Source organism: Epinephelus fuscoguttatus, linkage group LG19 (genome assembly GCF_011397635.1).
Source record: "Epinephelus fuscoguttatus linkage group LG19, E.fuscoguttatus.final_Chr_v1".
In the NCBI taxonomy this organism is placed as follows: Eukaryota; Metazoa; Chordata; class Actinopteri; order Perciformes; family Serranidae; genus Epinephelus; species Epinephelus fuscoguttatus.
Genome location: NC_064770.1, coordinates 39,628,604 through 39,700,692, shown reverse-complemented (window position 1 = coordinate 39,700,692; position 72,089 = coordinate 39,628,604). Strand labels below are relative to the sequence as shown.

The following is a 72,089-nucleotide window of genomic DNA, read 5'->3' as shown; positions in this document are numbered from 1 at the left end:
TCAATGGAAGTGTCGTCACTCTGGTATTGTAAGGTCCTAGGTTTCAGGAGGAAGTTAAACCATCACATCCTCACTGTGACCTCGTCACATGTCCACGTTTGGTCATGGACTTTCCACGTCCACATATGACGTCCAAGGTACCCTGGGTGTGTTGGTTGTTGACGTTCTGGGACGCCGTGTCAACTTCAGCCTGTTACATGTTTGCATACAGTCTCTTTCAAAAGCACTACATCAGTACAACACCACCAACTGATGTTTTTTTTTCCTTCAACACACACACACACACACACACGTGGTAACGTTTAGCCAACACACACACGTGGTTACGTTTAGCCGACACACACGTGGTTACGTTTAGCCAACACACACACATGGTTACGTTTAGCTGACACACACACGTGGTCACGCTTAGCCAACACACATAGTTATGTTTAACGTTTAGCTGACACACACGTGGTTATGTTTAGCCAACACACACACACATGGTTACGTTTAGCCAACACACACACGTGATTACGTTTAGCCAACACACACACGTGGTTACGCTTAGCCGACACAAACACGTGGTTATGTTTAGCCAACACACACACATAGTTACATTTAGCCGACACACACACGAGGTTACGTTTAGCCGACACACACACACGTGGTTACGTTTAGCCAACACACACACGTGATTACGTTTAGCCGACACAAACACGTGGTTATGTTTAGCCAACACACACACATAGTTACATTTAGCCGACACACACACGAGGTTACATTTAGCCGACACACACACACGAGGTTACGTTTAGCCGACACACACACACACACGTGGTTACGCTTAGCCAACACACACACGTGGTTACGTTTAGCCGACACACACACGTGGTTACGTTTAGCCGACACACACACGTGGTTACGCTTAGCCAACACACACATGTGGTTACGCTTAGCCGACACACACACGTGGTTACATTTAGCCGACACACGCACGTGGTTACGTTTAGCCGACACACACGTGGTTTTGCTTAGCCGACACACGCACGTGGTTACGTTTAGCCGACACACACACACGTGATTACGTTTAGCCGTCACACACACGTGATTACGTTTAGCCAACACACACACGTGGTTACGTTTAGCCGACACACACACGTGGTTACGTTTAGCCGAAACACACACACGTGGTTACGTTTAGCCAACACACACACGTGATTACGTTTAGCCAACACACACACGTGGTTACGTTTAGCCAACACACACACGTGGTTACGTTTAGCCGAAACACACACACGTGATTACGTTTAGCCAACACACACACGTGATTACGTTTAGCCAACACACACACGTGGTTACGTTTAGCCAACACACACACGTGGTTACGTTTAGCCGAAACACACACGAGGTTATGTTTAGCCGACACACACACGTGGTTACGCTTAGCCGACACACACACACGTGGTTACGTTTAGCCGACACACACACGTGGTTACGTTTAGCCGACACACACACACGAGGTTACGTTTAGCCGACACACACACGTGGTTACGCTTAGCCGACACACACACACATGGTTACGCTTAGCCAACACACACACGTGGTTACGTTTAGCCGACACACACACGTGGTTACGCTTAGCCGACACACACACACGGTTACATTTAGCCGACACACACACACGGTTACATTTAGCCGACACACACACGTGGTTACGCTTAGCCGACACACACACACGGTTACGCTTAGCCGACACACACACGTGGTTACGCTTAGCCGACACACATACATGGTTACGTTTAGCCGACACACACACGTGGTTACGCTTAGCCGACACACACACACGGTTACATTTAGCCGACACACACACGTGGTTACGCTTAGCCGACACACACACATGGTTACGCTTAGCCAACACACACACGTGGTTACACTTAGCCGACACGCACGTGGTTACGTTTAGCCGACACACACACACGTGGTTACGTTTAGCCGACACACACACGTGGTTACGCTTAGCCGACACACACACATGGTTACGCTTAGCCAACACACACACGTGGTTACGCTTAGCCGACACACACACGTGGTTACGCTTAGCCGACACACGCACGTGGTTACGTTTAGCCGACACACACACACGTGGTTACGTTTAGCCGACACACACACGTGGTTACGTTAAGCCGACACACACGTGGTTACGTTAAGCCGACACACACACACGTGGTTACGTTTAGCCGACACACACACGTGGTTACGTTTAGCCGACACACACACACGTGGTTACGTTAAGCCGACACACACACGTGGTTACGTTAAGCCGACACACACGTGGTTACGTTAAGCCGACACACACGTGGTTGGGTTTGGGACAAAAGAACAGGGTTCGGCTTTAGAATCTTACAGGAAGTGAACACTGGCCTGAATAACCGGAGTGAAGGTCAGTGTTGGTTCCGTCCATCACCCCTCCCATCGCCCTACTTTGACTTCCGCCGTCATAACTTTCATTGTTGTCCCGCCATGTTTCCCCATGGACACCATCAGGTGCCATTAAACAATAACGGCAACCAGCCACGAATCATGCCAACATAAAAGAACAGCTTTTTGCATTGGTGTCTGACGCTGAAGGTCACTGACCAAACACCACATTTTGACACTTTCAGAGTGAGACCGGGTCACAACAGAATACAAAGATTCATTCATTCAAAGAAAGTGAACATTGTGCTAAATATTGTCAGTCAGCAGCTTCAACTTTAGTTTTGTGTGTTGATGACAGCATGTAAATACATGTAAACATGCACATGCAGTGACAGCAGACTGACACAGTGTGGAAAAACTCTGACGTGTTGTTTATATCACACTTATTTTTCTGAAGCCATCTCAGGCTGTTTATGATCTGGCTGTAAATAGATATTTTCAGAAGTAAGTTCTGAAAATATCTATTTACAACAACAAAAGAGGGGAAACATTTTGTAGGTGGTTTTATTTATAAGTTATTATCCCGTGGTTTTACTGGTCTGACCCACTTTAGAATAAACTGGTCTTTATGTGACCCATGAACTGAAATGGGTTTGACACCCTGCTTTAAAAGCTCACACAGTAAAGTTAAACCATTCAGAACAAAAACAAAAGACGAGCTCCTCCAATGAAAAGTGATTACAATGGTGTTTCCTAAAAGTTTCAGCAGGGGCTCATGTCCACCATGTTGTCAGCTATGCAGTACTTTCATTGGGTTTCATGGACAAATAAATCTGTAAATCATCTGCATAAAGATGGAAAGACAGATTGTGTTTTGTTATTGTTGATCCCAGAGGTAGCAAATACAATGAAAAGAGGACAGGACCAAGAACAGATCCCTGTGGCACCCCACAAGGAAGAGTTGCATGTGATGAGCGGAGGACACCGTCAACTTAAGCTCGTCTCACTTCTTAACTTGAGTTAACTCAGTTAATGAGTGTAATTTACTGTGACGAGGTTACACACTGAGAAATATAAAACTTTTCTTTAATATTAAACATTCAGTTTTATTTTAAAGAAGGTGGATTAAAAACAAGTTCTAAAGACTGAGACTAAAAACTCAACAGCTGATCAAAGTAAGTCTTTAAATTTTGTCAAGTTTCATTTTGACAGTTTTTAAGACGAGTGACATTTACACAAATATTAACTAGACACTATTTAATATATATTTCATCCTCATCAATGCATCTGCTTCAATATGTGCACTTTTTACATACTGTATGAACACTTTCTATTCACGTCCCCGACCACTATAATCTTCGTCTTAAGGTCAGTCATTATTGACATTCATTTTATTGACATGATGTCAGTTTTGAATTTAATGAGAGAAATCACCTTTTAAATATGAATCTACTTCACTGACCAATTTAGTCATTTTCAACTGTAACATTTGTCAACACTTGTCATCAAAGAAAAATTCACTTTTCTAGCATCTTATAGATTTGATTTTGTAACAGCACATGACAGAAAATATTAACTGTATCTTATTATCATTAGTGAGCCTGCTGTATATTTGTATGTCAGTTTTTGTGGAGCGGATCCAGCGGTGGGACGTGAGTAAGTCAGTGGCGTAAGTAGTTAGTAGTAGGATGGGCCCTTGTGCACGCGATTGTGCACATATCATTTCATCACATGATCAAACAGACACTCAGCAGTGAACGACATCAGTCATCACTGCATCTACGTATATTTGACAAAAAATACCAAAGAAACTATTCATTTAATTTAATCATTTAGACTTTATTTATATATTATAGTTTATAATAAGCATGTTTGACCTGACGGCCTCAGGCAGGCGCTACAGGTCGTTAAAAGCGCGTCCAGACGAACCAACAGTTTCTTTCCCCTGAGCTGTAAGAACACAAACTATAATCAGGTTTAATATTTTTAACCACTGGCTTTTATTGTTTTTATTCATTTAATCACTTGCTATTACAGCTGTTTTATATCTGTCATGTCTCAGCTGGTTGATGGAGCGACACCTGTAATCTCATTATATTTAATACAAATTATAATGACGATAAAGCTTTCGACTCTATCATATTATATTCTTTATACTTTTGTCATAGATGCTACTAACTATTTTATTAAAAAAAAAACATGACACAGATGGGTTTCCCTTTTTTAAATGGATATATCGCACATGGCACCTTTGTTCTTCTTTCAACACAGGCAGATTTCTAAGGTACAGTCACTAATAAGGGCCCATTCTCTGCACAACACATTGTTGGAGGGCCCACTCTCTTTATGGGCCCCCCGCCTCACAGGCCTGGTGCAACCCCACCACCTGAACTGTCTGTATTTAGGCCCCTGAACCAAGTACATTTACTGCATCTCAAATTTGAAGCTCATACTTTAAGTATATTTTTGTCACAACACTTTTTATTTTTACTGCGCCACATCTCACAGGAATGTTTTACTCCAATTATTTGACAGCGTCGGTCACTAATTACTTTACAATTTAAGATTCTTGCACACAAAGCACATTAAAGTGAACAGCTGAAGTGAATCAACAGAAATATTTCAATAACTGTTGTAATTTTTCGTGCAAAATAAAAATAAAAATAAAAACATTTCACAGTTCCAGCTGCTTAAATATGAGTGAAATTTATCTTTAGTTTTGTTTTTAGTGGCATCCAGATGATTAATGTAAAAAGAGACGTTAGAAACACTTCACTACATGCCTGTGTTGGTGGTTATATGTCACAAAAAAGAACAAAAAAAGTGCTTCAAGGATAATTAACAAGCCAAGAAACAAATAAGCAGATAAACACAAGCGTACAGAGATAAATACATTTATTTTTCAAGTGAGCAGTTGGGTCCCAAATAAAGTGAAAATAAATAAATCAGCTGATTAAATGGAATAACAATGGGAGTGTGACACTTTATACTTTTACTTTAAACTCCTTATCGTGTTTACAAAACATTATAAAATTTCCAAATGAGAATTTATCAAGTTCCTTCCCCATTGATTTCACAGGCATTAAATGCTGGTACCAAAAAAATAAATAAAAATAAAATAAATATGTTTATTACACAACAAATGGGAGAAGTGGCAGTATTCAAAAGATGCACAGAAGTCTCACACACAGTCTGGTCTTTGGGGTTAAATAAAGTTAATCCACCTTGACCACATATTGGTGAATTTCTCTTGTTGTATTCTGAAGGAATATTTCAGTTTCTCTATTGTATTTATTTGATGAACTCTGTCTATCCAGTCTTTCCTACATGATTTCTTACTTGCAGCCAGCAGAGAGTTTAAGAGCATTCCACCTTTGGAGTTTCTCTCTTGTGGAATATTGCATAGATATAAAACATTAATTCTGAAAGAGATATTGTTTCTGAACACCTTCTCTAAGATCTGATGGATATTCTGTCACTAAGTGGCGGGACAGGGGACGACCAATGATAGTGATTCGCATTTGCAGCCTGGCGTTGCCTCTGACAAGCCGAGCTGCACGCTCTGTGTCGCTTCTGTTGGGGAGTGATGACAAACCAGACCAAATAAGACAACTTTTAGTTTTCAGCTGTATTTGGCAAACCCTGTGCCACTCCTCCTGAGAGAAGATCCCACTGTCTTACTTGTCCCATTTACCTTTAATATACAGTGACTGCTGTCCTTTTAATTATCTTAATTTAGTTTCATTAATTCTGATGTCTGGTGTATTGCTGGGACAAACCAAGCATTATGAAGGTTTCACTTTGAGCTCTGGGGCTGTTGTTGGATTATTACAAAACAAATAATTAATCATACTAACATACTTTTTGTCTTTGTAGTGATCTCATGTTGTGTTTTATATTGCTGGTTTTATATTTTATTTTGTATGTTTGTTCCATGCTGTCTGTTGCTGCTTGTCTCGGCCACGACACTCTTGAAAAGAAATTTTAATCTCAAGAGGGTTTTTCAGCTTAAATAAAGCCGAATCTTTTTTTTAAAATGAGCTCCGCCTCAACAAACTACAAATATGATGTAGCAGTAAAATCCTGCTCTTACATTAATGCATGAGTTATAATGATCTAATGACATGATACATAATATTTTCAAACTTGACCTGTGTTTCAAAAATGAAGTAGTTTCCACACACTTCCTGTCTCAGCGTACAGAATGCTGTCCGGGCATTAGAATAAAAACACCAAACAAAAGTTGACATTTTTCATAATCATTACCTCACATGTGAGTTTGTCCTCTGCAGCTGCATCATCCAGATAAATCCAGTAACTCTCCTGCAACCGTCAGATGATGCCACTGAGACCTACCACACACGGGTCCTCCTTTATGTTTAGTGTAGGAAATAATAAAAGTCATATTAAAAGCTGAATGGCCGTCCTGAGTGTTCGTCAGCAGGCAGGCTGTGTCTTGTCCCCTCCGTCTCCCCACCCTGCACTTTGAATTAAAAGGTGACTGCTCTCAGAAATGTTCTCACACACACACACACACACACACACATTAATGTGCAAGTGTGCATGTTTGCAAAAACATGCACATATTCAGATTCAGACAAATTTATTTATCCCACCAGGCACAGTTTGTTTCACCAGCTTGCATTGCACATATTATAACATACAAACATGTGGACATGGAAAGAGATGAGAAATAAGTAAATAAAAAAAGGAATCTAGGAATAATAAAAAGTTAATAGACTGATTATCAATAAAATAGATCAATAAAAAAAATCATAAAATATTTATAGAATTTAAAAGACAAATAGCAGAGGAAATAAAAGATTTTGAATACTGATTAGTTTTACAAGCAGGTAAAACGTGACGACACCCTGACGACAGCAGAGAAAATTCACCTGCAGGAACACGTCCAGAGGAAAATAAAATACTTTATGGAGCATTTGTTGAAACTGGTCACGTCCCTCTGTGTCACTGCTGTGAGCTCAGAGCAGATTTTAATAATGTAATGAAACTGTGAACACCACAGAAAATGAGTTGAACTTTTAATAATCAACATCTGATTGATCAAATGGCTTCACCTTTGCCCCCCCTCCCCCCCGACCTGGGGTACAGCAGGTTTTAAGGTATTCTGTGGAAAGAAAATTAAAGGTCGTCATAGCGTGTACAAAGACGCAGCCTCCTCTCTCCTCTATTTTCAAAATGGAGAATTTTTACACATACTTCCATTTCAAGTTTCAGTTGTAGTGATAAAAGCCTTCTTTGTCAATTTAGTGAATAGTTAAAAATAATACAAAGACAAAATAAAACAAACAGTATCCTCAGCAACAAAGAGGCAACTCAAATAATATCATTCATGTTCAAAATTTGAGGTCTTACTCACTCATATTTTTTATATATATTAATCATAGAAAATAAAAGTTCAATTTTATTTCTTTCAGGGCCATTGTAACTGATAATCGTAATAATTCTGTAATACCGTGATGCTGAGGTATTTTCTGGGACGGTTATCGTACCGTGAATATCTCATTCCTTTGCAACACTACACCAACGTAACTCTGCGTTACATATGTAACATGAAGACGCCAACCTATGTTTCTTTTCCCAAACCTAACCTACGTAACGTAATCTTAAGTGTGTAACTTTACGTGAAGTGGGTAACGTAAAGACACCCAACCATGTTTATTTTCCTAAACCTAACCTATGTAACTTTATGTTAGGTACGTAACAACATTACGTATATAACTTTAAGATGTCTAAACGTGTTTCTTTTCCTAGACCGAACCAATGTAACTTTACATTACATAACTTTACATTACGTGCAAAATGTAAAGATGCCCATCCATGTTTCGTTTCCTAAACCTAACCTACGTAACTTTACCTATATAACAGATGCCCAACCATATTTCTTTTCCTTAATGTAACCTATGTAACTTAAAGATAAGTTCATAACTTTACATTATGTACTTAACATAAAGATGCCCAACCATGTTTCTTATCCTAACCCTAACCTACGGAACTCTCCTTTCCTGAACCTAACCTACGTAACTTTACATTAAATACGTAACTACGTTACATAAATAACTTAACGATGTCTAACTGTGTTTCGTTTCCTAAACCTAACCTACATAACTTAATGTTAAGTATGTAACTTTACATGAAGTACGTAACGTAAAGACGCCCAAAGATATTTCTTTCCTTAAATGTAACCTACGTAACTTCACATTAAGTACATTACTTTACATTCTGCACGTAACGTAAAGACGGCCAACAATGTTTCTTCCCCTAAATGTAACTTATGTAATTTAATGTTAAGTACGTAACTTTCATGAAGTTCTTCATGTATAGACGCAGTTTGTGGGTCATGACAAACTGCTGAAAGGATGCGTCGGTATCGTAGTATTTAGACTCCAGAGCAGGGTTTGAGATTAGTGTGATAAGTTCAGGTTAACCCTGGGATTCAGTGCTACGATGCTGGTTCGGTTTTTATGGGGATAAATCACCATGGTAACAGATGCTGAACAGCTAACTTCCTCTGGAGCAGGTTAACTTCAGCAGATCGGATCAGAACCTAGAAACACCCCGAACACCGACCGATCAGATCTTTGGGAAAAAAGGATCCTGACATGAACAAAAGTCAACAGGTATAAAGAGTTTAGATTTCAGTAGGTCACTAGAATCATTTTAATTCCTCTCTGGTTTTAAAACAGAACCTCTGACAAAAGGAGAGATCGTTGACGACACTAAACAGCTGCATATTAACTGTGTAAAGGTTATTTCATCCCTAAAGTGATACCTGACAGTCTGATTCCATCACTGCAGTTTAGAACATGAGACACCTGAGTGATGAGAACAGGAAATAAAACCAAAGGTCGTCTCTTGTTAATCACACGCAGCAGTGCGATAATGAACTCCAGCTTCTTTCGTGCGGTTCGCCCTCCGTCCACCCCGACCTCCTCCCTTTGACTTATGTGTGGTATAAAGATGTAAAACCCCGTTAGCTTGAATGACGTCCCGCTGAACATACAGTACAGTAAAACGAGGAATGTCGTCACTGGCAAAACAAATGGGCAGCATGTAAACATGGTTTCTAGGAAACAGAGTTGCATCAGGTTTGTTTTTATTTTCAATCGCCATGACAACGGAAACGTGACTGGCCTATTAAAACTGAAACTATAATTACAATCAAGTCGTTTGATTATTTCCATGACATAGTCTTTATAAAACCAGAAAAGCAACAGTGAAATAAGGAGTGCCTCTGTATATGCACAGTATGTTTGGCAAGGGGAGACACACACACACACTCACACTCACACACACACACACCTCACATGCTACTCTCCTCTAACATGCAAATTTCAAGGTGTTCCCACACAGCCTCACCTGAATTTCCACATGCGTGTGTTCACGTGGACACACACCTTATCTCAGAACAGAAGTTTTCATTGTGATTCTGATACAACGCTGGTTTCATGCCAACAAAATAAATCTAATAATGTATACAGTTAAATACAACACATTACAGTCAGTTATTATAACAAATTGACTCTATCAAAATATTGATACGAAACCATATGTCAGTCTCTCTTAAAGAAGCAAAACGAGGTCTGAGCCTTCTTTGATATCAGGAAGAAACACACACACAACTATTGCTTCATATTTTCATCATTACACCAAGTTGTGTCTCAGACCTTTGACGTCTGTTCATATCAGCTTCTGCAGATGTTGAATCCATCTTTGTGATGTGCATGAGGCTCCTGAAGGACGGCCTGTAAGCTCTAAAAAAAACCCCACTTAATTAATTCTTTTTTATTTGTATTTGGTTTAATTACCCAAAATTCATACTCCACCCGCAAAATGACCATTTGTTTAACAATGCCTCGCCCTGTGTTAAATAAATTTGTAAAGATAACTCTCACAAAACTCGTGCAGTGTAATCTAAGTCTCATTCATCCAATCACATGATCAGTACTTTACAAACACATGCAGTTTCACTTTAACGTATATATAAATCACTTGTGCCTATAAATAGCGATTTGATTTTGGTGGTCAAAGGTCACCGTCACTGTGACCTTGCACTTGTCTAATTCTCATAAACACTCTGTCTCACTTGCGGGAATCCCTTCAAATTTGGCACAAACGTCAACGTGGACTCAAGAAGGAACTGATTCAATTTTGGTGGTCAAAGGTCACCATCACTGTGACCTTGCACTTGTCTAATTCTCATAAATACTGTTTCACTCGCAGGAATCCCTTCAAATTTGGCACAAACATCAGCGTGGACTCAAGAAGGAACTGATTCGATTTTGGTGGTCAAAGGTCACCGTCACTGTGACCTTGCACTTGTCTAATTCTCATAAACACTATCTCATTCAAGGGAATTTCTTCAAATTTGGCACAAACGTTAACATGGACACAAGAAGGAACTGATTCGATTTTGGTGGTCAAAGGTCATCGTCACTGTGACCTTGCAATCGTCTCATTCTCATAAACACTATCTCATTCAAGGGAATTTCTTCAAATTTGGCACAAACATCAACATGGACTCAAGAAGAAACTGATTCAATTTTGGTGGTCAAAGGTCAGAGGTCAGTGTGACCTCACAAAACATGTTTTTGACCATAACTCAAGAATTCATACACTAACGAGTGTGGATGCTTGTGCTGCTAGGCCTGCAACCACTTAAACTACTACTATTTCTACCTCCACTACTTATGCTACTATTACTACTGCTACTGCTAGCATTACTGCTACTATATCTAATACAACCACAACTACCACGACAACTTCTGCTACTACTGCCTCTCCTACATTTAGTACTGTTACTTCTACTGCCACTACTACCACGACCTTTACTACTACAGCTTCTGCTACTTCTACCACAACTACCACTACAACAACTGTTACTTCTTCTGCGATCTCAATGACCAATTTTACTGCTACTGTTAGGACTACAGTTACTGCCTTGCCTGGAAATCCAGACTCAAATCTAGAAAGATTTTGAGTCTGGCCCTCACCGATACACCCTTCCTACCCAAGGAACAGCACTAACTGAGGCATATTAAATGCCACCGCACGCAATTGGATAGCACGATAGCCAATCAGAGCAAAAAACAAGGTGACGTATTCATTGCACTAAGCCCCGTGTGTTTGCTGACCAGTGGGGCCAACTGATATATTCTGCTTTTGCCGTATCCCGTCTGCAAAATGGCAAAAACGTCCTTCCTGGAAGCGAAGGCTTCTTGGGCAGTCTTCTGTTCCTCTCTCAAGGAGAAAGATAAGTGTAGTTGGCTTAGTGTTTCTTCCCAAGCTAAACTGAATGGACGCGGTCCTTCAGCAGCTGCCATCTTGGCTGTTTACTTTTAGACTCTTACAGCGCAGCGCTGTCGTCATCATGTTACGCCCGCCCAGAGCCCGCCTCTGTCAGATAGACTGATCTGATTGATTCGATGGAGATTCAGCGGGCTCTGCTCGTCGGGGCCAGATCCCCGTGCAGAGCAAATTCGAATTTGCTAGGGGCGGGGCATCTGGATTTGCAGGTTAGTTAATGCTCCTTCTCCAACTATCCAACTATTGCTACTACTTCAGCATTCAGCATCCACCCACACTTTCTGCAGGAAATTCCTTTTTCCTAATTACAACAAAACTTGACACAAACGTCAAACAGGATAAAATAATGAAGGCCAGAAGGTCAAAGGTCAGCTTGACTGTGACATCATCATGTTTTAACGTCATATCTCAGGAACAGAAGGGGAGACATTTGCTCAGATACTGAATTGGTGACTCTAATCTTGAAACTGTGCTGATTGTATAGATCTTCTGTGTGTGAAGCATCCATGTTTTCACTGACATGGATGGAGACTGTCAGAGACACTGGACTGGTGGGCGGAGTCATACAACCACAGGGTGGTAAATCTAGTTTCCTTTTATGTTTTTCTCTCTTCTTCTGTATTATTATCATTATTACCTCGGCCAAGGAGGTCATGTTTCTGATTCTGTTTGTTTGTCAGCAGTATTACAGAAAAACTACGAGCTGATTTTCATGAAACTTGGTGGAAGGGTGCAGCAGGGCCGAAGAAGAACCCATTAAATTTTGGATCAGATCTGATCCACTAATTGTTTTTCTACTTTCGTCAACATAGCAAGATCGGGCATTTCAATTTGTCAAAGGTCTGCGGTCTCCGCGTGCCCTTCTAGTTGTTCCATAGTTGTTTTTTTTTTAAAAAAAAAATTTGGACAAATATGTGCGTGTGTATTGTGAAAAGAGAAAAATTTCTGTGAAAGAGAAAATTGTACAATATGGAAACTGTTGGCTCTCAGTCAGTCAGTCAGTCTGTTTCCTCACAGTCTGGGAGTCAGTCTGATTCGTATCTGATCTGTGAGCCTCGGAGTTCAACTCTGGACAGGCTGATAAATGAGGGCAATTAAAGCTTTCTCATTAATGTTGTTTTTAATTCAGCCCATCCACAGAGGGTATTCATCATCTCCCTCTGGTACCATGCATGCATGTGCAGGTGTTTGTGTATGTGTGTGAGCGAATGTGTGTTTTGATAGTGAAACGAGAGACAGGGTGACGGGAAGAAGGAGAGAAGGAGAGAAATCAAGGAACAAACGTCGACCATCCAGCTCCTCGCTCTGTTTCTTTTGGCGTCTTGTGGCCGTTACTGGAGTGCGGTGGGAGACAGGAAGTGAAGAGTGAGGGAATTGCTCAATCTGAACAGACATACACTAGATCCATGACAACTGTACACACACACACACACACACACACACACACACACACACACCTATGGTTGGAGGTTGTGGTAATGTTTTTTATTTTCTTCTTCATGTACAGTCATTTTTCAGATTTTGGGCGTCTTGACAAAGTTGAAGATAAAGTTCTTATTTTGAAGAATTTGTGATAATTATCATAAATAACATTGATCATGAAGATATGGTGATGAAGATGATTGTGATGGTGATGTAAAGGTATGAAATGTGGAGAAGATTTAGTAATGATCATTCATTAATCATGACCAGTGTCAGGCAGCAAAACACTTCAGTAAGGTTTAAAGAGAAATATAAATGATTACAACATCAAATTTACTGTGTTGGGAACTCAAAGTTAATGGTATTAAAATGGCTTTCAGAAATAATTATTGATTATTAAAAATAATGATTAACTAGTCCATAGCCATTGGTAGCTTTGTCACCTTCTACCTATGCCAGTCCTCAATGCCTATGTGCAGTTTCACATAGATTGACCACGTCAGTGAGTAGAAAAACGTGGGACAGACAGAATGACTGACTGACAGAATGACACACTGACAGTTTCCGTGATTATGTACAGCATACCATACCATGACTTAGTCATACCAAACATTAGAAACAACACCAACATTGGTCCACAGGGGGAGCCACAGCGATCGGTGGCATTTTAACCATTTGGAAGCATTTTTCTGTTGTTATAGCGCCACCCAGTTGCCAATTAGAGTTAAATTTCTCCAGTCACCTTGAGGCGTCCTGTTCTACATATCTACCAAGTTTAGTAAAAATCCATATGGCGGTTAGGCCTAGATAAGAAATGAGCTCTCTAGCGCCCCCATTTTGTTTGATGGGCTCAATAATGGAGGGGTCCCCTCAGATTATGTGTGGTCATATGCCTACAAAGTTGCGTGGTGATGGGTGAAACCCTTGAGATGTTATACACCTTTATGTGATGAGCCACGCCCTCCACAATATTCATTGCCTTATAGAAGCTCAGTTTTAGGAAGTTTTCCAACTTTTGCCAAGAGGGAACTTTAGATATTGCTCCTAGATTATGTTCACCCAGTTTCATGCAGATCGCTCAAACTTCCTAGGAAGAGATCCATTTGAAGTGTTTTTCAACAAATTCAAAATGGCGGAAAATCTATATAAGCGGAAGTTATGGGTTCTTGAGGCAAATGTGTTCCTCATGAGGAGAGGCATCTCTGTGCAAAGTTTCATGTCTCTACCACATACGGGGCATGAGATATGCCCATTCAAAGTTTGACATTTCAATGGGTTGCTATAGCGCCCCCCTTTGGCCAATTGATGTAATATTGCTTCATTGGCATCCTCCCATGACCCTCTACCACTGTGCCAAATTTCACATGGATTGACCAAGTCAGTGAGGAGAAAAACATGGAACACACACACACACAGACACACACACACACACACACAGAGTTTTCCTTATATGATTTAATCTGCATTAAACAAACAGACCACATCACACCTGTACTGGCGTCACTGCACTGGTTGCCAGTCAAGTATAGGTCTGACTTTAAGGTCCTGGCATCAGAGAACATCTCTGAGCTCCTCTGCCCCCTTTCCAACCCAAGATCTCTCAGACCAATTGCTCCTGGCAGTCCTGCGATCGAGACTAAAGGAGGGAGGGCAATCTTGCGTTCGCAGTAGTCACCCAAAGCTTTGGAACAGCTCACCTTTTCAAAAACAATTGTGAAGTGTACTGATGTTTTCAAGTCTTTATCATTATGTTCTGCCGTCATCTATTTTATTTGAACACCATCGTTAACGTTTTCCTTCTGAAACTCCTTCTTTCTTTAAAACACCACTTCTCAAGTAAATACCGTTTAGAGTTACAAAGCACACACTAATGAATAAAATTAGCTCTTATGTGCAAACATAATTCATTAATAACATATTTAATACATATATAAGCAAAAGTTACAATTTCAACCATTAAACACAAATGAAACAGGAAAGCCAGCACCACCATGATGTCACAGATATTTGATTAAGTCCACAGCTATTTCTAGAATGACGACAGCGACACATTTACATTTAGACACTCGCCTACTGTGGAGTCAATTAAAACACCTCACAAAAATCATGGAGCATTTAATAACGTAGTACCTTGTTCCCATTCCAGCCGGCGCTCGACTGTACAAGAAGCAAGAGCTTATTATTGCAGAGCAAAGTTGCTTGTCTTCACTCCTTTGTTCTCCAGTTTTCCTGCTCCAGTATTCTGTTTCTGGCAGGAGAAGGCGTCAAAATAAAAGTCCCATAGGATCAAAAGGAAAAGGGGACCACCAAAACAAAGGCTGACAGGAAGTCATTCAACCTTGGCTTCAACCTTATTTATAGACCTTAATCTACCTTTTGAACTTATTTACAATCACCATTTCCAAAACAAAAAGAAAAATGATAGCCAATAATGAATTCAGTGTTGTAAAATATACAAAACAATCAGTTTGGAACTCAGAATAACTTTAACCAAAATGACCACATCAGTAGTGAAGATGGAAGGATTTTGGAGAGGTTGTGAAATATTAAACAGAAAACATTTATGATCCCAGAAATATTTATTCACAATATAGCAAAGTAAAACATGCAACATAAAGTCTAACTGAATATACCCAACATGTGTAAGACGAAGGCTACCTGTGCTTCAAAACAAAATGGCTGACAAAAGAAAACTACGAGAAGATGGCCGAAATGTGGTCAGTAGGGGGACAATAGAACAATGGAAACTTGTGAAGCTTTGAGTTCCCTCTCTAAGTGCGGTGTGATGTTGGAAAGCCAAATTAAAGTATATGTGTGTGTGCGTGTGTGTGTGTGTGTGTGTGTGTGTGTGTGTGTGTGTGTGTGATCTATAGCGGTGCCAGGTTAGTAAAAAGGATGTTTAGCTGCACACAATACTTTGTGTCAGTGTGAAGCATTGGCTTGCTTACAGCAACTTTGGCAGAGCAGACTACCCACCAGCCTTACTAGAAAAAGATCACAATAATAACTAATTAAATAGTATTAAATTACATTGATGGTCTTGCCTAACCTGTATGATTGTACTAATGCTGCACCCAGTTGTTACGTTACCAGTCCATTAATGGGGGCAAGAGTTGCTTTGTTAGCTGGTGGTTGTCCATGGTGGATGAGCAATGCTGGTAAGGACTGTGGTTCCAGTCACTCTTCATCCCGACAGAGTTAGCTGTTTGGCGCCAACTCGGCTTTGTTCCCCTTTGAAAAGTTAGATTGTAAACTTTGCGTCTGTTGCAGGTTCTTACTTGTCTAATCTTTTCTGCCACTTAAGTCCCTTTTCAACAGTCATGACCTGGCATGGCTTGGTTTGCTTTGCATTGGACCAAAGCAAACTAGCAAGCTAGTTGGAAACACTTTTTTACCTCCGCAGCTGGAAATATTCTCATTGCTTTGGTTTTGTCAGAATCAAAGATGACAGGAACACTGCTGCTGCAGGTAGTTGTTCTAAAACACTTTCCACTGCGAAGAACACATCCCCAAACCTTCCTTCTAAAACACCTCGGCTACTACGACCGACAGCACAATACCTTGAAGCTCCAGGAAATACACCCTACCAAAGGTGAGCCCTCCTCGGCTGGAGATTGGCTGTAGCTCTGCACTGGCTAAACAACCCAAACTGGATTTTACTGGTGGACAGCTGCAGACACAGAGAAGTCATGAAGCTGGTGGTTGGATATGTGGTGGATTCTGCAATTTACATCGTAGAATCTGTCCGCAGCCCTGTGTGAAAGACGACTAGAGAGGGGGGGAGGGCGGGGCTTTGAGTTTAAACGATGTTGCGCTTTAGCCAATTACAATGGAGGGGGCGTGGCCAAGACATGCAGGTGTCCCCAGGAAATGTGTACCTACAGAAACAGCAAGCTCCGTGTCCATAGCGACCGCTCCATCCAAAACATCAATGTGAAAAAAAATATTTTTTCCAGCGGATGTCTTAGTTACAACATGATTGAGCTAACTGGAGTAGTTTCATGTCGTATCCGACAACAGAAGGCTTTTAACAGATGACGTCCTGATGTTAGCTTTGCTAACTGTTCCTGTCAGCTGTAGCCACTGATGCTTTCTAGACATCGTGATTTCCCATAACTGAATAAATACCGGGCGGCACGGTGGTGTGGTGGTTAGCACTCTCGCCTCACAGCAAGAGGGTTGCCGGTTCGATCCCGGGCGTGGGAGCCCTTCTGTGTGGCGTTTGCATGTTCTCCCTGTGTCAGCGTGGGTTCTCTCCGGGCACTCCGGCTTCCTCCCACAGTCCAAAGACATGCAGGTTAATTGATAATAGATAATAGTGAATGTGAGCGTGAATGGTTGTCTGTCTCTATGTGTCAGCCCTGTGATAGTCTGGCGACCTGTCCAGGGTGAACCCTGCCTCTCACCCGATGTCAGCTGGGATAGGCTCCACCCCCCCCGCGACCCTCAAGAGGATGAAGCGGTTAGAAGATGAATGAATGAATGAATAAATACCACACATAGCAACACAAAACTGCTTTGCTAGCTCAATCATGTTGTAACTAAGATATCCGCTGGATATTTTATTCATGGACCGTTTATTGAGTTATTACCTTATTTTTATACAGTCTATGGTTATTACAGACACCGCTAACGGCTAATGTTAACAGCTAACTGTTAGCCCAGCTAATCTATGATAACCATGTTATTAATTACAAAATGTGCACACAGAAATAGTAACGTTTGTTCAGTCATTGTGTTTATAGACTTTACAAACATCAGATTAGTCTACACGGTGATATAGTGACGTGAAAAATATGATATATAGCTAAACTCTGCTGGTTTTCTACCCAAAGTATTTGTAGACAACACGGCGATTCCCTGGGGGCACCGCCAGAAGTGAAGTTTTACCAATGGATTTACAGATTGCTCCATGAGTGACTCTCCATCTGTCAGACAGAGCCTTGGGGGAAATACCAGTCACAGGCAACTGAAGACCCGCGGGTAAATAGAAGCTAGCTAGCCTTAGCTACACGTACCGGCCATTCCCCGTACATTCACACAGAGACACATCTGATCCGATTTTATGGGGTGTAACGGAAAAGTAATATAATGAGTCGTGTAACAAATTACTGTTGGCAGAGAGTAATAACTAAAGTAATACTTTTGAAAAGAGTAATGAGTAATTTGTTACATTTTCAGAGTAACAAGCCCAACACTGATCTTGATCTTGTTTCACCTGCTAGCTCACTGTCACAGCTGCCTTATCGTTTCTGCAACAGTAAACTCATAGCACCAGATTTACTGTAGGTTCGGCAAAATGTGACCAGTCTGTGTGATGTCCACGGCCCATAATGTTGCGCACTTTTCTGTTCCATCTCAACGTCCATCATTGACATTAATGTGTGGTTACACTATGAAAAAATATACTGAGGTCATTTATTTTACTTTATTTTAGTTTTAGTTATTTTTTTGTTGTGTTTTTAGTGCAAGGAAACGCAGTCATCATGTTTTAAACTATAGACGTCATTGAAAAATCATATGATAGTTCCTTTCACATTATGTGACAGAGGATCTCAGAGTGTTGCTCTGCTCCCCATGTAAACATCTTTCAAACAGTCGTTGGAGTCATCACAGTACACATATAGATGTGCACTTGTAAACATAAACTGTTTAACTTCATAATTGCTTCTATTGTGTCAGGCCTTTCACCATTTAAACAAACTGGGCTGTGGAATGTCTTCTTCTCTTTATCTTCCACCTCAAACCAATTAGCTAAATCTGCTCCTCAAAGGGGGCACGCCCACCGCACCCCTCAGGCACCCAGCATAGTTCACTGAACACACACACACACACACACACACACACACACAGGAGACCCACACTGAAACAGGAACCATTTCCAGTGGAGCACACGCATCGACACACACCTACAAATATTAAAGCTAACACGCCTAAAACCAGCAGCGTGTGCACACACACCTTGAAATGAAAAAAAAAGAGCGTTAAAATGAAATATCAAAGACAGACGTGCGCACATGCACGCAGGAAAAGTACACATTCCTGTTAACCAAACTTGGCAGTCCCATCCGAGGAACTCTGGGATTTTGGCCTGGGGTCATATTTCAGACGACATCCAGCCTCCAGAGATCAGCGTGTTCGAGTACATGGCAGGTGATGAAGTACCGCATCTGGTGATGGATGAGAAATTGCGTCATGACCTACCTGCCGCAGGTCGAAAAGTGCTCACAAAAGATGCTTTATATCAGTCCAGACCTGAGTTTGTGCCTCGTCCTTCCCTCTCATCCTGCTGCTCTGCTTGTTTACTAGTTTTCCAATCCGCGGTGCATCTGCGTCACGCTTTCCTCATCAAAGTGCAGCTGTTTACTAGCGTTGCCAGGAAACAATGTAGCGCCCATTTTGACATAAGCAGGGAAAATGGAGAACAATGCAGAGGCAGGTGGAGACTGGAAGAAGCGTGACCTCAAAGAAGTAGAAACAGCCCTCTGCAACATTCCCTCCTGAAAACAAGATATCAAGTGGAATTAAATTAAGTTGATGAGAATGAAACCCACTGGTGGGTTTTGTTCAGTGAGAATTCTTATAGTGTTTATTCAACCAAGACGACTTCCTCCTCACCAACAGCCAAGTATCTATAAACATATCTTTATGAGCATTCTGATGCATCACACTAGAGAAGCTGTGTGAAATGACAAATTTCAATAAAGTTTCCTCACTTGTGAAAAAAAGTTTTCACCAGGGTTCCCACAGATTCTTCTGTCGTCTTGAAAGGCACTGAATTCATTCATCTAAAGATGAGGCCTTAATGGTATCATGGTGTCTTAAATCAAAATTTTTAAAAATGCTGATATTGGAAGCAGGACTTTTGTGAATCGTTGTCTTCTCTGACACTGCCTTTTAAAAGCTCAAAATAACCCAGCTGGCCACCACCCATCATTACCCGATCGACATTTGTATGTGGGCCCCATGTGGTTAGTAAATGAGCTTTAAAAAAGGGCCCTATGTGGGACTGTCCATGGTTTCCAAACTTTCCATAATGGCCCATTGCCAACTGCCCACATGAGTGGGTTTACTGAAGTGGGCTCCACGTGGGTTATGCTATGGCTACCTGGGCACCAAGTAGTTTTGGAGCATCTTATTTTGGGCCCCCATGAGTAAAACCGCCCAGTTGGCACGGGGCCATTATGGAACCCTTAGACGATTCCATATTGGGCCCATTTTCAGCTCATTTACTGCCTACATGAGCCCCACAGACAAATGTTGGATGGGCAGACATTGGTATCTGGTAGAATTTTGGTTGTGATGTTGGGTGACCAAAATTCAGTGTGAGGACAATGTCTGATGGCAATGTCAATTTGATGTGGAATACTGAGTCAAATTACGTTGATGTTTTGTTGGTTTTAGGTTGTGTAAGTTACCTGAATCCAGCATCTTTGCCAGCTGGGAATGGGTACCTCTACAAGTAATAATAATAGTTTGCCGAATGCCTCTCCTATTGAAGTCACCAAAAAGTCACGGACAATGTTACAGTGCATATTTGGACAAAATTCTCCATAACCCTAAGTAATTGATTTTTTTTTCTTCAGCTCTGATCACTGCAAAATTGGTCTCAAATTTCAGTCCGAGTGGCAATAAAAAGCTGTTAATCTAACTTGCCTTAAGCTGTAGGAATCCTGTTTTATAGGTGGTTGAGGTTTGAGGTGGTTTTTGCTTTTGCCAAAAGAGACTTGGTGTGCTAATTTGGATATGAAAACACCTTTCTATATAACAAGGCGAACATGAACTCGCATGACTAATCAGATGTTTCTGTTTTCCTGTCTTCCCGCATCATTGCTTTAATTTCTGTCTCCGGACAAAGAAGTTTCCATAAGATCAATTAAAAGTTGCCTAACTGGAAGAAATTCCTGAAGACCTCTTTCCATTCTTCTCTTGTAGATAAGTTAGATAGTCAAGGTGACTTTTCGGTTTGCAACCTCTTCATCTGCCCTGTAAAGTGGCGGATTACAACCCCGTGTAAAGCGATACCCATACAGCTAACTTCTGACCAAATCACTCTGTGTAACCCAGTTTACTCGCTCCAAACCAGTTCATGGAAATTCATCTTATGACAATAGGTTGTTTGCAATCACATGACTCTTATGATGTAGAAATTTCAGCCAGAGGGCAGGAAGTGATTAACCCATGTACTGTGTGAATTGACCTATGGCTAAGCCACGCCCCCTCCACTCACTCGGACAAAATATCAACATTCAGTGACCGGCGCTATGGCAGGTGTCACAGATGATTTTTGAAGACATAACGATCAAATTTTGGTGCATCAAAGACAACAAATTAAAGTGCCACTGAAGTTTTTACCATCTTTACCAAGAGTGTCTCTCCGTTAGTTTGGTGCTACAGTATTTACACTGAATCATTCAGCATAACGTTTGCCAACCTTTGTTATCTCTGCCATTACAGATAAGTTAATGAAGCTAAGCTCCAGAAGTTAACGTTAGCTTAACTAGAGCCCTTTGGACAACAGCTAACAATGATGTACCATCACCAAAGTACAAAACTAGAACAAAATAGGCTAATGAACTCCCAGCAAACAAGGTGACACGATGAACAACGCAGCTAGGAGCTAACGTTAGGCTAACTTTAGCTAACGTTAGCTAGAGATGTTAAAGATAACTTTATATTTCTTTGCAGCAAAGTGACAATATGTTGCCTCAAACACAATGTTGACTTACCTTAGAACAGATGTAGACATCATTGTTAATCTTATTCACGTTGAGTTGATGTTGTGGTCTAACGTTACCACACAACTTTATCCAAAGGAGACACTTTTCTCGCTTGAGATGTGGTTTAAAGTGTAAAAATACACCTGGTCGCCCAGCCTCTCAGGATACCTTGTGTCAGAGTTGCATGTACCCCATGCACACCGTTTGACCATTTTTAAACTTCAAATCTCAGAAAAAGCTCATAAAACCCAACAAACTGACTTTCTGTAATGCATTTCAATGGACGTCCAGGCAGAGAATGTCCCAGTGTATGGGAATGGCTATACGCACTGTGATTGGCTCATCACGTTTGAGGGCGGGGCTTAGCCATAGGTCAGTTGCAGGTATCATCGGAAAATTTTAACTCATATTAGATCCATAGAAAATTAAGGAAAGGTATTATTCTCTCAACTTGATCGATTTGCAAACCGTACAAGAGGCGTACAAGAGTCTCATGGGTTATATTGTTTTTCTGTTTTGTTGGGTTCACAATTGAAACGACTGTAAATGTGGTAAAGAACTCGCTTTTATATTTAACTCTACATGAATCCATTGCGGTCAGGCTAAAGTTACTAGCTAACGTTGGCTTATTTTAGTTATTTTCTACTTACTAAGTCAAAAATTTCCAGAGGTCTGGTGAAACGCTGTCAGGCTAACGTTAGCTAACTTTAGCTACTAATTTTTACCTACTGTGTTAACTGTTGCCAGAGGACTGGTGAAACATCGTTAAATAAACACGAATAAGTTGTCACAGCACGTTGTCATTGCATACAGCTCATGATGTGTAACACAATGCTTTAACGTTACAGTTCGACATTTGTTGACTTTTTACTTTTCCCCTTTACATTGAACTATTTTCAAGACGTAATGTGGCCTTTGTTTTTTCTCAGTTAGATCGATTGGAAGAGCCATAAACAATGCAAATCGTAGGTATTTGTAAAATGTTGGTAGTCTTTTTGCCCTCCGTCTGTACAGCACACTGACGTATGACGTCCTGTGCAAAGAAGCTATTGAATGCAAACACAACTGATGTTGACAAAACATCAAAACAAGAGGCAGTCCATGTTATTTGGCGCAATTTTGCTATGAATGGAAAGTAAGAAGAAAAAAGACTGGAGCTGCAGGTAGCTGGAGGATACAGATGATCTGGTCTGTCTGTCCTGAACTGAAGTTTGATTCATGTAAATTAATACTCCAATATAATTAGAACTACTTTTGATAGCAGCTATGAGAAAAATATAACTTTGAAACTTAATGAAATCATTATTATTATTATTATTACCAATAATTTAGCTTTAAACCGCAGTGTGCAGCTTTAGATTGAACACAATAGACAGAGAGACTGTGGATAAAGTTGAGGCTCTTTGCTGACATCGTAAAATGTAACTGCTGCACAGTAACGTTAGTGTACTCAAAAGAGGTGTTGTTATTAATTTGAACAAATTACATGTTAGTTAAACTTGCTCTTTGATAAGTGACAGGCCTCTCCTCTGGAACCGTGGAATAACACACTGCATGTCAGCAAACACTGACACTGCTGAAGTGCCCTGGAGCAAAGCATGGAGTACCTCCCAGCTCCAGGGAGGTGTGAGCAGAGCTAAAGCGTTTGGCTCGGGCCTCGTTCCCGAATCATGTCACAACATAACCACAAACAGTTTGACCACGGGGCGATGATGTTTTCCAGCAGAGTTTAGCAGAGATGATCTTCGGGCTACTTCTCCATGTAATCCTTAAAACTATTATAAGATTACCAGCTACTTTTGTTCACAGGCTACACATGAAACATGCACAAACACGTACACACCTGTATTCATGTCCACAATGATAAACGTGTCTTAAGTCTTTTGTTGAGCATTATGTGGTAAATTCATATTCTACGTAAGTAGAGGCTGACAGACTGATATTATCCATCTTCCTTTCTTTAATCAAAGAGTTCAGAAGCTTTTAAGCTAACAGGGTTACAGCAAACCTGGATAGCAAAGAAGAAACTTTGGCTGAAATATAAAAAACAGATCCATTAATCTACCTGCTGATTTATGTGTTTCACTCTCTCATGAAAATGACAAAACATTTCCAGCCATGTGTGGGGCAACAAAACCGGGTATTTTCTGACGATGCATCTGGACATTTCCAGCTGTATGTGGAGACAAAACTGGGTATTATTTAATGACACTTGAATGTTAGTGGCATCAAAAGCAGGTATTTTTTAATGAAGGATTGGGACTTCTTCAGCCATGATTGTGCAATCAAACCAGGACTTGTTCTGACGACACATGACAGGACATTATCAGCCATGTTAGTGGCATCAAAACCGGGTATTTTTTGACGATGCATCGGGACATTTCCAGCTGTATGTTGGGACAAAAGTGGATATTTTTTAACAACTCGTTGGGACATTACCAGCTGCGTCTGTGGAGACGAAACTGGGTATTATTTAAGTGGCATCAAAAGCAGGTAATTTTTAATGAAGCACTGGGACATCTTCAGCTATGCAATCAAACCAGGACTTGTTCTGACGACACATCAGGACATTATCAGCCATTTTTGTGGCATCAAAACTGGGTATTACTTAATGACACTTTTGGACACTCCCAGGCATGATAGCGGTGACAGGATACTTTTTAACCAACACGTCGGGACATTTGTACACATGTATGTCGCAACAACAGCGACTATTTTTTAACGACACATTGGGACATCTTCAGCTGTTTGTGGGGAATAAACCAGGTATTATTTAATGACATTTCTGGTCTTATCCAGGCATGTTAGTGGCATCAAAAGCAGTATGTTTTAACAATATGTCAGGACATTACCAGCCACGGTCATGGCGATAAACTTGGTATTTTAACAACACGTCAGGCTTTTTCCATCTAAGTTTGTGGCGACAAATCTGGGCATTGTTTAATGACACTTCCGCACATCCTCAGCCATGTTTGTAGCGACCAAACTGGGCAGTTTGAAACGAGACATTGGGATATTTCCAGCTGTGTTTGTGGCAACAAAGCCAGGTATTTTTTAGCAACACACAGAGATATTTTCAGCTGTGTTTGTTAACGATAAAACTGGGTAATTTCTCACAGTGCACTGGGACATTTCCAGCTGTGTTACTGGCAACAAACCTGAGTATTTTTTAACGACACATCAGGACATTATCAGTCGTGTTTGTGCCAACAAAACTGGGTATTTTTTGCAGAAACATACAATGCCAACATTTGTTCTGGCAGTTGGGTTGGATGATGACATAGCTAGTTAAGCTAGTTTTGGTAACTTGCATGTGAAAAGATGTCTCAGTGTCTATAAAGTACATTGAAAGGTTTTTAGATTTCTGGGTTGGATACATCGATGTGTAGTGCGTTCTACGGGATCTGGAAATATTTTCTTGCGAAATCATGTGCAAAGGTGCATAAACTGATATCATGTAGTAGCTTGAGTGAAAGAATAAAGTTACCACGGCTGCTTGGCTCCACAAACTGATGTTTAACTCACCCTATCAGATTATTTCTGCCCTCAGAGCTGCTCCGGCTGGAGACCAGTCTGTAGAGAGGGCGGTCAGCCCCTGAAAAAGGCAGTGGGCAGCTGTCTGTCATGATGAACAGCCAGCATTTCACCACAGTGTCACTGCATCTGGTCCCTCTGTCAGCTGTGCAAGAGGACAATTAAGACACGCTAAACTTTCCCAGACACATGTTTGCAGCGTTAGTTGGCTAGTTTAAATGAGATGATAAATACCCTGGGGTCAACTGGAGGATAAGGGCAAGATCTGAGAACACAGCTGCTGAAACTGCCATCATCTGTTCTTTCATCTCATTTCTTTTTTTTTTTTTTGTTGAGTAGACTGTTAAGTTCATGCAGTGGTCACACGATTTTGATAAGTCGGTGCAAAGAAATACAAAACAATCCTAGTTTCTGCTCAGTTTACAGAGTCTTTGGTTAGACATGCCGATTAGTAATACTCACTGGTGTGCAAGAATGTTTCTGAAGACTATATAAATCCAATTTAATTTGAGCGTCAAAATTATTTGACCTGACAAGTTGGAATGAATTTCTCACACTGCAGAGCTGTCACACTTCAAAATGAAATCCTTTGAATGCCGATATTTATTTTGGCACCTGAGCGCCGTCGGCTCACGTTTCAGTTCTGCAGGACTCCGTGCCAGCCGGCTTTTACAGACACTCTAAACACAGTATCAGATATGCATCATAAACCCTCTGTAATAACATCTAATCCCTCACAGGTACTTCAGTTAACATTATGTCATTATAATGATGACTGTGTATGTTTGAATGGAAGCAGGTTTCAGATGTGTCAGTCTTCTCAGAGCGGTGGAAGAGAATTAAGGATTCTTTCCTTAAATAAAGTAAGTAAAATATCAAAGTAAAAGTATTGGTTCTGCAGAGAGTTGGCTCTGTGACTGATATATTATTACCCTTGACATCAGCAGAGTGTTAATACTGATGCATCTGTGTGAAGGCAGCAGGGCTGTCATGCCAGCATGCTTGTCCGTTAGGTTGTGGTTTGTAGCTGCTGTTCACACAGTGGCAAGTTTACATTGACCTACATCAGTCAACTCTAACAGACCACACCATCAGACGCCACGTGGATTTTATGAATTGAGAATCTTACATTTTTAAAATCCTGCTATGCTCTTTTATGTCAGTAGGTGGTAGTATGTAGCCCTGACTGCACTGAGGAGCTGTATGTTAGCTAATGTTTTTTGGTTGTCTGTACATTCGTCCCATTCTCGCAATATCTGCAGAGCACCTTGAGGGAATTTCTTCAACTTTGACACAAACGTCCACTTGAACTGAAGAACAAATTGATTAGAATTTTGTGGTCAAAGTTTTTGACCGTAACTCAAAAATGTATGTGCTAATTATGACAAAATTTAACACAAATGTCTGACTGGATAAAATAATAACTGTGATATCCACAGATTGTTCTCACAATTTTTTTGTATTTTTTGTTACGAAAAGCACTGCACCAGAACTCGTACATATCTTGTGTATCTTGAAAGGCTGCGATCACGTGACCAATGTGATGACATGGTCACAAAAAACATTTCCCCTGGAGTCACGTGTTTAGATCCGTCATTTTAAAGTACGTCCTCACCATGTTTCTTATCCTAAACCTAACCACAGTAACTTTACATTAATTACATAACTGTATGTTAAGGACGTAACATCATTCATGGGGCGTAAGATGTCATTTGAACTCTTGTGCATGCATTTTTTGTAGGATATCAAACGAACCGTTCAATGAGAATCTGTTGCAAGAAGGTATGAAAAAATAGATACCACCCACTAAAGAAAATCTTGGTCAACTAAATTGGTCGATGGGGGAAAAAGATCTGCACATTCTTTCTAGATTAGCTAAAGATCCACGCTGTGTTTCCCACAACACGTTTTATGCTATCGTTTCTTTTACGTACGTCCTCACCATCTTTCTTTTCCTAAACCTAACCACAGAAACTTTTTAACACCTACACCTAACCTAACGTTAAGGACGTAACGTCATTCGTGGGGTGCAAATTCATAGGATATCATACGAACCGTTCTATGAGAATACGTTGATATCTAAAAGGTCAAAGGTCAGCTTGACTGTGACATCATCATGTGTTAACGTCATATCTCAGGAACAGAAGGGGAGACATTTGGTCAGATACTGAATTGGTGACTCTAATCTTGAAACTGTGCTGATTGTATAGATCTTCTGTGTGTGAAGCATCCATGTTTTCACTGACATGGATGGAGACTGTCAGAGACACTGGACTGGTGGGCGGAGTCATACAACCACAGGGTGGACTGGTGGGCGGAGTCATACAACCACAGGGTGGACTGGTGGGCGGAGTCATACAACCACAGGGTGGACTGGTGGGCGGAGTCATACAAGACATCGCTGCTCTCACGGGGAGGATTGTACCCCTAAATCTGGGTATATTAAACCAAAACATGATCTTTTCCTGGCCATAACCAGGAGGTTTATGTGCCTAAATCTAACCACAGCGTCGTTGACACGTGAAGTTTCAAAGTACCTGCCACATACACACCTCATAAACAGCGTGTCCAAACTCAGTCTGAACTGGTTTAAATGGTTTAAATGACGGTTTGCTCTGCAGCACGTGTGCATGAAAAGCCCGCCGCACAATGTGTGTCGGACATCAGGCTGCAGGCACGTTTGAAAACAGAATAAATGTCTTAAGGACGCTTTTAGTGTTCTCCTCACATTAACCTTGCTGGTTGGTTTTGAGTCCGTAATTAAAGTTAATTTACACTCAGAGGCTGATTGTTGATTGGTTTATTTTATGGATGAACCCGTCTTGGTAACCGATACCTGCTGCAGCACGGTGGCAGATAAATACAGGTTCAGACCTAAACCTGTCCTCAAACTCTCTCACATACATCTATAATGCACAAACATGCAAACTCGTCACAGTCAGTCTTTCTCTTTGTCTCACACACACCCTCTCCTCTCTGTCTCTTACACACACACACACACGCAAGGAGACACACGTGGGAGGGTTGACGCCGCGCTGTCTGCAGTGCGTTGAGGAGTATTGTTATTAACTGCGGTGTGAATAGAGGCAGCAGTACATCCCCTGCTCTCCGGCTGCTGCAGGGCTGCAGGGCTCGCCTTTGTTCTGCGCTCCATAATGGCATGCCATAATTACAGTCTTAGCAGAGGAGGCACACAGAGGAGGCAGCGTCTACCTTACCCCTCGCCTCACCTCACCTCACAGGGTAGCAGAGGAACATACAGGAACACACCTCTTTCGTGTGTGTACTCACGTCTGTATGTCAGACCGTGATGTGGTCACTGTCACTGGGCTCACTGTACATGGTGATTTGTAAAGGCCTCCTCCTCTTCCTCTTCTTCTTCTTCCTCCAACGCTTCTGTCATAAACAAAGTTCATCAGCACAAACTAAGCATTCATTAATTCTTCCCCCCCTCACACAGTGATAGCATCACAGCCATAGGACAAATGAATCCTCTATTGTTTCCTCTGTAACTGTAATATTTGTGACAGATCTCAGTGTGCTTCAAACGAACAACGACGTGTTGCTGGATTGTTTTTAGTGTTGCTCTCAATAAACAGACATCTTTCAAGTATTTGTGCGGAGACTTAAAACAGAGATGTTGTCAGAGATGTTTAAACTTGACTCTCTAACCTCCCCACACCTGCATCTGTACACTGACCTTGTATGCAGCCATGCAGCCCTTCATCTGAAGCATACAGAGGCCTTTGAAGGGACAGTTTGGATTTTTTGTAGTGGGGCTTGTTTGAGGTATTTATCCATAGTCTGTATTACGTACAGTCAGCCGACACGCACTGTCACTTGTCTAGCTTCCATGGCAGTACTCCTGACTGTTTCTCCAAACTCCAAACAGCTTTTTTAGCAGACAAATATTCTATCATGGATGTTAAGGGTTAATGAACATCCATCCATTTTTCACCCGCTTATCCAGGATTGTGTTGCCGGGTGCCAAGCTGAGCGAAGTACTCAGGACATCCCTCTCTTTAGCAACGCTTTCCAGCTCCTCCTGGAGGACCCCGAGGTGTTCCCAGACCAGATGAGATATATAATCCCTCCAGTGTGTTCAGGGTCTGCCCCGGGGCCTCCTACCAGCTGGACGTGCCTGGAAAATCTCTTACAGGAGGAGGATCCTGATCAGATGTTGATCAGCGGCTCTACTCCGAGCTCCCTCCAGATGTCTGACCCCTCCCCCTATCTCTAAGGCTGAGCCCAGACACCCCACAGAAGAACCCCGAGAGACCCTGAGATACTCCGTCGCTTGGAGCAGTAACTCTCTCCCAACCCAGAGGGGACAATCCACTGTTTTCCAGCAGAGAACCATGCCTTCAGATTTGGAGGTGCTGACTCTCACCTCGACTTCACACAAAGCTGCCAACCACCCCAGTGCATGCTGGGTCACAGTGTGATGAAGTCAATAGAGCCACATCTTCTGCAAAAAGCAGAGACGCGATTCTGGGGTCCCCAAACCAGACCCCTTCCTCCTCCCTGGAGGGGTCAACACCCACTGACAAGGACCAAAAGTCCTCCTCCATAGCCTCTCCACACTCAGGCACCTGTCCGCTGCTTCAGGAGACCTCTGGGCCAACCAAGCCCGAAAGGCCTCCTCCTTCAGCCTGACAGCCTCCTACATCATTGGTGTCCACCCGCGGGTTCTCTGGGTGCCACCAAGTCAGGCTCTGATGACTATCTGACCACTACTTTTATCAGCTGCCTCCATGATGGATGCTTTAATTGATGGCTTGTAAAAATACTACACAAATGGTTTGGTTTAAGGAAATGCTTTTCCTTCACAGCCCGGGTCTTATCATCATAGATGTGGTCATCATTGCAATCTGTTAACCTAAAACGTCCAGAAGCTCTGACAGTCCGACAGGTTTCAACCAAACCTTCAGGGCTCACATTCTTCACCTTTCATTCAGTAATTATGACACCTCAGGTGTGGTCACTTTTGGTTTCACCCAGAAGTAGATGGTTTGGATCATCTGGCTAAACTGGAGCCTCCAACCTGTCTGATTATCTGACCGGTTCTGCCTCCACACAACAACTGAATACTCTCAGTCCAAGTGGATGTGACCTTTGCATTTGTTATCTGTCATCATCTCGGCTGAGTAACAGTATTTGGAAAGTGCTGTAACGTTGCTACAGTAGATCCACATGTTGTAAGACAGCTGTGTATCATTCAGCGTTGCTGTTGTGCAGACAAGATTTACTTTGTTAAAGCTGGTAGGCAGTTTTCTGGAAAAGACCAAAGGCCCTCCCACCAGACGAGCACGGGCATATGCACCAAGCCCTCAGCGCCGAGCTTTGAAGACGATTCAACATAGTTGCCAAACTGTAATTACAACTTCCATGTCCATCACGTGATGTTAGTGGGTCCAAAAGACTTTTGACAGACGAGATTTACAGACTTACACTGTGAGACATCTGTTAAACAGTGGATTAGTTTTTTTTAGGTTAATCAGTTTTCCATTACGACACTTAAATAGCCCTCATGTCAGTCATTATGTCCTGAGAGCAATCCCGATCAGAGTTTTGCACCAGGTCAGGTACCCACAGGTGTATAACAGGTAAAAATATGTATATATATAAATTCGCAGGTAAAAATGAACTCCAGTCAGGCGGGCAGCAGGTGAGAACAAAAATATATTTTATTTTTCAGAATAAAACGCAGTAAAAAGATGTGCAGTATATGTATAATATTCTGACAGTTCCTTTTATTTTGAAAGTCAGTGACACCAGTGTAACCTTTGACCCCGTGGTCACATTGGTCGCCGACGTGGAGGACTCCAGCCATGAAACTTTGCAGCCCGAGGATGAGGTGGCAGCCTACATGGAGTTGGGATCCTTTGGAGGTTTGATGGTGGTGGAAGGAGCATGCTAACATGTTTCCTAACCTGGCAGTGATTGAATGTTTCCACCATCCAGTCAAAGAGACGTCCAATTCAAGAACGGAGACCCAGCTTCATGTGAGGGACTGGAGCCTGGGGGGGGGGGGGGGGGGTGCAGCTTTGACGTGGACATAATGACAGGTCAGTTCTGGTACTGAGCTTGTTCACCATGTAGCATCAACAGGAAAAGGCTGCACCCTGAGATCCAGGATCTTCTAAAGGTGCAGCCAGGGGGAGGAAGGGGTCCAGTCTGGGGACCTCAGAATAGTGTCTCTGCTTTTTGCACATGATGTGGTTCTGTTGGCTTCAGCACACCGTGATCTCCAGCTTAAAATGGGGCAGTTTGCAGCCGAGTATGAAGTCGAGATGAGAGTCAGCACCTCCAAATCTGAGGTCATGGTTCTCTGCTGGAAAACGGTGGATTGTCCTCTCTGGGTTGGGAGAGAGTTACTGCCTCAAGAGAAGGAGGTCAAGTATCTCTGGGTCTTGTTCACAGTGAGGGTAGAATGGAGCGCGAGATGGATGAGATGGCAGTTTGGCGTGGCATCTGCAGTGATGCGAGCGCTGAGCCAGAAGGCAAAGCTTTCGATTTACTGGTCCATCTCCGTCCCAACCCTCACCTATGGTCATGAGCTCTGGGTAGTGACTGAAAGAATGAAATTGTGGATACAAGCGTCTGAAATGAGTTTCCTCTGTAGGGTGTCTGGGCTCAGCCTTAGAGATAGGGGGAGGAGTCAGACATCTGGAGGGAGCTCGGAGTAGAGCCGCTGCTCCTTCATGTCGAGGTGGTTCAACATCTGATCAGGATCCTCCTCCTGTTAGAGGTGTTCCAGGCACGTCCCACTGGTAGGAGGCCCCGGGGCAGACCCAGAACACACAGGAGGGATTATATATCTCATCTGGTCTGGGGACACCTCGGGGTCCTCCAAGAGGAGCTGGAATATATCACTCAGCCTGCTGCCTCCTCGATCCAGCCTTGGATAAGTGGATGAAAATGGATAGATGGACAATAGGATGCGTCCCCTGATGTGTCGATAGTGAGTTTTCTACGTTATTTCATTGACAGTGTGGTCTGGAGTCCTGCTTTTCAGCCTGAGACACAACAGAAAAACATCAGCAGGCTGATGGCGTCAACAAGGTAGATATATTTTCTGAAAGTGATGTGTGGACGATAAATGGATGCATCACTAATTCAAATAGAAACTGGAACGAGAAACTAGTCATTCATTTTCTGGTGAAAACAGGACACTTGTGTTCTTTGTAGACTTTACTCGACCTGTAAATCCCTCTGACATGACACACTGTGATTCGAGGCTCCTGAAGCTGCACCCATTAGCAGATAGCAGAAAGCTAACCTATTAGCAACATTTTCTCTGTCTGTGAAACACTTCACTGATACTGACACGTGTTATTTATTGTCAGATTCTGTTTGATCAGTTCGTCTTCCTCTCCTGCGTTGCTCTGCAGTGTAGGCAGTTGATGCCAGTGCTGGATTAACAACTTTCTCTGCAGGACTCTCCAGCACTAAATCAAACTTTCACCATCTGAAGGGACGTGCACACACATCTGCATCTGTCCAACAGCCAATAGGAACACCCTCTCTCTGAAATGACCTGTGATTGGACAAAGTCTCAAAGTCCGTCACAGGTTAGATTTCCTAAAGCCTGAAAACAGAAACAAGGAGCTGCACAAGTCTCTCAGACCACTTCAGTCACAATATGCTCAAAGTTTTTTTTGCCCAATGACACCAAAATAAATCTGCCTACCACAGCTGTAAATAAAATTTAGAATGAAATAGATAACAGATGTAGACAGATCATGGATAAAAACATTTTCAGCAGGAAGTCTGTTTTCAGAGGGTGAAGGCTGCACTCATCAGTGTCTCTGTATTAAAAATGGGTCCATGTGTAAAGTTAAGGTGCGTTTCCATCTACCGCTTTTCTATGAGTGGAAGCACCGAAAATTTGAAAAATAAAATCTCGAAATATTGCCAAAATGCTTTCACGCTTCGAGGAGGGTGATACTCATGAACTCACTGAAGTGGTCTAATTTTATTTTCGTCCTCCTCCGTCCCTTCCTCATCTTCTCTTTCTTCCTCCCTGAAGGCGTAAACTGACCCGCACGTGTTCCCACAAGGTGCTGTATGAACTCCGTCTCTCGCTGTCGGACAGTAACTCATCTCTCCTTTGACACCGGATGACAAATTGCCTCCCTGCAGGCCAACAAATCAGTGTGGTTGTTTGAGCGCAGTCATTAGCCGATGTTACTCGTTGAATCAGAGGTGTTGGTTAGTGCTGTACCTCAGATATCAGGTCACCCATATTTGATCCTCACAGAAATGTGACGACCAAAATGACGTCACCGTACGACAGATTTTGACCATGTTTTTGCGAAATGGGACAAAAATTCTACAAGGTCTTGCAGTTGCTTTAATCTAATGTTGAGCACCTCATCTTCCAGGTCACCTACTTATTCTGAGCCTAAGATTAAAGTCTACATGGAAAATGTTGGATACCTCTGGGCCTGAATGCCAAAGATTCAATTTTCAGATTTGCACAATTGCATTTTAAGTGGCGATAATTTGCTCCCATGTCGCACCTTTCTCCGGCTCTGCCCGCTGACCGCTTCGCCTCGTTCAGTCTGTGCGGAAAAAAAAAAAAAAAACAAAGAGAAAGAAAGAAAAATTTGACGACTTAGCAACATTGTGCCTCTAAATAACAGCATTGACACAGAGGAGGGTGTGCCCGGCGCTCTCAGAGGTGAAATCAGGGAGGGGAGGAATGTTGGCCTGAGATGAAAGCAGCAGCGCAGGCTGGGATGTGTAATAACTCTCCACACATCAGCCTGTTGGTATAATAAGCCGGATCCTACAGGCAGGAGAAGAGAAACCAGGAAGAAACATGCCAAAACATCTCTCTGTCTCTCCGTCTGTCTCTTTGTCCACACTGTGTTCAAATTATTCTGTTTCCAGTTGGCATGACTGGAATTATGCTGTCAGAGCGTCGTGCTGATGGGAGTCGTTGACGTCCATTGATTCATTCATGCTTCACATTCACTTCAGACAGAGCAGTCGTCAGAAAACCTCAAATACGTTTGTATGTTTCATACATGTCATATTCTTTGTAACATGACGTAGTGTAAGAGCTGACTTGGAGGAGATGGTGGGGATGGAGGATGGTGTGTCACCTAGACGACGCCTGCCAAGCTGCAGACTTCACAGGCAGTTGTTTTTTAATTAGTTGTCGCTGTGGTTCCTGTCGGGATAGTGTCACAAAAGCAATTGTTTCTCAGCGAGTTGTCGCTGCATTTACTACGGGGATAGTGGCACAGAAAGTGTTTGTATTTCAACCAGTTGTCCCCGTGTTTCCTGCTGAGATAGTTTAACAAAAAGCTTTTTGAGACATTGCTGTGTTTCCTGCCAAGATGGCGTCACAAAAAGTAGTTGTTCTTTAGCGAGTTGTCATTGTGTTTGCTGCCAAGATTTATGAGAAGCTGATTTTTTTTTTAATGTGACATTGCTGTGCTTCCAGTGTCTTTTTAGGCATGAAAAGCAGCTGTTTTTTAGTGAGTCGTCACTGCATTTACTAACAGGATAGTGTCACAAAAGTGGAGAATTTTTAGCTAAAACAAGATCTTCACTAAACCATAACCAAATAGTTTCTGTGGATAAACCAAACCGCACATTAACCACAGCACTGTTGAAGCATAAAGTTGTTAAGTTCAATCGTATCTGCTTCATATTAACATGCAAAAGCAATGATTTGCAGAAACCATGCCAACACTGGGTTTTTTGTGATTGGGTTGATTCAGTGAACTTTATTGGCACAACTGGCTTAGAGAGAACTAGTCTCGACACCAGCCAATCAGAGATCTCCGCCTTCTGATAGTCTGGGGACACTCCTTTCTAAAGTGTGTTTAACACACTGGAGAAAACGGGCGGCAACAAAGCAACGCCTCTTGCATTTTTGAAAAGGACACGCCTTCTCGGAAATGTGCGCTCCTACTTTTCTCGTCCGCAAGGAAACAAACACACAACATGATTGAGCTGACTGGAGTAGTTTCATGTCATATCCGACAACGGGAGGCTTTTACAGATGACGTCCTGATGTTAGCTTTGCTGCTAGTGTTAGCTGTCCCTGTCAGCTGCAGCCACTGATGCTTTCTAGACATCGTGATTTCCCAAAACTGAATAAATACCACACACAGCAACACAAAACTGCTTTGCTAGCTCAATCATGTTGTAACTAAGATATCCGCTGGAAAAAAAAAAATTTCACGGACCATTTAATTAGTTATTACCTCTTACAGACACCGCTAACAGCTGAGAAATAGTAATGTTTGTTCAAACATGTGTTCATAGACTTTACAAACATCGGATTAGTCTAAACGGTGATACAGTGATGTGAAAAATGTGATATAATATATACATATATATATACCTGGAAGTATTTGTGAACAACAAGGCGATTCCCTCTAACGTTATAGTCCGGCCGGACAGATGAGTCATGGCCTTGTAAAAGATTATGTTTGTTTCTTTTAGTTGGCGAGAATGTGTCACTGCAAACGCGACAAACATCCACTGAACTTTGACAGCGTTTTCTGCGAGCACGGCTGAGCCATTTTGTACCGCTACACGTGTTTCTAGTGGGACCATGTTTACGAGCACAAGAGTTCAGCGAGCCACCAAAGGACCGCCCTGCAGATTTACTATTGGTTCTGCAACGTGGGGAGTTTTTTAAACTCTGAAATTGTATCCGCCCATCTAAATACAAAATCAGGGAGAAAGACATCAGTCTTTAGTTAAGCAAAGCGTCTAAAGACTGACTTGTGAGTCTAAGAGAGAAGAATCTTCATTTTAGAAAACAAAATCTCATCTTTTTATTTGTGTGTGTGTGTGTGTGTGTGTGTGTGTGTGTGTGTTACAGGTCAGAGTGACAGCAGTGCCTTCAAAGAGTCCAGATCTGTGACTAAATATGGATCCACAGGCCTCTGGGCCAGTCTGCAGACATCTACCTTCCACCTCCAGCTGGTAGAATAAAATCCTTCCAAGTCAACGTCCTGCAATAAAAACCTTAGTAACATGCAGTTAGAGGAGAGCAGGTATGGTTGTAGTACCTCTTATATTTATTGCATGATCACTTCCTTCCTGACTTTGCATGTAAAATTCCATAGCCATGTGAAGAGGTGTGCAGACATTACAGCCAGAACACTGATTTCAGGTCTACATTTTGAACACTGATACTGTTGAAGTAGGGATGATGTAATGTGTGTACAGACCTGCAGGGTGATGTTTTTCTGTAGGCCGACATGGAAGTTAGCATCACCCTGGTTCCTTTGTCAAAAACGCAACGGGATTTTGATTTATTACAGAAAATTATCTCAGTGTTAAACAAAATGTACTGATGATAAATGCAAAGTAAAAAGCTACAACGTGTCCTCATACAACAGTTCGTATCATATCCTTCAAATCAGCACCGCACGAATGATGTTACGTCCTTACGGAAAGTTCCGTAAGCAACGTTTTGGAAAAGAAGCATGGTGAGGACGTGTCTTAAAATGACTCAAATTTCGCACGGTGTCAAACACCTGTTCCGGGAAAAGTCCTGTGTTTTGTGGCCCATCCTCATCGCCAACCTGCCTCCTACCTGGACCACTCAGTACCGCTTCTTTTGGCACGTTGGTCATGTGACTGCAGCCTTCCAAAATACGTGGGTTATGCACAAATAACTGTTCTATGACTGCGTGGTGTGTTTACGAAGTTTAGTGCACTACTTTTCGTAGAGAAACATACAAACAGAACGTGACAACAGCCAAAAGCTAAAGAGAGCTAACGTGAGGCTATAAGCAAAGTACACTACATGCATGAGCTAACCCAAAGAGACATGAGATTCCTCAGACAAGGGTCATGTGACACATTTATTTTGGGTTTGTCGGGGGAAAAAACAAACAAAAGGAAATAAAGTTATTCTTTAACATTTTGATTTTCATACATCGTTGCTCTCAGCCTAAAGTCATTTCTCCAGTCATAAAAATGTGTAGCTTATACACCAATTGAAATATTTCGTCAACTAAAATGGGCGTCACACGTCTGCGATCTGGCGCCATTTCCTCTACATTTTACCAAACCTCAGTGGCGGTGACTTGTCTTGAGTCTCTCTCGTGAGGCAAACTATTGATTCCAAATCCAAAGAAGGAAAACAGAGAATTGAATCGTGTACAGACAGATTTGTTTGGGTTCACTGCTAACATTGCAAAGCTAAAGATATTAATTAATGTTCATTTAGATCCCTTCGTTATAAGGCTCAGATACGCTTTAAGGGCCCATACAGATATTTTTTTTTTCCTTTCTTTGGCCAAAAATGACTCTTTTGATATAAAGGTTGCCGACCCCTGGCCTGGAACAATGATGTATGAAAATTAAAATGTTAAAAATTGTTAAATGTAAATGTTAAAACAGTTATTTATTTTTCTGACAAACCCACAGTGAGCCGCTATCAAGGGGATAAAGAGCCACACGTGGCTCCGGAGACGCCTGGTACGCTACACACAAAATAAATATGTCACATGACCCTTGTCTGACAGGAAGTTTATGTCAGTTTAACTTTTTTGTTGTGTGTTTAATTCTAGTCTTGAAAATTTTATTATGGGTCCTTGAAGTCATGGAAATGGAAATGAAGTCGTACATCAAAACATAGCCGATTCCTTCGTGTGTTGAATAAAAGTAACACATTTATAATATGTCTGACGAACAGTTTAATAACACGTTCACAGAGTTTTTTCTTACTTTCATCTGTGACTTTCAGATGTTTTAACACAGCAGATGAGTTCAGCTTCAGAGAGCAAACTTTTTATGTTACATTTCTGTTTCTGTGACCTTCAAAGGACAGGGAAGTAGCTGTGTGCCAACCGACCCCGGTCTCCCCTAATGGTGTGTGCCACTTTTTTGTTGTTTGAGCTTTTGACTCTGTGTCGCTGTAGGAGCATTAAAACACTGAGTACACATTTTAAGACTATTTTAAATGTTACTGAACTTAAAAAAATGTTAAGTGCACAATGATAGTGATTTTAATTGGTGTTAAACTAATTAGGCAAAAACGTCTCCACAGTTTTTATTCAAATTAACTCAAAAATTCTTGATTTAACATTAAAAAAAATATGTCAGGCTCACAGGGGAGGAGTTTTGTGTCACCCGAACTTAAAGTTTTCATTTTCATGTCGTTTTGACCACCTGGGACATTTGTGTCGACTTTATGTTAAAATGTTGTGTCAGGGATGGACTGTGGTTCACAGTGTGGAATACTGGAATTAATTATTTTTTTCTTGTGCAACTGATTTATCCGGATCTAATAGTCCCACTGAGGTGACTCTACCCCTCAGTGTGTGTGTGTGTGTGTGTGTGTGTGTGTGTGTGTGTGTGTGTGTGTGTGAGGTTTAATTTGAAAGCTGAGTGAAATTATAGTCCGAGTCTCTGCTGCCCAAATCACAAGTTTCTGCAGAGAAACAGGTTGTTTGATGTTTGTTGTAAGTGTCCCTGTGTGGGACCACAGGCGGTGGCCTCAGTGTGTGTGTGTGTGTGTGTGTGTGTGTGTGTGTGTGTGTGTGTGTGTGTGTGCGTAAAATCACATCTCGGTCAGGTTTTGTCTCGTCGCCTCATTTTGAGCCCCAAAAATAGAAAAACTAAACAATAAGACGTCTTTTTTTTTTCAGATGTCGAGCCTCGTGGTTTGTGGGTCTCGTGTGTAAATGTGTGTTTAATAAAAATAATTCGGATAATAAGGTCTGCGGCCTTTCAGCAGCAGCTTATGGAGATCATTTGGTCTGATCCGCCTGATTTTGCTTTTGGCGAGCAGGAAGAATTTTATTTTGGAAACGCTGTGTGTCGTGAGCCAGCCTGACACTGTCCAGTTTTTAAAAATGAAGAAGTTGGTGAACAGTTATTTTTAAATACATATTACTGCAGCCTGCTGTCTGTTTATCACACATGACGTCAGAAAATATCTTTAATTATATTTTCGGCATAAACGAGTCAGATATTTGAACCCAAAGTGCGTAAAAAGACCTGTTTTTATTGTGTAAAGACGCGAAGGCCACATCATGTATGTCCTCATAGATCACATGAAATAACTGCTAATTATTGTTTTTTATCACAACAACAAAACAAATATTTCAGCAGTTATCAGCCTTCATTTTATTCTCCTGCTGTTTTTATTTCTTTCTTTCTTTTCCTTTTGCTCTAATTCATCCAGTTAACTGTGGACAAACTGCGGCCCTGAATTATTGGGCTCATAAACACTCCACATTAATGATATTTTAATGGTTAAACCGGCTCTTTCACTTCACGTGCGCATTAAGGCCAAACACCGAGAGCAGCCTCCGCTCCGCCGCTCGCGCTCTTTGTGATTAGCGTGACACGGGCGGAGCGCGGCAGCCAATGAGCGCGCGGTGTGTGCCAAGTGGAGGCAGAGAGTGCTGCGTGCAGACGCACAGTGCGCTCTGAAGAGGAGGAACACACTGCGCTCCTCTCAACGCCTCCTCACTACACGGGAGGGAACCGAGCACCGGGCTGCGGGTCCAGGACGGAGAGGAGAAGGAGAGTACTCGGTGTGGAGGATTTTAAATCAGATTTTCGGCTTTTTTCGGAGAGTTTCGGGGGTTTGTTTTTGTGAGCGTCGCCGCGCGTCCTGTCCGTCTCAATGGTGTTTGTGACTGAGCGTGAGGTCTGCGGAGCGCTGAGCTGGGATGTAGCGGAGGGGAAACCCACATAGAGCCGCTGTGAAGTCTTGTTTTCCTGCAGCGGGAGTCAGAGCAAAAGGTAGATGACATTTTAAGAGGCTGCTGATTGTTCCTGGAAACTCTCCTCTGAAAGTCTGCAGACTCTTGTGACATTGATGGTGGCTTCCTTTATGATGGCCCCCCTCCGGAGGTCATACTGACCCCTCTGATTTCCCTCCTCATCACTGCCCCTCACCCCAATGATGACTATGAGCTCTATATCGGACACTTTAGTCCCGCCCGATCCCTCCAAATCCGCCTTCCTGGAGTTCGGCGGCCACGGGTACCCCGGGCACCAGCAGCCCTCCCCGGGCCTGTCCCACAACCATTACCCGGTCCACGGGCTGCACGCTGTGGGCCCCTCGCAGCACGACGGGCCCTTCTCCTCCGGTGCATCGTCCTACGGACGCCCGCTGGGATACCCGCCCTATCACAGCCCCGTGAGCGCGCACCACCCCGGGGCCTACCTGCCTTATCAGCACGGGGGCCACGGCGGCGCGCTCGGACACACCAGACTGGAGGATGCAGGTCGGTTCACACAGAAATATTCATGTTGTGCTTTTTATTTGCAGCTCCTAAATATTATGGAGCATGACGCGCGTGGCGCATTTTCAGGTGCTGCTGATGTTGAAAGATCTCAAACGAAGAAAGAGCTCAGCCAATCACATTGTTCCATTCCCTTATTTCATTTTTATTGGTGCTAAAAAAAAAAATCTATATTTCCCATTAATAATTTAATGTGTCGTCTTAACGAAAGACAAAAGTTAAACTGATGCGCACAGGGGACATTAAACGCAACATTACGCACAGAATAATCCAGCTGGAGTTGAACCCTCATCTCTCACAGATGTTTGCTTCAAACACTTGAAGTCTATATTCCAAAGAAACATGAAAATGAACCGCAGCGCAGCGCAATAATTGGATCCACACACAGGTCCGCCGCAGCGTCATGTTCAGTGTACTTTGGGGTTGGACTGGAGATGAGTTTAAGGCCCGCTCAGACTGTGGGACTCTCCACAAGAAGCAGCCGACACCGGGCCTGTGGTGTCCCGCAGCGGCCCGGGAGCTGCGCCCTCTCCAAACCCAAAGCCTCAGCCGTCATCTGCCGAGTAACATCCGGCCTGTGTCTGCTGCCTGAGCCCACAGGCCTGCATCTATCATCATCATCATCATCATCATCATCATAATAAATAATAATAAATAACTGGACTCCACGTTCAGTCTGATAGTATTACAGGAAATAACTGTAGAATTAGATTAAAAGAAATTGAGCCAGAAAAATTGTTTCCTCTTTTACAGATTTTTAACTTTATTTCAAAAATAAATTATCACAAGAAATTTGAGACGTAACAGATCAGTTCTGATTAAAAGTGCACAACAATACTTTAAGAAATAATAAAAACCTTGAAATTCAACCTTTAAAAAAAAACATGTACATGTTGACAGCAGCTGTAACATCTGGTGTCTTAAAACATGCTTCAGTTCAAACACAGAAAAATATTAAATGTATATAAACCACACATTTCAAAAAGACATAAAACACTTTATTGTAAATGTTCAATGAAATAATGTTTGGTTCCTCTCAGGCTGCACAAACCAAATAAAACCATTAAAGAAAGCTACATTTAAAACATTAAGACAAGTTCAAACCTCAGATGAAACACTGACAAATATCTAATCATAAATAAAAACATGATCTGTGTCTTAAATCTGAATAAAGAACTGTAGATGAAGTTGTTTCAGCTCGATGAAAAAGATCCTTCGCTGTCAACAGGTTTATTTATACAGACACAATTTAAAGTGATTTACAGGAGCCAATAAAAGAACATTAAAAAGACAATAAATAAATAAATAAATAAATAAATAAATAAATAAATAAAGTGGAGAAACAATCTGCTCTTTCCTGCAGCCTGAAGTGGACGCTTCAATTGTCATGTATGTGACAGTATTATTAACACATGTAGAGTCTGAACATGAACCACTGTAACCACTGATGATAATAATAATAATAATTCAGGTCCTTGTTAACACATTCAATTAACTAAAGTGTGACTGCAGGCCAAATCATTTAGTTTCCTCCGTCAAAACTTTCTTCACATGCACAGTATCTAATTTTCTAAAAGGGTAAGTAGGATTTGTTTTTGTTGGTGTTTTCCACAATCTGTTTATTGACATTTTTTTAAATGAATAAGATGGAAAACAGAAATATTTGGTCGATCCAACAGTGACACAAATAAAGAATTGAATAAGTAAAATAAGAACAATTCAAAACTAAGACAGGACAAATCCTACAAGACACACAAGAACAAAAAAAAGCGATAAAATTAAAATACAAAAAATATGTAGATGTGTGTGTGATGATAAAACAAAACATAAATCGTTACATCATAATTTAATGTCTCTTAAAATACATTCTTAGAGACATCATTGAGGAAAGTCTGCTGCATGTCGGAGTTAAGACTTTTTAACGGCACTCAGAATTGAAACCTAAAACTAGTTTTACAGTCAACAAAATGAAAGCAAATAAAACAACATAAATTAATTTGGGAGATTTTTGTCTGAATATTTATTAACCACACAGGACGGATAGTGGACGGCGTCATGTCACATGACCTGGACACAAACATGAAGGCAAATATTTCACATACCCCAAAATAAATTAACCAAATTATGAGACAATAAATATTATACAAAGCCTTAAATCATGAGAGACTGTAAAGACTTTTAAAAGATTGATTTAAGACATTTTAACACCAAATGACAGCTGTATTTTTAGAATAATTAATTCAGTGAAGGATGTGTGGGAACTCTGTGTCAGCACAAGTCTGACTTTTCATTTTGTTAATTTAAAATAAAAGAAAGTCGTCAGGAGGTCCAAGAAAAATGATGAAGACGGCGATAAAAATGTTCAAATCTCAAGTAATAATCACTTAAATATTATTGTAGAGAAATTCAAAATTGTAATAAATATAGTTTCGCTATTTATAAATAAAAACAGAGAAAAAAATGTAAGAAATTAAACTGTAATCTCATTTTGTTAATTAAAAATAGAGGAAAGTCGTCAGGAGGTCCAAGAAAAATGATGAAGACAGTGATAAAAATGTTCAAATCTTTAATAATAATCACTTAAATATTATTGTAGAAAAACTCAAGATTGTAATAAATATAGTTTCACTATTTATAAATAAAAACAGGGCAAAAAAATGTAAGAAATTAAACTGTAATTCAGTCTGTTTACATGTGAACTGATTTTATCCAAACTCAACTTTGTGCAAATTCCACTGGATTCTGTTTAAATCAAACTTTATTTAAAATTTGTGCCGGTGCTCTCAGCTCGTCTCTGCATCATTTATAAATAAAGTTATTATTATAAATAAAAGACTCAAAAACCTCACGTTGCTTCATCAGCACTGAACTTCCTCATCTTTTAAAAATTGTTTACAAACATGATTTTAAATTGAAAATGCTGCAATATTTCGTCAGCTATAACTCCTGCTGAAACATATGTTCGTGCAGATGCAGTTATTGGTGTTGACAGAGCGCACGGCGTCACCGCTCCCACTTCCCAAATAACTTTAATTTCTCTTCTTGGAATTTAATAACAGTTTGTTTATATGAGGTCAAACTGGGAGTCAAACATCTCTGACCCCAAACTGGTGACATCACTGAGTTTCATCTGTTTGTCTTTGTAAGTTTAGAATAAGACATGAAACATTTCCATAATAATAATAATCACATATTATTGTTTAAAGGAGAATGGAACAAACTTAACTGTCACCTGAGTTAAAGATAAAATAAAGACGGCCAAAAGTAAAATCAAGATAACAAACAATTAAAACCAACGCTGAAATCAGGATTTACTTTCGGACAGAAGTACATTTTTACGAGAGATTTAAACGACAACCATGTTTCCTCGGGAAGGTCGCTCCAGAGCCTCAGGGCCCTCATTTCCAAAGCTCCGTCCCCTTTAGTCTTCAAAGACGTCCGCCCAAGGAGCTCAGACTACCCGGAGGTTCATGAGGGATTAAAAGGTCTGAAGTGTAATCTGGAGTCAGACTGCTGTGATGTGATCGGACTTCCTGTTCGGTTCAGTCTGAAGTCGTTCTAAAGGTTTATGATGAAGATGAGAAAAGAGGCCGTCGCAGTCATCGAGGCAGGAAGAGATAAAAGCTTGTCCGACAGTTTCTGCAGCTGTGAAAGTTTAAATAAATCTTATTTCTGAGGTGATTAAAACACAACCGGACAGATTTACTGATGTGTCGCTCAAAATATAAATGACTATAAAACATGACACCAAGATTTCCTCCAACAGGCCTCGTGTCTTTCTGTTTTATCAGAAGTCGAGGTCCAGTTTGTGACGATGTCCTGGGTCTGAATAAAGTCAGACAAAAAGAAATAACACACATATTTAAAGAGGAATTATTCAGTCTTTGTTAATATTCTGACGCTCACAGCTGCAGTTTGTGGCACCATGACAGTAAAGTGAAGCTCACTGTCCTCAGAACAAAACATTATTATTTAAACAGGAAGTCTCCTCGAGATGTGAGTCGCTGTATCAAGAGTGCTGAAACGACACGTACAGTTCAAACACACATTAAACATACTTACACAAAGCAGTTACGAGTGTGATTAAACATGTTTCGGAGCTCGTTCTATTCGTGTGTTTGACGCCACGTTTTCCAAATTCAGCTGACATTCAGACGTCTTTAGACTGTGTGAGCACTGAGTTTAAAAATCAGACTAACAGGCTCCGAAAAAGTGAAACTCAAACAGCTGCTGAGGAGCCTATCGTACGGCAGGAAATTAAGACCTTTGTTGGGGCGAGTGTGACGTCTCACACGGTTTATTTTACCAAGTCAGTGAGCAGGCGAACAAAGAACGAAGGGGTCTGCAGCCTCTCTTTCCCTTCACTGCTGCCTGCCCCCTCCTCTACCTGCCTACCCACAATTCACCTGGTGTGCCCAAACAGCCCAAAACCTTCAACACAGAAGCATCTACAGGTCTGCAAATCAACTGAATAAACTAATCCAGCAGCAAAATAACCACAAATATTACGTAGCAAAGAATAAAGCAACACCAGTGTCAACAGAAGTCACAGCTTCACACGTCGCTGTGCTGGTTTCAAGTTTACTTCTCCACAGTGACCACGTCGCAGAGCTCTTTGTTTCCCTCTCGGCACTCGTCAGCGCGGCGCTGCCGTCTCTGCTGCCTCACGAGCTCAGTTACAGAGCCGCGGCGTCTTGTGGGGCCTCGGCTCGTCCACAGCTGTTCTCTCCTGCCACTGCAGGCTAACAGCTCATGTCATAACAAAGATCAGCGTGGGCGAACACACGGCCGCAGAGCTTTCTGGAAAAATGAGGAAAAGCCCTCTCGGCTGAGCTGCAGAGAGGATTTGTCTTTCTACCTGCGTCTGTTCTGTTCAAGTCGTCACACACCAGAGTTTCATAAAACTGAATCAGACTGTGTTTACAGTGTTTTGTTCCTGGAGCTCAGAGACGTCTGCGCTCAGTGAAGTCTCAGTGAATCCAACATTTGTCCTCACTGAATTATTTTATGTCGCATTTTGTTACAAATCAAAAAGCTTGATATTTTCACTTATTAAAAACGATCCCACGGTCATGGAGAACTTGGAAAAGTCTCATTTTCCAGGCCTGGAAGAGTCCTGGAATTAGTAAAAATGATTGAAAGTTTTGGGAATTTTGTTGTTTGTGATGAAATTAATTGTTACAGTAATTTTCTGCGTATAACCCTCCATGTAACGTAACATATCAGCAAATTTGTTTTTTGTAGTTTAGCCGTTGACATAACGTAGCTCTGATATGTGTCAGCTTAGGGCAGGCATGTCCAAAGTCTGGCCCGGGGGCCAATTGTGGCCCGCAGACCAATTTTAATTGGCCCTCAGCTTGACTTTCAAAATACACCACAAGTGGCCCTTTACACAATAATGGTTAATTTGTACCCTTCACCTCACAGTGATAGGACTATCATACACTACATTGTAGACAGGCATCACGTGGTTATAGCTCATTAAAAGATAAAAATGGTTGCCTTTGTCTCACTTTAAAAACAAAACAAAAAAACAACCTTTTGATGCGAGAATCATTTGCCCCCAGGTGTTTTCACGTTGTTTTATCTGGCCCCCATTCCAAAAAGTTTGGACACCCCTGGCTTAGGGGTTAGCATGATGTATTGGTTCCAGAGTCAACGTTGCGATGTGCACTAGGCGCCTCGAAGGACGTGTGATGTCAAGTACGGCAAATTAACTCTAAACTTATTTGATGTTTGATCCAAATGGAAAACTTGTACGCTTCTCATTTTCCAGGACTTAAACCAGCCGTCACGGAGAAGTTGTGAAAATGTGTGGGAGCCCTGAATTATGCTGTGTTTAAATTTTGGATGCACAGTTAAACTGCTTCACTGTTGAGCCTGTGTGTGTTCTGTCCTCACAGCCAAAAGACATTTTATTTTTTAAACAAAAACTTCCTGTAAAATAACGCTGAACATGTTCCTGTCCACGCGCCAATACAGCCGCCTGTTCTTACAAACTGTTTGTATGTTTTTCTACGACAAGTGATGCGTCTAAATTCGTACATATCACACATATTTCAAAAGGCTGCGATCACGTGACCAATGTGCTGACGGGAGCAAACAAAGAGGCCGTCTGTAAGGAGGCAGGTTGGGGTGATGGGCGGGGCACAAAACATGGACTTAACCCTGGAGCTGCGTGTTCGGTACTGTCTGAGCTTTGAGTCATTTTAAAGTTTGCCCTCACCATGTTTCTTTTCATAAACCCAACCTCAGTAACTTACGTTCATTACGTAACTATACATTGAGGACGTAACGTCATTCGTGGGATATCATACAAACCATTCTATGAGAATACGTTGAACAGAAGCCGCGTGTATATTGTATAAAAATAGAGGTTTGAATCTCCAGAGGCTCCACGATATGATATTATCGCGATACACAAGTCACGATACAATATATTTGTGATTTAAAACATGTTACGATATGCTAAGTTTAAGAATTGTCTTTTTCCAACTGTGAGTTATGTCCCCAAGAGAAAACTTTTGTAACATCTGTTTTATCTCATGAGATAAAATTTTCATTTTTATTGCAGCAGATTGTAATTTGTATTTGTAATATTAATAATTTATATTTCAATATTAGCAAAAAAAAGTAAAAGAAAATTACCCGAAAATTGGTAATACAAAAAAGGAAATTAAAAAGTACAAAAAATTATCTAAAGGTTAGCAAAAACAGGGAAAAGTACAAGAAAATTACCCGAAAATTGGCAATACAGAGAAAAGGAAAAGTAAAAAGTACAGGAAAGTACCTGAAAATTAAGTCTTCTGGACATTTTTCCTAAACTTATCTTTGATTCTGAATCTTCTGTTTTCTTGCAGTTTGCAGGACATTTCTTACCACGTTAAGTATTACCTTTTTCTCCATGTTTTCGGAGGAGATCAAACCAATTTGCTTCAAAGGTTCAAAAGTTTAAATGCGTTTGAAAGACACCTGCACACAGCACAGTGAAAGTGACGTCAATCCAGGTTTTAAAGGGTTAATATATTATCTGTCCCCCACTTTCCTCCTCCGGTCGGCCAGGCTGCGCTCACTCGTTTCTCGTCAGTAACGGGAGCTGCAACTAAGAGTTCCTCCCCATTTTCTGTTCCAGTTTTCAGACTTGTGTGTTATTAATCAGCAACGTGACCACAAGTGAGAATGTAAATTATAAAGCAGGACTATGGAGGTTTGTGTCTTCCTCAACAGTTCATGAGCAGAAGTTGAAGCACTCTAACTGATCTTCTGTCTGTAACGTTCAGACCAGACGTCTGTCCCCACTGAAATCCTCCTGTTGATATTTATGTTGCTCCAGAACACGAGAAGCCGACGGCGGTGATCGAGAACGGGGAGGTGAGGCTGAACGGGAAGGGGAAGAAGATCAGGAAGCCTCGGACCATTTACTCCAGCCTGCAGCTCCAGGCCCTCAACCAGCGCTTCCAGCAGACCCAGTACCTCGCCCTGCCCGAGAGGGCCGACCTGGCGGCCAAACTGGGCCTGACGCAGACACAGGTACCGTGGCCGACAACACACAACTTGTATTAGATTTTTTTATTTCAAACTGATGCCTGGGAATTAAAAAACACTTCTGTATGTTCCTCGGTTTAATTCTCACATGAGTAATTTCTTACAGACATTATATCGCTGAGGGTGAAACCATAATTATCTTTGATGACAGGAGTCGGAAACATTTCTAATATGAACAAAATGTTGGCTAATTTCTCTAATTGAGGGCGTACATGCATCAGCTCACCTCAATTTCCAAACGATATATGACACACTGTGAGGGTGTCGCCCTGAGCTATCGCTGGAGGGCATGTCCACAGCAAAGGTTCATATTAATACAACATATATGTTGTTATGTTTAATGGAAAATAGCCTGCAAAAAAAAATCGAGAGTGTGACTCCATCACTGATTGGTTCTGTGGAATTCCACGTGTTCGGTGGTTCACAGTGAAATAACTCGGATACAGAAACCCGAACAGGCAGCGGTACATTCTTGTTGGCCGGTGTCACCGTACGCTCCTCTGGCTGTAATTACACACTGGCACGAAATCTGATAAAGGTCATGTGATGTTTAATCATCGATTGTTGTCAGGACATGAAACTGAACGACAAAGCAAGGTGAAACAAAAAGGTCAGTCACTGATTCTGAAGCACGGGCAGCGTGTGTGTGTGTATGTGTGTGTGTGTGTGTGTAACTGTGAATCCTCCTTCACACGTCTGCAGCTGAGGGTAAAGCGATGAGTTGCCGCTGGTCATCTCTCCCTCTCAGTACTTTTTGCAGAACACTTATTACTCTGACTCGAGCACAGTTGCGATCACGGTTCCAGCCGATCCTTAAAAAGTCTTAGAGGGCTTTGACTTCATGAATCTCCATTAATGTCTCACATCAATCTTTCAGAACTCATAAACATGCTGCAACATGTCGGGTTCCCACGCTCATGGAAAAGATTTTCAGATTTTCCAGGCCCGAGGTGACAAAGCTGCCGTGTGTGGGTTCGAACCCACTGGTCATGGCTGGCCGTAGGTGTGAACGTGAATGGTTGTCTGTTTTCCCACTGCACCAAACACCCACCAACACCTGCTAATATCTGGCTTTTTAATGCAACAGGAAGGGTTTCAATCGAGGTCAAATGACTCTGCTGTAGTTACGGGTAGGCATTGACGGACACGAGACACTCGAATGAACTCGCTAATTTTAGCCCCTTAACATGCAAGACACAGTAACGTGCAACCAATCCTCACTGCGACCTCGTCACATGTCCACATTTGGTCATGAACTTCCGTCTGTTTTCAAAATACACTTCTGTTTTCACAGGAAATGTACAGTTTGCATACAGTCTCTTTCAAAATAAAACACCGCAAATTGTTGCTTTCTTCCTTCAACAAACACACGTGGTTGGGTTTAGGAAAAAAGAACAAGGTTTGGCTTTATAGTCTTACAGGAAGTGAACACCAGCCTCCTGGGTGAAAGTCGGTGGTTGTTGGATTCGTCCACCCTACTTGAACTTTTGCCGCCTTCATTTTTGTTGTTTTCCACGTTTCCCCTCCTCGTCCCTGAATAGCTAAAACTTAAATGTTTAAAAATGTGAAAACTAATAATAATTTACCAAATGCGTCTTGCTTTAACGTCACCAAAATTCGTGTTTTATGTAACAAGAAATATTTGAACATCTCACTACTTTTACTGATACATAAAGCTGAGTTTAGCCCCGCCCCTTCCACGACCCTCCCTTAAATAAAGTACAGTTTAAGATCATGGCAGCAGATCCAGGCCTGCTCACAAATATCTGGGCCCCTAAAACAAGTCCTAATAAATAAACCCAAAGCCCACAGAGACAGCACCAGGCTTTGGAACCAATTTCACATAGAGCTCAAACTGTTTAATTACAACTTCCTGGTCTGTGATGTCATTGGCCCCAAAAAAAGATTTTTTCCCATAGACTTAAAATGTGAATGGGAATTTTGTTTTTTTGCATAACTTTAATCCTTAATAAAATGCAGCCCCTGTACAGTCGTCATGAATGTTGAAATTAGCTACAGAGACCAAAACTGTTTTTGTTCTGTAAAGTTTTAACATGGAGCTCTTTCGCGGCCGACTCACTCTTGGAGCCAGCCTCTAGTGGACATTAGAGGAACTGCAGGTTTTGGCACTTCATTGTTGGCTTCATTTTTCAGCTCTGGAGGTTGCCGGTGGTTTTATAAATAATATGAATATTTTGATTCAAAATAAAATGTGGTTATTTATGTTTAGGATGAGCGTGATTGTTGCCCCCCTGAACAGCTTGCCCCGAGAAGCTTTCCCCTTTTTACCCCCTTATGGGGCCCTGAGGCGACGAGACGCCTCCCTCTCCTTCAGAGGAGGCACATGCACGTCCTCGGCCACACTTCCTGTTTGCCTTTCAGAGGAACAACAGTCAGATTACGTGCTGCCTACTTTATTAAACCAGTGGACATCTCAACTTTAAAGAATTCCACATTCTGACACATGTTGTTATTTTTATGAGTATTTTTATTTCTACTTGAGTCCATATAATTGTGAATTAACAATACTTTTACTAGAGCACCGGTTTTGTTTACTCCACCCACCGCTGCACACATGTGCAAATAAAAGCCTCACGGCAGCCATTTTGTCTGTCACATGAAGTCAGTGAACCAACACTGGACGCTGTTGTGTGTTTTTTAGCCTCTTCAGCATCTGAATTTCATATTGTGTTTTTACTAGACGCTCTGGGGCTTAATGACACTCCTTATATAATTTAACTATAAATAAATAAACGTCTAATTTGCCACGTTGCATTGATTTTATCCAGCTGATTAAAGCTGTGATATTTGCAGCTCTAAACACTCAGTCTGGGAACCATCCCAGGACAGATGTTGCACTTTTGTTTTTTTAATGTTGCCTGTCGAAAGTCATAATTTTATTGCTCTTATTTTCCATCTGTGAAGTGAGTTTTTACCAGAGAGAATATTATCATATATTTCTGTATGCAGATGGTTTTATGGCTTCAGACAGTCGTGGTTGGTTCTTTTGACTGTTTCCTCATTTCCTGAGTATCTGTAATGTGCACAGGAACAGTTGTTTTTCATTGGTCAGTTTATTTAAAGTTAATCTATTGTGAAATAACTTGAAATTATTATTAAGTACAAGCATAAATCAGGGATTGTATCATCATGTATAACATTATGCCAGAACTGTCTTTTAGATGACCAAAGCTGTCATCATCTTGCTCTTTACCATTTATTTGATGTTTTCAAAGGCAAAGAGCGGCACAAATGTTAGCACTGTACATTTCTGCACATTATGAATACGTTACATTTGTACGTTCTAGGGCTATTATTGCAACTTTGCAATTTATTACCTTTTTCCAACTATAAATTTGTAAATTTAATATATAAAAAACTGTAAATGTAAATGTAAATAATTTATATAATGAAAAAATAGATACTTGGCACTGTGTGATTACACAAAAATATTGCAATACTATGCTGTATCAGTTTTTTCCCCTACCCCTAATATGTACATTTCAACAACACTTCATAAACCACTTAGTTACGGTTCAGAAAAGATCATGTTTTAGCTTAAAATACTGGTCAGTCACTTTTTGTGGCGTCACTCCTGCTGGAAAAACAGAGACTGGTCGCTACAGAACACCCACGTTTGGTGCTGGAAACGCAGCGATGACTCGCGAACAAACAACTGGTTTTGTAGATTTTTGGTCTAGAACATTGGTCCACAGTTTGGCAGGTGTCACGCCAAGATGTCATACACAGCATTTGTACGTTAGCATGTAGCAGATATGTTGAAACTTTATGCTTAAAAAAACGCTGTGGTTAATTTGGATTTAAATTTAGGCACAAAAACCACTTGGTTACAGTTGGGAAAAGTTCATGCTTTAGCTTGAAATACCTCAGTTCTGGGGGCTACAGTGCCTACAGGTAAAGCAGCAATGTCTCTGCAATAAACAGCCGCCTTTCATGGCACCACTCCTGCTGGAAAACACAGACTGGTTGCTACAAAACACCCACGTTTGGTGCGTAAAAGCCGCTGGAAACACAGCGATGACGCTCTAATAAACTACTGCGTTAGCGTTAGCTAGACTAATCGTTGATATTTAAACATTAGCTTTCATTTGTTCTCTAGAGTGAATTTAAAGTGCTTTTCTCACATAATTTATATATTTCTATGACATGATACTTTTTTCATATTAAAACATGTATAAAAGAGAGAATCAGGTCTCAGTTCTGACCAAATACGTAAGCTAGTTATTGCATTTTTTTGGCTTTGAAAGGTAGATATGTATCTTATCATACAGGAAGTTATTTTATACGGCAGAGACATTCAAACACAAACAGGAGACAGTTAAACACACAACAAGCAACAAGCTAAGCACAGAGGCTAAAACAAATTACTGAAAGAGCACAAATTGTTTGCAATGTGCAATGTGGCTCATCTAAAAACAGTATAAAAGAATATTAATATATAAATAATAAAAAGTACATAAAAAGCTTCCCAAAAAAATTCAAATCATAAAAAAACATGTAAAATGTACCTGTCTGAATAATTAAATAAAGAGGCAGTGTAGTTATTATATATAAACCACATTAATTCTATGACACTAGTAACAATTAAGAAACAAAATTAGAAACAGTATTTGACACCGGGTCAAATTAGTGAAACAGGAGCCATTGTCTTCATCAGCAACATGTTTTCTAAATGTCCTCTAATTGACCGGGCTTACTGTGTCACAATACACACTCACTGTTATTTACAGCTGTTGTCATGTATAATTATAATCATTATTATCACTGCTGTTGGTGAAGCTTATTTTGAAAGTTGTGTCATTATCAGAGAGACATTACACGTGTTGGAAAGGTGGAAAGCAAAGGTCGGAGTGTTGAACATTAAGGAAACATTATACAGCCGGATACTTTGAAATATGATACACCTGTGTGTGTGTGTGTGTGTGTGTGTGTGTGCGTGTGCTGAGTGTACATAAGCAGCTGATGTCATCAGATGAACTGTCCTAATCCCGTATGAATTAGCCAGCGCAGCTCTGTTTACACTGGGAGCAGCAGATGATCCGTCCGTTTGCTTCGCCTTTTGTTGTGGCAAAGTGGTTTTGAATGCGGTTTACTACGAGTCATACTCACATGCATGATTATCAGAGACGCACGTTTTTGCATCAGGGAAAGTGAGCGTTGACTGACGGTATTATGGTTGTCATAGTATCAGAGTTTGGCTGATAAAGGACGAGGCTGTCGTTTGAAGAACGCAGACACATTTTTGTGGGATAAAGAATGCGGGTGCTTTTTTTTTTAAACCGGGCGCTTCTTTTTTGTGAACGTGTTACGGTGAGAGACAGCAGTGCTACAAAGGGGCAGTAGCATGGCGTGACTTCTCCACTAGATGGAGCCCTTCAGGTGTGTACTTTAGCATAAGAGAAGATAACTTTATTTGCCATTTGTACACCTTCACACATTCTGGGTACACATGAATTGTTGTGCAAACAAACACTCAGAGTCAAGTCAGAAATAGTACAAGATAAAGTGTACACGACAAGCTATAAATAGTATAATAAATACAAGAATATCAACTCAATTTTTGCCGGTTTTGTGTTTTTAAACATTAATATGTCTTAGTATTTTTCAATGTCACAGAAACCACTGAGAGTGAATCGCGTGTTTTGGACGTTATTATCATACAGTCGGTGATCTGACACCTGCTCTTCTCTCTGAGGCTCGGTGCATTGCTGTTACCTAGCAAAAATGGCGGCGTCAGCGGCGCGCAGCATCAGGGGCACTAGACAAACACCTTACATTGTTACATTGTCAGTGAGCTTTAGCACCACATTTCAAATCGCTACCCATTAAGAGATGGTGAAATTTTAATGTTTGGAGACATAAATGTTTTGCCTTTCATCTCCTGTTGGCTGTGCTGACAGACAGACAGACAGACAGCAGCATTAACATTTGGAAACATAGTGCCGACCCTCCAATCTCCACTGGTTGCTGCTCTGCGGCGCCCACCACCTGGGTTCAGGTGGAAGCTAGCTAGTGGTGCCACTCTACTGTGATTACAGCTGGTAAAGCGGTTTTGTAATGATGTTGCTGGCAGAGGTGGGCACAATGTTTCCACAGCAATGCTGTTGAATCAGGATCACCAAACAACTGGCGTTGCTAGCTAGCTCCCACCCAACCCAGCTGGTGTGCCGTGTAGAGCTGCCAAGGCTTATGTGAGCTAACCGGTGGAGACTGGAGGATGGGCATCATGTTTCTGCATGTTCACGCAGCTAGCCGGCTGTGTGTCTCCCACCTGACCTGGTTGGTGCACAGTGCTGTAAACTGAAGAGTAGCAAAACCAACCTGTAGTGCAACATGTGCAACATGCGGCAGGTAATCAATTAGCAGTTAACCATAGACATCCTGATTTGCCAGAAAAGAAAATGAATACTGGAAAACAAGAAAAACATCAATGCTTTGACAAAACAGGCCAAAATTTTGTCAACGAACCCACACTAATGTTACCAACTTAATCCATGCTAACGCCGTCCAATCTGGGCATAACATTTTCCACCCCAGATCGAGTTATTTTTGGCGTGTGGTGTCGACCAATCTGAACATATTACACACATACCGCCATCAGGTGGAGAAAAGTACGTTCTAAAGCATTCAAAGTCTGTCGGCAGAGCTTTTTGATTTATTGCATTTTTGTATTGAAGAATCATTCATGTCAGAGTGACGCTGAATTATAGTATATAAAAACACAGGAATCTTTGTTCCACTCAGTTTAATTAGAGTTGATCGCTGGGCACAAACTATGGAAAAGTTCCTCAAGCTTCTGCGTTACTGGGCGAGTGGAGTCTGTGTACCGCTCTTCTTCTTTGGCCAGACTTCCTCTGACTGAGCTAGCTGACTTCCTGTTGGCTCCCCGAACACATGAATGTGTTAAAATGATGACATGATGTAGCGTTTCTGGGCTTTCCATATTTTATTGGACTAAATGGATCCTCATCGATGAATTTTAGGGTGGTTGTGATGCTCAGAAGGTTAAATGTCCCTTTAACCATCCTGTAGTCGCCACGCTAAAAAAACGGTGTTGGTTTTTTCTCGTCTGGCTGCGACACAGTAAACAGACGCAGACACAGAACAGCCTGTGGTGAAACAGTCGTGTTGCTCTCAGTCAGCTGTAATTAACCCAGCGTGCACATGTAACTGTGCAAGCACACACACACACACACACACACACATTCCTCACACGCATGGCTGCACTTCAATCCACATGCACACGTGCATGTACTCAAACATACTGTATGTAGCTGGTGTGTGCATTTTCATACACATATACAGATGGAAACATAAACACACACACACACTTGAAGATAGTGATCATACACCAGATCTCTGTCCTGCCTCCACGCCATTAGGCCGGCAGCCAACCGCTGACCAGCTCCATCCAAATCTCTAATGTTCCCAGACGCAGCTGAGAAATGGCACGTAGCACAGTTTGAACGTTTTCCTTGAAACTCTCTGTATCTCCAACAATCTCTTACACACACACACACACACACACACACACACGCTCACACAGTGCCCACATACACCAAATGGACGCCTTTTATTTCCAAAAATCCTCACAGGACAACTTTTTCGCCCGTATTCAGGAATATGTAGAAACACTTAAAGGTTCAGTTTAATGAACCCATTCACCAGAATTAATGTTAGCATTATACCTTTTCTGCAAAACACAGATATGTTACATTTGCAAGTTATCATGTAGCAGATACACTAAAAAGTTACGTTCCAATAATGTTGTGGTCAATGTGTGGTTGGATTTAGACACAGAAATCACTTAAGGTTAAGAAAAGACCATGTTTAGGCTTCAAATACCTCTTTTGTGGCACTGCTTCAGCTGGAAATGCAGCAATTTCCCAGTAAAAAACAACCGCTTGTCGTGGCATTCTCCTAGCAGGAAATGCAAAAAAAAAAAAAAAAAAGTTTTCTGTCCTCGCTGCAAAAGCAGTGACATCTCAATAAAAACGGGAAAAAAAATTGCATTGACGTCTTGGTAAAAAAAGAAAAAAAACCCTGCTTTTTGTGGCTGGAAATACAGCAATATTTTGGTAAAAAAAAAATTAATAAATAAAAAAAGCACTTTCCACTGTACTAACTCTGCTGGAAAGGCAGCATTATCTCTTAATTATCTCAGCAAGAAAAGCAATGACGTCTCGGTAAAAAACGATCACATTTGGTGGCACTATCAGCTGGAAATGTCAGTGATGTCTAGGTGTGGCACAAAACCCGCTGGAAATACAGCAAAGTCTCAGTAGAAAACAACTGCTTGTTGTGGCCCTATCCCGGCATAAAATGCAGCGACGTCAATGTAAAAAAACAACTGCTTTTCAATGCACTAACCCTGCTGGAAAAGCAGTGATAACTCTGTAAGAAAAAAAAACATTTCGTGGCGCTATCTCAGCTGGAAATGCAGCAGTGTCTCGGTGAACACACAACTGCCTTTTTGCCATTACACCCCCAGAAAAGCTGCAATGTCGGAAAAAAAAAAAACTCTTTTTGTGGCTAAGTTTCGGCTTGAAATACAATGATGTCTCGGTAGAAAACAACTGCTTTTCATGGCACTATCCCGGCATAAAATGCAGTGATGCCTAGGTAAAAAAAAACAAACAAACAAAAAAAAAAACATACTCTGTCTTTTGGCACAATCCCCTCTGAAAAGAAAAACAGTAACAGGTTGCTATATCCTTGTTTTGCGCCTAAAAAGCCGCTGGAAACACAGCAATGACTCGATAAAAAGAAAACATTATTCCTTGCTGGAAATGCACAATGTCTTAATCAAAAAACAACCACTTTTTGTGGCACCATCCCGCCTGGAAATGCAGAGATTTCTCTGCAAAAAACAAGTGCATTTTGTGCCACTATTCTCACTGAAAAAGCAGCAATTGGTTGCTATAGAACACCCATGTTTTGTGACCTAAAAGAGCTGCTGGAAACACAGCGATGGCTCAGTATAAAACAACTGGTTTTGTTGTTTGTACAGTGTCAGCTCACATACTACGTCACTTTGGAAACACTGATATGATACGTATGAAACATGTAAATATATTTGTGGTTTACAGAAATGTACAATACCAACAGTCCCTCCAGCTGAGTTGAGTATATCATGTTCACACACATACTACACACACACACACACACACACCCAGCGGCACCTGGCCTGCCTCTCCGCTAATGTCGGTGTCGTTGGCGGCGCTCTCAGGGAAGCTGTCAGCTCCGTGTTGCTGCTGGAATATGAAACCAATAATTAGGGCAGAAATCCTCTCACTGAGGCTGCATTAACTTAACGTGCTGTTGATTGACTCCTGGGCTCATGAGCTCCGCTCCACACACTCACTTTAGGGTTTCATCCGGGTAATTATTATACTGCAGGCACTGCGGTTTGGTGGCTGTCATTTTTATTACATTAGTCTGCAGATTATTGAAAATAAAGCCATACAGTTTTGTTTTAAGCTCAACTGCAACGACTGTAAGGACAACTCAGTTCTTATGTGATTTGGATTTTAATACAATTTACTGAATATAGAAACTGGAGGACTTGGAGAAAGAGTTAAAAGTGCAAGTGCAAGTTAATTTCTTATTAAAAAGCATCATGCGGTGTAATTACAATGCCATTGCTTATTTATGGCGTGGCAGTTTGATTTTATGTCTTTGCCACCATCCACACTCACTCCTTACAGGCTGTGATTGACGTCAGCAGATACGCTGGAACAATAGAGATCACATTAAATGTCACGTTTGGCTCAGCGGGACTCCTTGGCTCTTCCAGCTGAAGCTTTTTTGATGATCGGGTAAAAGGGATAATTTTTTTCCACATATTTAGAGTCAATTAGAGCAGTCTGAAATTAGATTTTTAATAGAATAAAATATCTCCCATAAACCACTTCAACCATCTTCATAAATATCTATAAACTCTCGGGGTAATAACTCCCAGGACTGTCAGTGTGGAGGAGAAAACAATTTTAGTGCCAAGTGTGTTTCTTTTCCTTTCTCTTTTATCTCTGCTCTGGAGCCGGCCGTGCAGCTCCAGTCCTCTGGGCGTTCGTTTATTTTTTTTTTCCTTTACGGCGCAGTTAAAACCTGTTTGAGACAGAAGTATCCTTCACTGACTGAATGTAATTATTCATGAATCATTTGTTCCTGCTAAGCTGACAGGTTGCCCGAGAGGCATATTCATGTAATTTGATGCTCAATTTGCAAGCACGCTGGAAACTGAGAACATGCCAACTATATCAACAACAACACAACTGAATCATCTAACCACAGCGATATGACTGGAGTGATATGCAGCTCAATATTTTGATATGTCCTAATAGTATCATGTCTGTCTTATTCAATGGAGCAGCTGCCTCAAGTGTTCAAAAGAGTTTATACACTTTGTACAACAAGCATCAGTGTTGGACTCATATCTTTAGTTATTTATTTATTTATTCACGTATATAATAAAAGAAAAACAAAAACATACAAAAATGCACAGATGGGATGAAAAAAAACCCTGAGGGTGTTTTAAAAGAAACCCATTGCTGTATTTGCTCAACACCAACTTATAAACTGCAAAACCTTTTTTGAAATGATATAAAACAAAGTAAAGAATCAGCGTATCTTCACAGAACAGTTCGAATTAGCCTCCCATGACTGTCCAATGTACAGTTACGTAATTAACGTAAAATAACGGATGTTAGGTGTAGGAAAGAAACATGAAGAAGATGTACCTTAAAATGACTCAATGTTCATTTGGTCCCGGACACGAGACTCCAGGGTAAAGTCCACGTTTTTGTGACCCGTTCAATCTGCAACCTGCCTCCCTACAAGACTGCTCACTTCCTTCTCTACTCTACTGTAGTGCATTGGTTATGTGGTTGCAGCCTTTCAAAATATGTGGGATATGTACGAATTTTGGTACATTAATTTTTGTGGGAAAACGTAGGAAGAGTTTATGAGAGCAGTCTGACAGTACAGTTTCCAACAAGAGATACATAAAAAAGATGGGATAGAAAAGAAAAAGAAAACTAGGATTACAGCGCTGTTCCACAAATACTACGATTCTTTTTCAAAACCTAACCTACGTAACTTTAGGTTAAGTATGTAACTTTACATTAAGTACATAACATGATGAGGCCCAACCATGATTCTTTTCCTAAATCTAACCTTCATAACTCTATGTTAAGTACGGATATTTACATTAACTTCATGACATGACCAGAACCAACGCTGATTCTTTTCCCAAATCTAACCTTTGCAACTTTAGGTTAAGAACATAACTTTATGCTCAGTACATCACGTGATAATGCCCAACCATGATCTTTTTCCAAAACCTAACTTTGCACTCCACCCCCATTTTGTAGCAGAAACACCTAAAATGACATACCCAAATTAAAATGACTGTAGCTTGTGAACCGCTCTGACTACATGCATGCATGAGGTCTTGCCAGAAAGAAAACTCTCTGAAGTTTCTTGTGAAAGTGTCAGAAACACTCTAGGTGATACAGAGACAGAGTAATGGGCCTCTGAAGTCAGTAACAAGTTGAAGATTTTGCCTAAAATAAAATAAAAAATGTGTTTGAGGATGAATAACTGTCTGTGGCTTCATCTGAGCAGGTAAATGACACTGTGGGGCTGTAGGCACACTATCAATGAACACTTGTTTCAAATTTGAAGAAGACTGCTCAAAGTATGACCATTCTACAGTGTTTTTACCATGAAAAGATCCAGGCGGAGCTCCAAATGACAAGTCGGTCACTCTGCTTCAAAACAGTACTATCAGTGATCAAACAACACTCAGTCAGCTTCAAACATTGTACCTTATTGAAATCAGGTGTGATTATGATAGCTGATGTTGTTTATGACACAGAAACACCATAAAATATCACCAAATAAAGCCATATGAAACGTGAAAGTTATGATCCCACTTTCTAGACGGTGTATCTCAGCCAAAAATAGTGGTAGGAGTGAGACTCTTACCTTTTATAAACCAGCTACGTCCCTGCTAACAGCTCCACATAAGATCGTGAGTAATCCTTTAACTTTTCCCGTCGAAAAACAGCATGACATGACTTGTCACCACTCATCATGATTGGCGAGGACATTGGCGCCCTGGCAGAGTTAGAGAGGTTAAGTATGTAACTGTACATTAAGTACATAGTGTGATGACAGCCAGCCATGATTGTTTTCCTAAACCTACCATTCGTAACTTTAGGTTAGGTATGTAACTTAGTTTTAAGAATATAATACTACGACACCCAGCCATGATTGTTTTCCTAAACCTAACCTACGTAGCTTTAGGTTAAGTGCATAACTTTACGCCAAGTGCATCACATGATGATGGGAAATCATGATTGTTTTCCTTAACCTAACCTACGGAACTTTACGTTGAGTACGTAACTTAATGTTAAGTTCACAGCATGACAGTGCAGAACTTTAGGTTAAATACATAACTTTACACCAAGTGAATCCCGTGATGACGGCCAGCCATGATTCTTTTCCTTAACCTAATCTCACCCGTTTGGTGCTAATCCGTAAGATCTCTTACGAACATTGGAGGATTCATTGCAGTTCCATATATTTTCACGGCTTACATCCATTGTATCACAACTCACTAACACAGTGCTGCACTCTGTCAAGAGACCGTGTTAAACATCTTTTAAAAAATCAGAAATAAGGTGAAGCAGAGAAGCTGGTCCGTATAACTGGACCTGCGTGACCAGGGCTGGTTTAGTAGAACCGATCAACAGGTGAGGTGAAAACAGCAGATCTGAGACCAGTTACAAAGAAACCGTGAAAAGAAATGAGAAGTGAATTTTGAAGAAATGGAAATACAAAAGTTCCTATCTGAGGTTTATTGGTGTCAAACATATTAAATAACTCCAGGGTTTGAGATAATGGGGCAGTGTGAGCGTTCCAGCTTATACATGTAATTTTACGCAGTTAAAAAGTTATTGGTACGAACCGTGTGTCTATAGGAGCCACAGTGTTGTAATAATTATCCTGTATGCAATGGTATTATTAACTCCTGTTGTATCACTGTAACACTCCCACAGAAGACACAGTGTCTGTGGTGCCACAGTGGCGTTAATGTCGGCACTCCTTCTGTAATTGTATTTCTGTCTGTTATTTTGCTGTTAGCTTGTTACGCTATAACTTTTTATGACTATTGCTGCATCTGAACGTCTCATTATAAGCTAATTGTAGGTTATTTTACCGCATTGTTATCTCTAATGGTGTTCCTGACAGGTGTGGCTGCGGTAGGTGTAGTATGTCAGTGTATCGCCATATAATGATACACCAAAGATTCAAACCACTGACAGGTAAAGTGACAAACATCGATCATCTCAGTACAATACAACCTTCTGCTGGGAAACCTTTGGTCCTGATGTTCATGTGGTGCCACCTGACACACTCCGCCTACCCAAACACCGTTGGCTTGGCAACAGCACTGCCTAATAGCAGTGCCCCCCCCCCCATAGCTAACTGCTACCATGGTGGACAACTTTACAGCTCTGTACATTTGGTCCGTCCAAAAAGTCACGGCTCTGGATGTAGATTTCTCCATGTTGTTACCGGCTTCTTCTTCTCTTACACATTTAATGCTATTGGACTTCCGGGTCAAAGCCCGGGGCGGAAACTGTGGAGCATGCTCAGAGCGCCTCGGCCAGTTTGGGTCTGACTGACTGTATACATGCAGGAGTCACATGATCTGGGTGTGTTAGTCCCACTGTGACACATTCACTGCAGGAACATTTCACGCACACTGACATGTTTACAGGGATTTATAAAGACTGACACAATAAATCCATTTTCTCTGATGTCTTATTTTGCACAATGAATGAATATCACATACATTGAAGAGTATTGTATCTCATGTCTCCATCTGCTGGTGGCCCGTCATCATAAGAGTATGCATGTATAATATGATGTGAATTTCATGACAGAAGAACTTGATCACTAAAATTAGGTGGGAAAAAAGTGGATATATCGATATCAGTACTGGTTATCGGCCAAATAAGTTGTTATATATCGGCAAAAGATCCAATATCATGCATCCCCAGTGCTGCTGCTTGTTTTTGTCATACATGATCATGAAGTGAACAGTTTTGGGTTCTTGGAAGATAATTATAGTGCATATAGAGCCAGCACATTTTAAGATTTAACTCCTTTAAATTTGCTTTACAAGTCAACTTGATTTGATTTGATTTGATTTGATTTGATTTGAACTGGGGGTATTAAGGATTTATTTCAACCAAACCAGAGCTGTTGATTGTTGGAACATTGCAAAGACTAACCAAGACAGTTTTGGGGAGTTTTATTTTGTTTCTGTTGACCTTGAATGAAGTGTTTTTTCTAGAGACAAAATTCATTCACTATCAAACCCGAGGCAACATGCTGACATTTCTGCAGCACTACGTCTTCAGTCACTTTTACTTTGAGTAATTTTTTCCATTGTTTGGGAACAGACCTAATGAGGTGCACACTGAAACATCAAACATGTTGTCTGCATCAGCTTCTAATCTGTTATTAACTCTTTCCTTGTCCTCCAGGTGAAAATATGGTTCCAAAACAAACGATCCAAATACAAGAAGATCATGAAGAACGGGCCCTGTGGACCGGAGGGAGACCACCTCGCCCCCCCACCGCCGTCCTCCTCTTCCCCCTGCTCTCTGTGGGACATCAGCATGGCCGCCAAAGGTGCGCCGGTGCACTCTGGAGGATACATGAACAATTTTGCTCACTGGTACCCCGGACACCAGCAGGACTCCATGCCCAGGACTCAGATGATGTGACAGTCAGGAGGACGCAACACTTCCAGGACTAATTATGGATTTATACCAGTGAGATGACTGGAGCTGTTAGAGACACGGACGTTTTTAAGAGTTTGAGCCACTCTGGAGGCAAAAATAATATAACTGGCAGAGATCAAATGCAGTGAACAGATACTGTGTCTTTACTTTAAGCTGGAAAGGCGAGCAGAGAGGCTGCAGCAGCGACCCTTGAGTGTACTGAACAGAGCGAGGGTTGGTTTAATTACTTATGAATTCATGTGTAAGGGGAAGAATGTGTTATTTCTTTCTCCAAAAGTCAGTCAGTCCTGCCAGTCACGTTATTTCTGCCTCCAGAGGAGCTCAGCCTGCCAAGACTTTTTTCATTAAGCTACAATTCAAATCTAATGCCAGGCCTACGTCTGTGATTCTGGACTTTAAGGGTTTTTATGTCTTTTCAGTGGGTTATCAGTCGGCAGAAGAGAATGTTGGCATTGTCTCTGCAAACCATGAATATCTGACATTTACACATTTACACTCACATATCGTATCAACATTTCTAAAGCGAGGTAGTATATGAGCTGACTGTGTCATCAGGAGGTGGAGGGGATGCTGAATGGCGTAACAACTAACAAAACCGGTTGTGACTTACTGAGTCATCGCTGTTTTTCCAGTGAAAATTTAGTCACCAAATGTGTATGTTTCGTAACGACCCATTGTCGTGTTTCCAGTGGGTATAGTGGCACGAAGAGCTGTTGTTGTTTACTGAGACATTGCTGTGTTTCCTGCCAAGATAGTGCCCCAAAACCAGGTATTTTAAGCCAAAACATTGTCTTTTCTGAACCATAACCCAGTTGTGTTTAACTAAATAAAATATTTGCTGAAGCTGTCACTATATCCTGACAGTAGTACATGAAATACATCATCTTCCTCTGTTTCCTCCTGGTGCTCCAAATGGCAGTGCCAGAATCCACTGCACCTGAATGAAAGAAAAAAACGTACGTGGCAAAGACGAGTATGTAAAGAAAACAGACAAAATGTAAACTAAAAAGAAAGACTAAACCGAAGCTGAGATAAAACAAGAAAGCATGGGATGTCAGTTTTGGTTAATTTTGCTTTCAAAAGGCCGACGGCCATTAACCAGTGACCCTTGCTCAGTGAGCTCTAGCACTAAATATTTTGCCTTTTATTGTACTTTTTGTTGGCTTGCTGACAGACAGCCGGCTAACCACCTTAACACGTGGAAAAATAGTACCCACTATCCACCCTCCAGTCTCCACCAGTTCCTTGGCTGCTCTGTAGTGCACACCACCCAAGTCAGGAGGGAGCTAATGTTAGCTAGCTAGCAACACCACTCATTCAGAGATTACAGTAACGTCCCCCCTTAGCTAGCTAGTTCCTACCAGGCTTCGGTCAAGTGCAGTGTAGTACAGTGAAGAGTAGCAAAATTAACCTGTAGGTGTAACCAGTCAAAATATTATCAGTTAACCAATTAACGGTTAAACGTTGACAACCCTAGGCTACACATCAGAGTTGCTTTTCCGAGGTGAAGAGAGCTACGGGGACCTTGAAGGTTTCTAAACTAGTGTTGGTTCAGAAGTGGTTTGAGTCTTCCTTTGTTTTTCATCGTCAGTCTTCTACTGATTGCTTATGCTTTGCAGAATTCTCTTGGCTCTTATTAATTGTTTTTGTCCAGGAGCAGGCTGTTATCACCATTTTTTGTCATGTGTTTCACTACAAACAGCAGTGCACCTGAATTCGTATATCTCACGTATTTTGAAAGGCTGCGATCACGTGATCAATGTGCTGATGGCAGCAAACAAGGAAGCAGTCCCAAGTGCCAATGAGGAGGCAGGTTGCGGTGGTGGATGGGTCACAAATAAAAACAAACTTTAGCTCAGGACATTCCCCTGGAGTCACGTGTTCGCGTCTGTGTGATCTTTGAGCACACTTTGAGTCATTTTAAGGTACGTCCTCGCCATGTTTCTTTTCCTAGACCTAACCTCAGTAACTTTACATTAATTAGATAACTGTATAACGTCATTTGTGGGGTGCAAATTCAAGGGATATCATACGAACCGTTCGATGGGAATACATCATCAGGAGCAGTGGATTCTTGCAAATGCAATCAGGAGCAGTAGGTGGAGGCAAAGGAACAGATAATCTGTCCAACTTATCCTCAGACAACGGTTCATATGGAATCCTACGAATTAACGCCCCACAAATAAGGTTACGTCCTTAACGTAGTTATGTAATTCATGTTACTGTGGTTAGGTTTAGGCAAGTAAAGTTGCTGAGGTTAGGTTTTAAAAAGGAAACATGGAGAAGACATACCTTAAAATGACTCAAAGTTTACACGGATCCAAACATCGGTCTCCAGGGGAAAGTCCTGTGTTTTGTGACCCGTCAGACACCACAACCTGCCTCCCAACTGGACCTCTCAGGACCGCTTCCTTCTTTACTCCAGTCAGCACATTAGTCACGTGATTGCAACTTTCCAAATTACATGGGTTACAAATTTTGATGCCTTTATTTAACGTATGTAAGAACAGCCTGATCTGTCTCGTACTTGGGTCAGGATACAGTGATAGTTTCAGAAAATATGACAAAAAGATAATTATATAAAAACAGAACCACTAACCACAACATTTTTGAGCATTTCATAATAAAGTGCAAATGTAACGTATACATGGTTTACACAAACTAAATGCCATCATGCCTTCTTGTGATTGGGGTTTTGGTGGGGTGGGTACATGTGTAAAAATAAGGGTTCTTCAGGGTCTCTTCAGTGCTGGTCTTTATGGATCTGATTCAGAGGACCCTCTGGTTTGATAAGAAACAGATTAAAGAACTTCTGATGTTTGTGTGTATTTTTGTAATTCTGACAGGGTGTGTAGCATATACAGCTTTACAGAGCCGTGGCGGAGGGGTTGATTACAGCACCAGCAGAGGCTCTGATATGAACAAGCAGCTATTTTATGGTACTTATAATCCCCCTTTTTTAAGACTGTATGGGAAAAAGGCACTGAATGGATGAGGTTACTTTATTGTATGAGTCAAATTTTATATATATTTTTTCATTATAATAAAAAATCTAAAGTTGCTTTAAAGGCCCAAAAGAAAATGACAGAAATGTATTTGAAAGCCAAATATGTGTTTAAAAAAATGTGTCTCATTCTCATAATTAACTCCATTGACTAATTTTAAGTAACTGATCACATCACTCCTGCAAGTCTTTGTTTCTGTTGCTGTTGGATGGAGGGACTTTGCTGCACAAAAGGGTTTAATTAATTGATTGTGAACATTTCACCTTTCTTTTTTTCTCTGATGGATTTCAGTTTTGGTTGCTGTCACTTTAAATGTTTGATCCCAAAACTCGTTGTTTCTGCTCATCTTCTGAAGTGGGAAACTCCTGCAGTTTACAGTCGCCATGATTTGTTCAACAACCTCTTAAATTAGAGTTAGAGTTAATACAGTTAATATTTTGCTGATAACACATCGGCTATGGGTCAGGACGTGCCATGTTTTTTGGAAATAAATCAAACCCAGTGATCACTGCCCGCCCTACTTGAATTTGTTTATTTAACTCACATCCAACATTTGTTTTTGCACCTTTAACATCGAATTCACAGTCTTCAGTAACGTATCGCTGAAACAACAGACTCCTTCTCAGTGTCTCGGCTCGCTGCGGCCCGGAGCCATTTTCTCCAGAGTCGTAAATCAGAAAGGAGCAGGTCACGTCTCTCCAACATCTGGAAAAGCAGAAAGAGAGTCGTCAAACATCGTCAATGATTTTATAAAATGACCACGTCAATTATAGGCAATTTAGGACACAGCTTGTTAAATAAAGCTTTCACTCTGGCGCTGTAATTATCTGTAATTGTCAGTCAAGGGAATATCCTTCTGCCTCGGGCCCTGGAGGAAGTAGTGGATTACATCCAACTGGATTACTGAGGGTTAATCCTTTCACAGCAATTTCATCTGTTGAATGAATATTACAAAAATGCATACATACATGACTGCATTAGGCTGCCTGTGGTTAGGGGTTTAATTTAAATTCTCCTGTTGGAGATTATGTAACACACAGAGCAGGAATGTTCACCTCCTTCTTCTTCTTCTTCTTCTTCTTCTTCTTCTTCTTCAAGGACAAAACAGCAGTTAAAATATATTCCATTACTGTTTTAAAACAATCCAGACAAAAGAATATTGGCCTTCAGGTGCAGTTTAGTACGATGATATGAGCGAATTTGTCTACAGTTGTGTCTGTGTGTTTTCAGAGGTGATAAAGTCATGTTTTCCTGGCAGACAGAGGCATCATTGAACTGTCACACGGTGGGTTGAAGAGTCAGTTGTGCTTACGATCACACCCAGAAGTGTGAAGCCACGTAGCGCTGCACTGATCCATACATCCCAGTGGAAACATGACGAGGGTCTTAGAATCATCTCGGGGTGCTAATGGAGCAAAAGGTTGGTTTGCTAATTGATCACACATTGATGGAAATGACACAGTTGGCAAAAAAAAAGATGAAAATATGGGACTGATAGAAAATAATGAAGAGTGTAGGTGGTCTGTGTTCGAGCTGATTCGCTCTAACGTGGTTAAATATAATGTTATTTAAACTCAGTAAAATTCAGCCGTCCTGAGATCCAGACGAAACTTATTCAAGCTTCACCATGTTATTTTTTTATCCAGCCATCCTTTATAATCAGTCCCGGGACCTACTTCATCTGTCGCCATCATAGGGCTCTGAAACACCAATGAGCCATAGTAGTCTTTGCAGTGTGTCCTGCACCTTTGGCCCTTGTTGGCTTTTTTTTTTTTTTTTGGCTAATTCTGAATGTTGAATTGGCATTGGAACCAGCAGAACATGTTAATGAATAAAATCATCCTGATTGTCAGTTCAGCTCAGTGCACAAGAAGAAAAATTGAAGTGAGGAAAGTAAACAAAGAGCCAGTGTTAATACCCTTGACAAAAACTATGACCAAAAATTAGGGCTGTCAAATGATTTAAAAAAATTAATCTAATTAATTACAGGATCTGTGATTAATTAATCTAATTAATCGCAAATTAATCTTATACTCATGTTTTGGTGGGAAAAGCCCCAATCCATTTTGCAATGGCGTTTGTCAGCTTTTCAGAGGTATTCTTGCTCAGGCGCTTCTCCCTCGGTAAGCATGGTTTGGCGAAGCACGCTAGTACTGGTAGCAACGCTACTGGGGCCAACAGCTGTGGAGCTCTTAACATGTTTTGCACTGAGATGATACGTTAGACTAGAAGTGCTCCGATGGTATGAAAATTCTTTCTTGCAGACACTGCATATGATGTAGTCTATGGGGTCATTCATAGGTCAAAGACAAGTACGTTCCTGCCTCTTCTGTTAAGTTAAATCAAGCAATGTTGAGGCATTTGTGCCTTCAAGTGAGTGAAATTGATTAGTGCGATTAATTTGTGTTCATTTTTTGCATGATTAATTAATTTAATTAATACGTTAAATTGACAGCCCTACAAAAAATCCTTCATCAATGACTGACACAAGGTCGTTGGTAAAAATTTTGACAAAAACAAGACCATGACGAGCTAAAAATAGATCTTGATAAAAAAAAAAAAAAAAAACTAGGATGAAATCTACAATATGCTTCATTTTTGTTGACGAGATGTGACAAAAATCTAAGTGGTGGACAATCGGACTTTAAAGGCCGAGAACGGCCATGCTTGTAATTATCTTCAAATGCCACTTGAGCAACAGGCTGGTAAACTCCAGTAAACAGTCTGCACCACGATGTTTTGCGAGCCACTGAATGGCAGCGGAGCAAGCAGCCACTGGCCACCAGACTTCACAGCTGAGAGAAGGTTTTATGACCTGGATTGTCACACATACTTTTAACTATTAGCATGAGGAAGGACGTGTTAATCATTGATATTTCAAATGCACTCATTGAGTTGATGTCAAGCTGATCATTTATGGTGGGGTGCCCAGTAGCTCTCCAGGTAGAGCAGGACTCCCATATACAAAGGCTTTGTACTTGCTGCGGTGGCCGTGGGTTCAATTCCAACCTGTGGCCCTTTGCTGCATGTCATCCCCGTTCATGCCAAACCTGTACTATCTAATAAAGGCAAGAAGCCACAGAAATAATTTTAAAATCGGTCAGAAATGTCTTGTTAAACTGATGTTTATTTGCTGCGCACTGTCATGATCCTGGTTTCTCTCTGTGTATCTGGTTGACTTTGTTTTTGAGGTTTTCTGTTTGTGTTCTTTCTTTCTGTTTCCTGTTTTATTTTGTAGGTTCGCTCCTCATGCATCATGTCTGGTTTTAGTTCCTGTCTTTGTGTGTTTTCCCGCCTTTCTGAGTCTGCCCCGCCCTGATTAGTTTCGCCTGTCACTCACTGGTGCTGCAGTCTCCTCACCTGTTGTCACTTCTTCAACTTACACCTGCCCACTTCCTTTGTTCTTTGCCCCACAGCAGCACACAGCCATAGCTATGACAAATTGTTGTCAGGCCAAGACCCTGCTGAGTATGACGATCATGCAGACCAGCTTCTCTGAAACAGTTTTTGACGTTTTATGCAGAAATTCTTTGGTTGTGCAAACCTGTTATTGCTTCAGCTGTTCAGGTGGCTGGTCTCAGACAATTGTACAGGTAAAGACGCTCCTGAGCTGGTGTGATTACTGGATGTACTGCCAAATTCACATAAACAACACTGGAGATGTTTTATGGTAGTGAAATGAACACTGAGTTCACAGTCAACAGGTCTGGTGGACATTTCTGTAGTCGGTCTTTGTGTTGTGTGATCAAACGTTTAATTTATTGTACCCATCCCAAGACACACCTGTATAGTAATGATGCTGTTCAATTGCATCTCGATATGCCCAGCTGGTTTTCATTCCAAAGTCGTCAGTTACTGCCATTGTGTCAGTGATTTTGGCATCAGACACCTGACACTAAAAGTCACCTTTCACAGCAGTATGATACACCACCGGGCGGAGTTTGTAACGCTGCCAGACTGAACCTTTTGCAGTGTTAGGATATGTCACCAGTTGGCTGGAGGGTAGTCTCTATATACAGACTCTACATTCAGTGAATGTAGAGTCTGTAGGCAAACCCCGGAGATCTTGCCTCCGGAAGAAGAGCGGAAGAGCCCTGGTTTCCGGTGCTAGGCTGTTTGTAGTCCTTGTGATATTGACCAATCACGTTTAAGCCGGCTGCAGTTGTTGCCAGGTTAAACGGTCCGGGCGGTGAACTAACGAGGCGGAACATAATTGGCGTCACTGCAAACTCTGAATCCATCGCAATGGTTCAGCATATTTACTTATATATAAACGGAAGTCACCACCGAAACACTGGGTGTTTTGTAAAAAATAAAGTATATCGAGTTATCAACTAAAGTATTATGATGCTAATCGGTTACATTTATGTTCTGTTTAATCAATTATTAACTCTGAAATCAATCTGATCAGCGTTATGCATTTTGCAAAGAAAGATTGCATTTAGATTTTGAAGAATTCTATAATATGAACTTCGAAATTTGTTAAAATATTATTTTTTATAGATTTAATTGTGAAAACCTTCAGTCAAAGTTTGTAAAAATTTTAATTTTTAAACAAGGGAAGGAACAAGCATAACAGGTTGATATATATTTTTTTGTGTTATATAAAACTATTTGTTTCGGTAGTGACAAATTATGGGAGAGGAAAAACATTCCAAAACAGTCTGAAAATACAATATAAAAATTTACAGTCATTTTACTAGATATGTGACCTTTACATATGGTACGATATATATAGGGACAAAGTTCTGGAAATAAAACATACAAAATTTCAAAATATTTCCAGCCAAATGCCAAAAAATTGGGGGTCTGCCCCCAGAGGCTGTATCGCCATCTGCTGGAAGTCAGATGCGGAATACAGCCGATGGGTTCTGAGAACGGCTGTTTCATCAGTATGATACGCGGATAGGCAGCATCAGTTCATAACATGGCTGGACAGCACCTGTCGCGCTGGTATGATACGCTGCTGGATGACGTGAAGTTAAAACGCTGCCGGTAACGATGTAATCTATGGAGGTGGAAATTCCCTACAAGGGGTGATGGATGCGTCCAACAAACCCCAGACTGTCACCCACAAGCTCAGTGTTCACTTCCCGTATTAATGTAGAACAAAACCCTGATGTTTATTCTAAAGCAAACTACGTGTTTTTGTTGACGTCCTGGCATTTGTAGCAGCATCCCAGATCGTCAACAGTGGACGCAGGAGGATACCTAGCATGTGACATGTAGATGTGAAAGACCAAAGCAGCGATATGTGACGAGTTAGGATGAGAGCACGTACTAACTTTAACAAATTTGTGTGAAATTTGAGAGAAATACATTTACTGAGTGCATGAGAAAGCCCTGAAAATGTCCTTGATGGGTTTATCGTGCTTGTAAATATTAAATGGGGCTAAAGTTGTTACCACATAATAATAACAACTCTGTCGTGTTGGTGCCATAAAACACAGACGCATCTCTACCTGAACATGAAGCAGCTTCATGTTGGGAACAGTGAAACACTTCATACACCGTTGGCCTCGCATGGGAAACCTTCTTCCTCTTCCTCCTAAATGGAGAGGAGACAGTTGACTGTAGTCATTGTAAAGGGAAACACATGTTGAGGAACCTGAACATTTTGCCACAATATCAACAGGCTGCGGTAATATGAATGACATCACCTCAGTGTAATTATGAAAAAGCTGTTTGGTAAAAATCATATTTTAGTTCACTGTTCTCCTGTTCGTCATTATATTCTATTTTATTTTCTTCAGAGGATTAAAAAGCCAGACGCTTGGATTGCTCAGAAGGCCCTGATTTATTTAATCTGCTACTTGGAGCAGCATCCTGTTGCCTCCGGTGAAGTTCACACCGTAGAGTTTTATGGAATCCTCTGCTTCACAGACTTCAGACACGTCGTATCGTCCTAATGAAGTGTTGGAGGGCTGAGGAAACATGTCTGCTGAAGAGAGGGCAAATGAGGAAGACCTCCCACACACCTACAGAGAAGTGGTGGAGACTTTTAAAGCAGCAGTTTGATTGTAGAGTTGATTTTTGTTCCTATCTCCT

General features: G+C 41.3%; 1 protein-coding gene across 1 annotated transcript; it reads left to right on the top strand.

The window, feature by feature from the left end:
- The first annotated feature begins 39,876 nt into the window (after positions 1–39,876).
- LOC125879316 (homeobox protein Dlx4a-like) lies at positions 39,877–66,539 on the top strand. The gene is made up of 3 exons (XM_049561150.1): positions 39,877–40,630; positions 47,982–48,178; positions 62,776–66,539. Exons 1-3 carry the CDS (start codon positions 40,303–40,305, stop codon positions 63,016–63,018), a joined length of 768 nt encoding a protein of 255 aa, XP_049417107.1. The 5' UTR covers positions 39,877–40,302; the 3' UTR covers positions 63,019–66,539.
- The last annotated feature ends 5,550 nt before the right edge of the window (positions 66,540–72,089 follow it).

Excerpts from the sequence above, each read along its gene's own strand:
- LOC125879316 (XM_049561150.1), top strand. The coding sequence starts at position 40,303 with ATGATGACTATGAGCTCTATATCGGACACTTTAGTCCCGCCCGATCCC. Across the intron at positions 40,631-47,981 it reads CACCAGACTGGAGGATGCAG|AACACGAGAAGCCGACGGCG; the intron begins GTCGGTTCACAC and ends ATGTTGCTCCAG. Across the intron at positions 48,179-62,775 it reads TGGGCCTGACGCAGACACAG|GTGAAAATATGGTTCCAAAA; the intron begins GTACCGTGGCCG and ends CTTGTCCTCCAG.